Source organism: Rhinoderma darwinii, chromosome 2 (genome assembly GCF_050947455.1).
Source record: "Rhinoderma darwinii isolate aRhiDar2 chromosome 2, aRhiDar2.hap1, whole genome shotgun sequence".
In the NCBI taxonomy this organism is placed as follows: domain Eukaryota; kingdom Metazoa; phylum Chordata; class Amphibia; order Anura; family Rhinodermatidae; genus Rhinoderma; species Rhinoderma darwinii.
Window position 1 is genome coordinate 45,732,818 of NC_134688.1, and position 72,089 is coordinate 45,804,906.

Sequence of the window (72,089 nt, forward strand, 5' to 3'; positions counted from 1 at the left end):
CATTCTTTGTCTTAACGTGTGACAAACTTGTATGTATTCTGGACTATCAGGCTATAAAAAATGAATTTAACAACATGTGTGCAAGCCTTCAGTGCATGCACACATGGTGTTAAAAAAAAAATCCGGCCTCCTCCTAACCCTTCAGCCGACCATTCCATGTCCAGAATTGGTGCATTTTTTGGAGTATTATTACACCAATATTTCCTAACATCTGGTTTAAATATAGGATAGTAACTTCTGGCCCAGAATATCCACTGCTCCCGATCGCAAGTGCTGTCCATACCTTTCCTAAATGTGTTACTCCACGATCCAACAGGTGTGTAGCGCGCCAAGTTCCTCTTCATCCCGTGGAGGCACGTTCTTCTGGTACCAATATTAGTACACCATTCCTCTTCTACCTACAACAAATGACCCATTCTTTGTCCACAATATGGGAAAGAATGAGGGCACAACGCAAATTCGAACTGGAAAACATTCTTTGTCTTAACGTGTGACAAACTTGTATGTATTCTGGACTATCAGGCTATAAAAAATGAATTTAACAACATGTGTGCAAGCCTTCAGTGCATGCACACATGGAGTTAAAAAAAATCCGGCCTCCTCCTACCCCTTCAGCCGGCCATTCCATCTCCAGAATTGGTGCATTTTTAGGAGTATTATTACACCAATATTTCCTAACATCTAGTTTAAAGATAGGATAGTACCTGCTGATCCAGAATATCCAACGCTCCCGATCGCAAGTGCTGTCCATACCTTTCTTAAATGTGTTACTCCAGGATCCAACAGGTGTGTAGCGCGCCAAGTTCCTCTTCATCCCTTGGATGCACGTTCTTCTGGTACCAATATTAGTACACCATTCCTCTTCTACCTACAACAAATGACCCATTCTTTGCCCACAATATGGGAAAGAATGAGGGGCACAACGCCAATTCGATCTGGAAAACATTCTTTGTCTTAACATGAACAAACTTGTATGTATTCTGGACTATCAGGCTGTAAAAAATAAATGTAACAACATGTGTGCAAGCCTTCAGTGCATGCACACATGGTGTTAAACAAAATCCGGCCTCCTCCTACCCCTTCAGCCGGCCATTCCATCTCCAGAATTGGTGCATTTTTAGGAGTATTATTACACCAATATTTCCTAACATCTAGTTTAAATATATTATAGTACCTGCTGGCCCAGAATATCCAACGCACCCGATTGCAAGTGCTGTCCATATCTTTCTTAAATTTGTTACTCCACGATCCAACAGGTGTGTAGCGCGCCAAGTTCCTCTTCATCCCTTGGAGGCACGTTCTTCTGGTACCAATATTAGTACACCATTCCTCTTCTACATACAACAAATGACCCATTCTTTGCCCACAATATGGGAAAGAATGAGGGGCACAACGCCAATTCGAACTGGAAAACATTCTTTGTCTTAACGTGTGACAAACTTGTATGTATTCTGGACTATCAGGCTATAAAAAATGAATTTAACAACATGTGTGCAAGCCTTCAGTGCATGCACACATGGTGTTAAAAAAAAATCCGGCCTCCTCCTAACCCTTCAGCCGACCATTCCATGTCCAGAATTGGTGCATTTTTTGGAGTATTATTACACCAATATTTCCTAACATCTGGTTTAAATATAGGATAGTAACTTCTGGCCCAGAATATCCACTGCTCCCGATCGCAAGTGCTGTCCATACCTTTCCTAAATGTGTTACTCCACGATCCAACAGGTGTGTAGCGCGCCAAGTTCCTCTTCATCCCGTGGAGTCACGTTCTTCTGGTACCAATATTAGTACACCATTCCTCTTCTACCTACAACAAATGACCCATTCTTTGTCCACAATATGGGAAAGAATGAGGGCACAACGCCAATTCGAACTGGAAAACATTCTTTGCCTTAACGTGTGACAAACTTGTATGTATTCTGGACTATCAGGCTATAAAAAATGAATTTAACAACATGTGTGCAAGCCTTCAGTGCATGCACACATGGTGTTAAAAAAATATCCGGCCTCCTCCTAACCCTTCAGCCGACCATTCCATGTCCAGAATTGGTGCATTTTTTGGAGTATTATTACACCAATATTTCCTAACATCTGGTTTAAATATAGGATAGTAACTTCTGGCCCAGAATATCCACTGCTCCCGATCGCAAGTGCTGTCCATACCTTTCCTAAATGTGTTACTCCACGATCCAACAGGTGTGTAGCGCGCCAAGTTCCTCTTCATCCCGTGGAGTCACGTTCTTCTGGTACCAATATTAGTACACCATTCCTCTTCTACCTACAACAAATGACCCATTCTTTGTCCACAATATGGGAAAGAATGAGGGCACAACGCCAATTCGAACTGGAAAACATTATTTGTCTTAACGTGTGACAAACTTGTATGTATTCTGGACTATCAGGCTATAAAAAATGAATTTAACAACATGTGTGCAAGCCTTCAGTGCATGCACACATGGTGTTAAAAAAATATCCGGCCTCCTCCTAACCCTTCAGCCGACCATTCCATGTCCAGAATTGGTGCATTTTTTGGAGTATTATTACACCAATATTTCCTAACATCTGGTTTAAATATAGGATAGTAACTTCTGGCCCAGAATATCCACTGCTCCCGATCGCAAGTGCTGTCCATACCTTTCCTAAATGTGTTACTCCACGATCCAACAGGTGTGTAGCGCGCCAAGTTCCTCTTCATCCCGTGGAGGCACGTTCTTCTGGTACCAATATTAGTACACCATTCCTCTTCTACCTACAACAAATGACCCATTCTTTGTCCACAATATGGGAAAGAATGAGGGCACAACGCCAATTCGAACTGGAAAACATTCTTTGTCTTAACGTGTGACAAACTTGTATGTATTCTGGACTATCAGGCTATAAAAAATGAATTTAACAACATGTGTGCAAGCCTTCAGTGCATGCACACATGTAGTTAAAAAAAATCCGGCCTCCTCCTACCCCTTCAGCCGGCCATTCCATCTCCAGAATTGGTGCATTTTTAGGAGTATTATTACACCAATATTTCCTAACATCTAGTTTAAAGATAGGATAGTACCTGCTGATCCAGAATATCCAACGCTCCCGATCGCAAGTGCTGTCCATACCTTTCTTAAATGTGTTACTCCAGGATCCAACAGGTGTGTAGCGCGCCAAGTTCCTCTTCATCCCTTGGATGCACGTTCTTCTGGTGCCAAGATTAGTACACCATTCCTCTTCTACCTACAACAAATGACCCAATCTTTGCCCACAATATGGGAAAGAATGAGGGGCACAACGCCAATTCGAACTGGAAAACATTCTTTGTCTTAACATGAACAAACTTGTATGTATTCTGGACTATCAGACTGTAAAAAATGAATTGAACAACATGTGTGCAAGCCTTCAGTGCATGCACACATGGTGTTAAAACAAATCCGGCCTCCTCCTACCCCTTCAGCCGGCCATTCCATCTCCATAAGTGGTGCATTTTTAGTATTATTACACCAATATTTGCTAACATCTAGTTTAAAGTTAGGATAGTACCTGCTGGTCCAGATTATCCAACGCTCCCGATCGCAAGTGCTGTCCATACCTTTCTTAAATGTGTTACTCCAGGATCCAACAGGTGTGTAGCGCGCCAAGTTCCTCCTCATCCCTTGGATGCACGTTCTTCTGGTACCAATATTAGTACACAATTCCTCTTCTACCTACAACAAATGACCCATTCTTTGCCCACAATATGGGAAAGAATGAGGGGCACAACGCCAATTCGAACTGGAAAACATTCTTTGTCTTAACATGAACAAACTTGTATGTATTCTGGACTATCAGGCTATAAAAAATAAATTTAACAACATGTGTGCAAGCCTTCAGTGCATGCACACATGGTGTTAAACAAAATCCGGCCTCCTCCTACCCCTTCAGCCGGCCATTCCATCTCCAGAATTGGTGCATTTTTAGGAGTATTATTACACCAATATTTCCTAACATCTAGTTTAAAGTTAGGATAGTACCTGCTGGCCCAGAATATCCACTGCTCCCGATCGCAAGTGCTGTCCATACCTTTCCTAAATGTGTTACTCCACGATCCAACAGGTGTGTAGCGCGCCAAGTTCCTCTTCATCCCGTGGAGGCACGTTCTTCTGGTACCAATATTAGTACACCATTCCTCTTCTACCTACAACAAATGACCCATTCTTTGTCCACAATATGGGAAAGAATGAGGGCACAACGCCAATTCGAACTGGAAAACATTCTTTGTCTTAACGTGTGACAAACTTGTATGTATTCTGGACTATCAGGCTATAAAAAATGAATTTAACAACATGTGTGCAAGCCTTCAGTGCATGCACACATGTAGTTAAAAAAAATCCGGCCTCCTCCTACCCCTTCAGCCGGCCATTCCATCTCCAGAATTGGTGCATTTTTAGGAGTATTATTACACCAATATTTCCTAACATCTAGTTTAAAGATAGGATAGTACCTGCTGATCCAGAATATCCAACGCTCCCGATCGCAAGTGCTGTCCATACCTTTCTTAAATGTGTTACTCCAGGATCCAACAGGTGTGTAGCGCGCCAAGTTCCTCTTCATCCCTTGGATGCACGTTCTTCTGGTACCAAGATTAGTACACCATTCCTCTTCTACCTACAACAAATGACCCAATCTTTGCCCACAATATGGGAAAGAATGAGGGGCACAACGCCAATTCGAACTGGAAAACATTCTTTGTCTTAACATGAACAAACTTGTATGTATTCTGGACTATCAGACTGTAAAAAATGAATTGAACAACATGTGTGCAAGCCTTCAGTGCATGCACACATGGTGTTAAAACAAATCCGGCCTCCTCCTACCCCTTCAGCCGGCCATTCCATCTCCATAAGTGGTGCATTTTTAGTATTATTACACCAATATTTGCTAACATCTAGTTTAAAGTTAGGATAGTACCTGCTGGTCCAGATTATCCAACGCTCCCGAACGCAAGTGCTGTCCATACCTTTCTTAAATGTGTTACTCCAGGATCCAACAGGTGTGTAGCGCACCAAGTTCCTCCTCATCCCTTGGATGCACGTTCTTCTGGTACCAATATTAGTACACAATTCCTCTTCTACCTACAACAAATGACCCATTCTTTGCCCACAATATGGGAAAGAATGAGGGGCACAACGCCAATTCGAACTGGAAAACATTCTTTGTCTTAACATGAACAAACTTGTATGTATTCTGGACTATCAGGTTATAAAAAATAAATTTAACAACATGTGTGCAAGCCTTCAGTGCATGCACACATGGTGTTAAACAAAATCCGGCCTCCTCCTACCCCTTCAGCCGGCCATTCCATCTCCAGAATTGGTGCATTTTTAGGAGTATTATTACACCAATATTTCCTAACATCTAGTTTAAAGTTAGGATAGTACCTGCTGGTCCAGAATATCCAACGCTCCCGATCGCAAGTCCTGTCCATACCTTTCTTAAATGTGTTACTCCACGATCCAACAGGTGTGTAGCGCGCCAAGTTCCTCTTCATCCCTTGGAGGCGCGTTCTTCTGGTACCAATATTAGTACACCATTCCTCTTCTACCTACAACAAATGACCCATTCTTTTCCCACAATTTGGGAAAGAATGAGGGGCACAATGCCAATTTGAACTGGAAAACATTCTTTGTCTTAACATGAACAAACTTGTATGTATTCTGGACTATCAGACTGTAAAAAATGAATTTAACAACATGTGTGCAAGCCTTCAGTGCATGCACACATGGTGTTAAAAAAAATCCGGCCTCCTCCTAGCCCTTAAGCCGGCCATTCCATCTCCATAAGTGGTGCATTTTTAGTATCATTACACCAATATTTGCTAACATCTAGTTTAAAGTTAGGATAGTACCTGCTGGTCCAGAATATCCAACGCTCCCGATCGCAAGTGCTGTCCATACCTTTCTTAAATGTGTTACTCCAGGATCCAACAGGTGTGTAGCGCGCCAAGTTCCTCTTCATCTCTTGGATGCACGTTCTTTTGGTACCAGTATTAGTACACCATTCCTCTTCTACCTACAACAAATGACCCATTCTTTGCCCACAATATGGGAAAGAATGAGGGGCACAATGCCAATTCGAACTGGAAAACATTCTTTGTCTTAACATGAACAAACTTGTATGTATTCTGGACTATCAGGCTATAAAAAATAAGTTTAACAACATGTGTGCAAGCCTTCAGTGCATGCACACATGGTGTTAAACAAAATCCGGCCTCCTCTTACCCCTTCAGCCGGCCATTCCATCTCCAGAATTGGTGTATTTTTAGGAGTATTATTACACCAATATTTCCTAACATCTAGTTTAAAGTTAGGATAGTACCTGCTGGTCCAGAATATCCAACGCTCCTGATCGCAAGTCCTGTCCATACCTTTCTTAAATGTGTTACTCCACGATCCAACAGGTGTGTAGCGCGCCAAGTTCCTCTTCATCCCTTGAAGGCGCGTTCTTCTGGTACCAATATTAGTACACCATTCCTCTTCTACCTTCAACAAATGACCCATTCTTTTCCCACAATATGGGAAAGAATGAGGGGCACAACGCCAATTCGAACTGGAAAACATTCTTTGTCTTAACATGAACAAACTTGTATGTATTCTGGACTATCAGGCTATAAAAAATAAATTTAACAACATGTGTGCAAGCCTTCAGTGCATGCACACATGGTGTTAAAAAAAATCCGGCCTCCTCCTACCCCTTCAGCCGGCCATTCCATCTCCAGAATTGGTGCATTTTTAGGAGTATTATTACACCAATATTTCCTAACATCTAGTTTAAATATAGGATAGTACCTGCTGGCCCAGAATATCCAACGCTCCCGATTGCAAGTGCTGTCCATATCTTTCTTAAATTTGTTACTCCACGATCCAACAGGTGTGTAGCGCGCCAAGTTCCTCTTCATCCCTTGGAGTCACGTTCTTCTGGTACCAATATTAGTACACCATTCCTCTTCTACCTACAACAAATGACCCACTCTTTGCCCACAATATGGGAAAGAATGAGGGGCACAACGCCAATTCGAACTGGAAAACATTCTTTGTCTTAACATGAACAAACTTGTATGTATTCTGGACTATCAGGCTATAAAAAATAAATTTAACAACATGTGTGCAAGCCTTCAGTGCATGCACACATGGTGTTAAAAAAAATCCGGCCTCCTCCTACCCCTTCAGCCGGCCATTCCATCTCCAGAATTGGTGCATTTTTAGGAGTATTATTACACCAATATTTCCTAACATCTAGTTTAAATATAGGATAGTACCTGCTGGCCCAGAATATCCAACGCTCCCGAATGCAAGTGCTGTCCATACCTTTCTTAAATGTGTTACTCCAGGATCCAACAGGTGTGTAGCGCGCCAAGTTCCTCTTCATCTCTTGGATGCACGTTCTTCTGGTACCAATATTAGTACACCATTCCTCTTCTACCTACAACAAATGACCCATTCTTTGCCCACAATATGGGAAAGAATGAGGGGCACAATGCCAATTCGAACTGGAAAACATTCTTTGTCTTAACATGAACAAACTTGTATGTATTCTGGACTATCAGGCTATAAAAAATAAATTTAACAACATGTGTGCAAGCCTTCAGTGCATGCACACATGGTGTTAAACAAAATCCGGCCTCCTCTTACCCCTTCAGCCGGCCATTCCATCTCCAGAATTGGTGCATTTTTAGGAGTATTATTACACCAATATTTCCTAACATCTAGTTTAAATATAGGATAGTACCTGCTGGCCCAGAATATCCAACGCTCCCGATTGCAAGTGCTGTCCATATCTTTCTTAAATTTGTTACTCCACGATCCAACAGGTGTGTAGCGCGCCAAGTTCCTCTTCATCCCTTGGAGTCACGTTCTTCTGGTACCAATATTAGTACACCATTCCTCTTCTACCTTCAACAAATGACTCATTCTTTTCCCACAATATAGGAAAGAATGAGGGGCACAACGCCAATTCGAACTGGAAAACATTCTTTGTCTTAACATGAACAAACTTGTATGTATTCTGGACTATCAGGCTATAAAAAATAAATTTAACAACATGTGTGCAAGCCTTCAGTGCATGCACACATGGTGTTAAAAAAAATCCGGCCTCCTCCTACCCCTTCAGCCGGCCATTCCATCTCCAGAATTGGTGCATTTTTAGGAGTATTATTACACCAATATTTCCTAACATCTAGTTTAAATATAGGATAGTACCTGCTGGCCCAGAATATCCAACGCTCCCGATTGCAAGTGCTGTCCATATCTTTCTTAAATTTGTTACTCCACGATCCAACAGGTGTGTAGCGCGCCAAGTTCCTCTTCATCCCTTGGAGTCACGTTCTTCTGGTACCAATATTAGTACACCATTCCTCTTCTACCTACAACAAATGACCCACTCTTTGCCCACAATATGGGAAAGAATGAGGGGCACAACGCCAATTCGAACTGGAAAACATTCTTTGTCTTAACATGAACAAACTTGTATGTATTCTGGACTATCAGGCTATAAAAAATAAATTTAACAACATGTGTGCAAGCCTTCAGTGCATGCACACATGGTGTTAAAAAAAATCCGGCCTCCTCCTACCCCTTCAGCCGGCCATTCCATCTCCAGAATTGGTGTATTTTTAGGAGTATTATTACACCAATATTTCCTAACATCTAGTTTAAATATAGGATAGTACCTGCTGGCCCAGAATATCCAACGCTCCCGATTGCAAGTGCTGTCCATATCTTTCTTAAATTTGTTACTCCACGATCCAACAGGTGTGTAGCGCGCCAAGTTCCTCTTCATCCCTTGGAGGCACGTTCTTCTGGTACCAATATTAGTACACCATTCCTCTTCTACCTACAACAAATGACCCACAATATGGGAAAGAATGAGGGGCACAACGCCAATTCGAACTGAAAAACATTCTTTGTCTTAACGTGTAACAAACTTGTATGTATTCTGGACTATTAGACTGTAAAAAATTAATTTAACAACATGTGTGCAAGGCTTCAGTGCATGCACACATGGTGTTAAAAAAAATTCGGCCTCCTCCTACCCCTTCAGCCGGCCATTCCATCTCCAGAATTGGTGCATTTTTAGGAGTATTATTACACCAATATTTCCTAACATCTAGTTTAAAGATAGGATAGTACCTGCTGATCTAGAATATCCAACGCTCCCGATCGCAAGTGCTGTCCATACCTTTCTTAAATGTGTTACTCCAGGATCCAACAGGTGTGTAGCGCGCCAAGTTCCTCTTCATCCATTGGATGCACGTTCTTCTGGTACCAGTATTAGTGCACCATTCCTCTTCTACCTACAACAAATGACCCATTCTTTGCCCACAATATGGGAAAGATTGAGGGGCACAATGCCAATTCGAACTGGAAAACATTCTTTGTCTTAACATGAACAAACTTGTATGTATTCTGGACTATCAGGCTATAAAAAATAAATTTAACAACATGTGTGCCAGCCTTCAGTGCATGCACACATAGTGTTAAAAAAAATCCGGCCTCCTCCTACCCCTTCAGCCGGCCATTCCATCTCCAGAATTGGTGCATTTTTAGGAGTATTATTACACCAATATTTCCTAACATCTAGTTTAAATATAGGATAGTACCTGCTGGCCCAGAATATCCAACGCTCCCGATTGCAAGTGCTGTCCATATCTTTCTTAAATTTGTTACTCCACGATCCAACAGGTGTGTAGCGCGCCAAGTTCCTCTTCATCCCTTGGAGTCATGTTCTTCTGGTACCAATATTAGTACACCATTCCTCTTCTACCTACAACAAATGACCCACTCTTTTCCCACAATATGGGAAAGAATGAGGGGCACAACGCCAATTCGAACTGGAAAACATTCTTTGTCTTAACATGAACAAACTTGTATGTATTCTGGACTATCAGGCTATAAAAAATAAATTTAACAACATGTGTGCAAGCCTTCAGTGCATGCACACATGGTGTTAAAAAAAATCCGGCCTCCTCCTACCCCTTCAGCCGGCCATTCCATCTCCAGAATTGGTGCATTTTTAGGAGTATTATTACACCAATATTTCCTAACATCTAGTTTAAATATAGGATAGTACCTGCTGGCCCAGAATATCCAACGCTCCCGATTGCAAGTGCTGTCCATATCTTTCTTAAATTTGTTACTCCACGATCCAACAGGTGTGTAGCGCGCCAAGTTCCTCTTCATCCCTTGGAGGCACGTTCTTCTGGTACCAATATTAGTACACCATTCCTCTTCTACCTACAACAAATGACACACTCTTTGCCCACAATATGGGAAAGAATGAGGGGCACAACGCCAATTCGAACTGGAAAACATTCTTTGTCTTAACATGAACAAACTTGTATGTATTCTGGACTATCAGGCTATAAAAAATAAATTTAACAACATGTGTGCAAGCCTTCAGTGCATGCACACATGGTGTTAAAAAAAATCCGGCCTCCTCCTACCCCTTCAGCCGGCCATTCCATCTCCAGAATTGGTGCATTTTTAGGAGTATTATTACACCAATATTTCCTAACGTCTAGTTTAAATATAGGATAGTACCTGCTGGCCCAGAATATCCAACGCTCCCGATTGCAAGTGCTGTCCATATCTTTCTTAAATTTGTTACTCCACGATCCAACAGGTGTGTAGCGCGCCAAGTTCCTCTTCATCCCTTGGAGGCACGTTCTTCTGGTACCAATATTAGAACACCATTCCTCTTCTACCTTCAACAAATGACCCATTCTTTTCCCACAATATGGGAAAGAATGAGGGGCACAACGCCAATTCGAACTGGAAAACATTCTTTGTCTTAACATGAACAAACTTGTATGTATTCTGGACTATCAGGCTATAAAAAATAAATTTAACAACATGTGTGCAAGCCTTCAGTGCATGCACACATGGTGTTAAAAAAAATCCGGCCTCCTCCTACCCCTTCAGCCGGCCATTCCATCTCCAGAATTGGTGCATTTTTAGGAGTATTATTACACCAATATTTCCTAACATCTAGTTTAAATATAGGATAGTACCTGCTGGCCCAGAATATCCAACGCTCCCGATTGCAAGTGCTGTCCATATCTTTCTTAAATTTGTTACTCCACGATCCAACAGGTGTGTAGCGCGCCAAGTTCCTCTTCATCCCTTGGAGTCACGTTCTTCTGGTACCAATCTTAGTACACCATTCCTCTTCTACCTACAACAAATGACCCACTCTTTGCCCACAATATGGGAAAGAATGAGGGGCACAACGCCAATTCGAACTGGAAAACATTCTTTGTCTTAACATGAACAAACTTGTATGTATTCTGGACTATCAGGCTATAAAAAATAAATTTAACAATATGTGTGCAAGTCTTCAGTGCATGCACACATGGTGTTAAAAAAAATCCGGCCTCCTCCTACCCCTTCAGCCGGCCATTCCATCTCCAGAATTGGTGCATTTTTAGGAGTATTATTACACCAATATTTCCTAACATCTAGTTTAAATATAGAATAGTGCCTGCTTGCCCAGAATATCCAACGCTTCCGATCGCGAGTGCTGTCCATGCCTTTCCTAAATGTGTTACTCCACGATCCAACAGGTGTGTAGCGCGCCAAGTTCCTCTTCATCCCTTGGAGGCGCGTTCTTCTGGTACCAATATTAGTACACCATTCCTCTTCTACCTAAAACAAATGACCCATTTTTTGCCCACAATATGGGAAAGAATGAGGGGCACAACGCCAATTCGAGCTGGAAAACATTCTTTGTCTTAACGTGTGACAAACTTGTATGTATTCTGGACTATCAGGCTATAAAAAATGAATTTAACAACATGTGTGCAAGCCTTCAGTGCATGCACACATGGTGTTAAAAAAAATCCGGCCTCCTCCTACCCCTTCAGCCGGCCATTCCATCTCCAGAATTGGTGCATTTTTAGGAGTATTATTACACCAATATTTCCTAACATCTAGTTTAAAGATAGGATAGTACCTGCTGATCCAGAATATCCAACGCTCCCGATCGCAAGTGCTGTCCATACCTTTCTTAAATGTGTTACTCCAGGATCCAACAGGTGTGTAGCGCGCCAAGTTCCTCTTCATCCCTTGGATGCACGTTCTTCTGGTACCAGTATTAGTGCACCATTCCTCTTCTACCTACAACAAATGACCCATTCTTTGCCCACAATATGGGAAAGATTGAGGGGCACAATGCCAATTCGAACTGGAAAACATTCTTTGTCTTAACATGAACAAACTTGTATGTATTCTGGACTATCAGACTGTAAAAAATGAATTTAACAACATGTGTGCAAGCCTTCAGTGCATGCACACATGGTGTTAAAAAAAATCCGGCCTCCTCCTACCCCTTAAGCCGGCCATTCCATCTCCATATGTGGTGCATTTTTAGTATTATTACACCAATATTTGCTAACATCTAGTTTAAATATAGGATAGTACCTGCTGGCCCAGAATATCCAACGCTCCCGATTGCAAGTGCTGTCCATATCTTTCTTAAATTTGTTACTCCACGATCCAACAGGTGTGTAGCGCGCCAAGTTCCTCTTCATCCCTTGGAGTCACGTTCTTCTGGTACCAATATTAGTACACCATTCCTCTTCTACCTTCAACAAATGACTCATTCTTTTCCCACAATATAGGAAAGAATGAGGGGCACAACGCCAATTCGAACTGGAAAACATTCTTTGTCTTAACATGAACAAACTTGTATGTATTCTGGACTATCAGGCTATAAAAAATAAATTTAACAACATGTGTGCAAGCCTTCAGTGCATGCACACATGGTGTTAAAAAAAATCCGGCCTCCTCCTACCCCTTCAGCCGGCCATTCCATCTCCAGAATTGGTGCATTTTTAGGAGTATTATTACACCAATATTTCCTAACATCTAGTTTAAATATAGGATAGTACCTGCTGGCCCAGAATATCCAACGCTCCCGATTGCAAGTGCTGTCCATATCTTTCTTAAATTTGTTACTCCACGATCCAACAGGTGTGTAGCGCGCCAAGTTCCTCTTCATCCCTTGGAGTCACGTTCTTCTGGTACCAATATTAGTACACCATTCCTCTTCTACCTACAACAAATGACCCACTCTTTGCCCACAATATGGGAAAGAATGAGGGGCACAACGCCAATTCGAACTGGAAAACATTCTTTGTCTTAACATGAACAAACTTGTATGTATTCTGGACTATCAGGCTATAAAAAATAAATTTAACAACATGTGTGCAAGCCTTCAGTGCATGCACACATGGTGTTAAAAAAAATCCGGCCTCCTCCTACCCCTTCAGCCGGCCATTCCATCTCCAGAATTGGTGTATTTTTAGGAGTATTATTACACCAATATTTCCTAACATCTAGTTTAAATATAGGATAGTACCTGCTGGCCCAGAATATCCAACGCTCCCGATTGCAAGTGCTGTCCATATCTTTCTTAAATTTGTTACTCCACGATCCAACAGGTGTGTAGCGCGCCAAGTTCCTCTTCATCCCTTGGAGGCACGTTCTTCTGGTACCAATATTAGTACACCATTCCTCTTCTACCTACAACAAATGACCCACAATATGGGAAAGAATGAGGGGCACAACGCCAATTCGAACTGAAAAACATTCTTTGTCTTAACGTGTAACAAACTTGTATGTATTCTGGACTATTAGACTGTAAAAAATTAATTTAACAACATGTGTGCAAGGCTTCAGTGCATGCACACATGGTGTTAAAAAAAATTCGGCCTCCTCCTACCCCTTCAGCCGGCCATTCCATCTCCAGAATTGGTGCATTTTTAGGAGTATTATTACACCAATATTTCCTAACATCTAGTTTAAAGATAGGATAGTACCTGCTGATCTAGAATATCCAACGCTCCCGATCGCAAGTGCTGTCCATACCTTTCTTAAATGTGTTACTCCAGGATCCAACAGGTGTGTAGCGCGCCAAGTTCCTCTTCATCCATTGGATGCACGTTCTTCTGGTACCAGTATTAGTGCACCATTCCTCTTCTACCTACAACAAATGACCCATTCTTTGCCCACAATATGGGAAAGATTGAGGGGCACAATGCCAATTCGAACTGGAAAACATTCTTTGTCTTAACATGAACAAACTTGTATGTATTCTGGACTATCAGGCTATAAAAAATAAATTTAACAACATGTGTGCCAGCCTTCAGTGCATGCACACATAGTGTTAAAAAAAATCCGGCCTCCTCCTACCCCTTCAGCCGGCCATTCCATCTCCAGAATTGGTGCATTTTTAGGAGTATTATTACACCAATATTTCCTAACATCTAGTTTAAATATAGGATAGTACCTGCTGGCCCAGAATATCCAACGCTCCCGATTGCAAGTGCTGTCCATATCTTTCTTAAATTTGTTACTCCACGATCCAACAGGTGTGTAGCGCGCCAAGTTCCTCTTCATCCCTTGGAGTCATGTTCTTCTGGTACCAATATTAGTACACCATTCCTCTTCTACCTACAACAAATGACCCACTCTTTTCCCACAATATGGGAAAGAATGAGGGGCACAACGCCAATTCGAACTGGAAAACATTCTTTGTCTTAACATGAACAAACTTGTATGTATTCTGGACTATCAGGCTATAAAAAATAAATTTAACAACATGTGTGCAAGCCTTCAGTGCATGCACACATGGTGTTAAAAAAAATCCGGCCTCCTCCTACCCCTTCAGCCGGCCATTCCATCTCCAGAATTGGTGCATTTTTAGGAGTATTATTACACCAATATTTCCTAACATCTAGTTTAAATATAGGATAGTACCTGCTGGCCCAGAATATCCAACGCTCCCGATTGCAAGTGCTGTCCATATCTTTCTTAAATTTGTTACTCCACGATCCAACAGGTGTGTAGCGCGCCAAGTTCCTCTTCATCCCTTGGAGGCACGTTCTTCTGGTACCAATATTAGTACACCATTCCTCTTCTACCTACAACAAATGACACACTCTTTGCCCACAATATGGGAAAGAATGAGGGGCACAACGCCAATTCGAACTGGAAAACATTCTTTGTCTTAACATGAACAAACTTGTATGTATTCTGGACTATCAGGCTATAAAAAATAAATTTAACAACATGTGTGCAAGCCTTCAGTGCATGCACACATGGTGTTAAAAAAAATCCGGCCTCCTCCTACCCCTTCAGCCGGCCATTCCATCTCCAGAATTGGTGCATTTTTAGGAGTATTATTACACCAATATTTCCTAACGTCTAGTTTAAATATAGGATAGTACCTGCTGGCCCAGAATATCCAACGCTCCCGATTGCAAGTGCTGTCCATATCTTTCTTAAATTTGTTACTCCACGATCCAACAGGTGTGTAGCGCGCCAAGTTCCTCTTCATCCCTTGGAGGCACGTTCTTCTGGTACCAATATTAGAACACCATTCCTCTTCTACCTTCAACAAATGACCCATTCTTTTCCCACAATATGGGAAAGAATGAGGGGCACAACGCCAATTCGAACTGGAAAACATTCTTTGTCTTAACATGAACAAACTTGTATGTATTCTGGACTATCAGGCTATAAAAAATAAATTTAACAACATGTGTGCAAGCCTTCAGTGCATGCACACATGGTGTTAAAAAAAATCCGGCCTCCTCCTACCCCTTCAGCCGGCCATTCCATCTCCAGAATTGGTGCATTTTTAGGAGTATTATTACACCAATATTTCCTAACATCTAGTTTAAATATAGGATAGTACCTGCTGGCCCAGAATATCCAACGCTCCCGATTGCAAGTGCTGTCCATATCTTTCTTAAATTTGTTACTCCACGATCCAACAGGTGTGTAGCGCGCCAAGTTCCTCTTCATCCCTTGGAGTCACGTTCTTCTGGTACCAATCTTAGTACACCATTCCTCTTCTACCTACAACAAATGACCCACTCTTTGCCCACAATATGGGAAAGAATGAGGGGCACAACGCCAATTCGAACTGGAAAACATTCTTTGTCTTAACATGAACAAACTTGTATGTATTCTGGACTATCAGGCTATAAAAAATAAATTTAACAATATGTGTGCAAGTCTTCAGTGCATGCACACATGGTGTTAAAAAAAATCCGGCCTCCTCCTACCCCTTCAGCCGGCCATTCCATCTCCAGAATTGGTGCATTTTTAGGAGTATTATTACACCAATATTTCCTAACATCTAGTTTAAATATAGAATAGTGCCTGCTTGCCCAGAATATCCAACGCTTCCGATCGCGAGTGCTGTCCATGCCTTTCCTAAATGTGTTACTCCACGATCCAACAGGTGTGTAGCGCGCCAAGTTCCTCTTCATCCCTTGGAGGCGCGTTCTTCTGGTACCAATATTAGTACACCATTCCTCTTCTACCTAAAACAAATGACCCATTTTTTGCCCACAATATGGGAAAGAATGAGGGGCACAACGCCAATTCGAGCTGGAAAACATTCTTTGTCTTAACGTGTGACAAACTTGTATGTATTCTGGACTATCAGGCTATAAAAAATGAATTTAACAACATGTGTGCAAGCCTTCAGTGCATGCACACATGGTGTTAAAAAAAATCCGGCCTCCTCCTACCCCTTCAGCCGGCCATTCCATCTCCAGAATTGGTGCATTTTTAGGAGTATTATTACACCAATATTTCCTAACATCTAGTTTAAAGATAGGATAGTACCTGCTGATCCAGAATATCCAACGCTCCCGATCGCAAGTGCTGTCCATACCTTTCTTAAATGTGTTACTCCAGGATCCAACAGGTGTGTAGCGCGCCAAGTTCCTCTTCATCCCTTGGATGCACGTTCTTCTGGTACCAGTATTAGTGCACCATTCCTCTTCTACCTACAACAAATGACCCATTCTTTGCCCACAATATGGGAAAGATTGAGGGGCACAATGCCAATTCGAACTGGAAAACATTCTTTGTCTTAACATGAACAAACTTGTATGTATTCTGGACTATCAGACTGTAAAAAATGAATTTAACAACATGTGTGCAAGCCTTCAGTGCATGCACACATGGTGTTAAAAAAAATCCGGCCTCCTCCTACCCCTTAAGCCGGCCATTCCATCTCCATATGTGGTGCATTTTTAGTATTATTACACCAATATTTGCTAACATCTAGTTTAAAGTTAGGATAGTACCTGCTGGTCCAGTATATCCAACGCTCCCGATCGCAAGTGCTGTCCATACCTTTCTTAAATGTGTTACTCCAGGATCCAACAGGTGTGTAGCGTGCCAAGTTCCTCTTCATCCCTTGAATGCACGTTCTTCTGGTACCAGTATTAGTGCACCATTCCTCTTCTACCTACAACAAATGACCCATTCTTTGCCCACAATATGGGAAAGAATGAGGGGCACAATGCCAATTCGAACTGGAAAACATTCTTTGTCTTAGCATGAACAAACTTGTATGTATTCTGGACTATCAGGCTATAAAAAATAAATTTAACAACATGTGTGCAAGCCCTCAGTGCATGCACACATGGTGTTAAACAAAATCCGGCCTCCTCTTACCCCTTCAGCCGGCCATTCCATCTCCAGAATTGGTGCATTTTTAGGAGTATTATTACACCAATATTTCCTAACATCTAGTTTAAAGTTAGGATAGTACCTGCTGGTCCAGAATATCCAACGCTCCTGATCGCAAGTCCTGTCCATACCTTTCTTAAATGTGTTACTCCACGATCCAACAGGTGTGTAGCGCGCCAAGTTCCTCTTCATCCCTTGGAGGCGCGTTCTTCTGGTACCAATATTAGTACACCATTCCTCTTCTACCTTCAACAAATGACCCATTCTTTTCCCACAATATGGGAAAGAATGAGGGGCACAACGCCAATTCGAACTGGAAAACATTCTTTGTCTTAACATGAACAAACTTGTATGTATTCTGGACTATCAGGCTATAAAAAATAAATTTAACAACATGTGTGCAAGCCTTCAGTGCATGCACACATGGTGTTAAAAAAAATCCGGCCTCCTCCTACCCCTTCAGCCGGCCATTCCATCTCCAGAATTGGTGCATTTTTAGGAGTATTATTACACCAATATTTCCTAACATCTAGTTTAAATATAGGATAGTACCTGCTGGCCCAGAATATCCAACGCTCCCGATTGCAAGTGCTGTCCATATCTTTCTTAAATTTGTTACTCCACGATCCAACAGGTGTGTAGCGCGCCAAGTTCCTCTTCATCCCTTGGAGTCACGTTTTTCTGGTACCAATATTAGTACACCATTCCTCTTCTACCTACAACAAATGACACACTCTTTGCCCACAATATGGGAAAGAATGAGGGGCACAACGCCAATTCGAACTGGAAAACATTCTTTGTCTTAACATGAACAAACTTGTATGTATTCTGGACTATCAGGCTATAAAAAATAAATTTAACAACATGTGTGCAAGCCTTCAGTGCATGCACACATGGTGTTAAAAAAAATCCGGCCTCCTCCTACCCCTTCAGCCGGCCATTCCATCTCCAGAATTGGTGCATTTTTAGGAGTATTATTACACCAATATTTCCTAACATCTAGTTTAAATATAGGATAGTACCTGCTGGCCCAGAATATCCAACGCTCCCGATTGCAAGTGCTGTCCATATCTTTCTTAAATTTGTTACTCCACGATCCAACAGGTGTGTAGCGCGCCAAGTTCCTCTTCATCCCTTGGAGGCACGTTCTTCTGGTACCAATATTAGTACACCATTCCTCTTCTACCTTCAACAAATGACCCATTCTTTTCCCACAATATGGGAAAGAATGAGGGGCACAACGCCAATTCGAACTGGAAAACATTCTTTGTCTTAACATGAACAAACTTGTATGTATTCTGGACTATCAGGCTATAAAAAATAAATTTAACAACATGTGTGCAAGCCTTCAGTGCATGCACACATGGTGTTAAAAAAAAATCCGGCCTCCTCCTACCCCTTCAGCCGGCCATTCCATCTCCAGAATTGGTGCATTTTTAGGAGTATTATTACACCAATATTTCCTAACATCTAGTTTAAATATAGGATAGTACCTGCTGGCCCAGAATATCCAACGCTCCCGATTGCAAGTGCTGTCCATATCTTTCTTAAATTTGTTACTCCACGATCCAACAGGTGTGTAGCGCGCCAAGTTCCTCTTCATCCCTTGTAGTCACGTTCTTCTGGTACCAATCTTAGTACACCATTCCTCTTCTACCTACAACAAATGACCCACTCTTTGCCCACAATATGGGAAAGAATGAGGGGCACAACGCCAATTCGAACTGGAAAACATTCTTTGTCTTAACATGAACAAACTTGTATGTATTCTGGACTATCAGGCTATAAAAAATAAATTTAACAATATGTGTGCAAGCCTTCAGTGCATGCACACATGGTGTTAAAAAAAATCCGGCCTCCTCCTACCCCTTCAGCCGGCCATTCCATCTCCAGAATTGGTGCATTTTTAGGAGTATTATTACACCAATATTTCCTAACATCTAGTTTAAATATAGAATAGTGCCTGCTTGCCCAGAATATCCAACGCTTCCGATCGCGAGTGCTGTCCATGCCTTTCCTAAATGTGTTACTCCACGATCCAACAGGTGTGTAGCGCGCCAAGTTCCTCTTCATCCCTTGGAGGCGCGTTCTTCTGGTACCAATATTAGTACACCATTCCTCTTCTACCTAAAACAAATGACCCATTTTTTGCCCACAATATGGGAAAGAATGAGGGGCACAACGCCAATTCGAGCTGGAAAACATTCTTTGTCTTAACGTGTGACAAACTTGTATGTATTCTGGACTATCAGGCTATAAAAAATGAATTTAACAACATGTGTGCAAGCCTTCAGTGCATGCACACATGGTGTTAAAAAAAATCCGGCCTCCTCCTACCCCTTCAGCCGGCCATTCCATCTCCAGAATTGGTGCATTTTTAGGAGTATTATTACACCAATATTTCCTAACATCTAGTTTAAAGATAGGATAGTACCTGCTGATCCAGAATATCCAACGCTCCCGATCGCAAGTGCTGTCCATACCTTTCTTAAATGTGTTACTCCAGGATCCAACAGGTGTGTAGCGCGCCAAGTTCCTCTTCATCCCTTGGATGCACGTTCTTCTGGTACCAGTATTAGTGCACCATTCCTCTTCTACCTACAACAAATGACCCATTCTTTGCCCACAATATGGGAAAGATTGAGGGGCACAATGCCAATTCGAACTGGAAAACATTCTTTGTCTTAACATGAACAAACTTGTATGTATTCTGGACTATCAGACTGTAAAAAATGAATTTAACAACATGTGTGCAAGCCTTCAGTGCATGCACACATGGTGTTAAAAAAAATCCGGCCTCCTCCTACCCCTTAAGCCGGCCATTCCATCTCCATATGTGGTGCATTTTTAGTATTATTACACCAATATTTGCTAACATCTAGTTTAAAGTTAGGATAGTACCTGCTGGTCCAGTATATCCAACGCTCCCGATCGCAAGTGCTGTCCATACCTTTCTTAAATGTGTTACTCCAGGATCCAACAGGTGTGTAGCGCGCCAAGTTCCTCTTCATCCCTTGAATGCACGTTCTTCTGGTACCAGTATTAGTGCACCATTCCTCTTCTACCTACAACAAATGACCCATTCTTTGCCCACAATATGGGAAAGAATGAGGGGCACAATGCCAATTCGAACTGGAAAACATTCTTTGTCTTAGCATGAACAAACTTGTATGTATTCTGGACTATCAGGCTATAAAAAATAAATTTAACAACATGTGTGCAAGCCTTCAGTGCATGCACACATGGTGTTAAACAAAATCCGGCCTCCTCTTACCCCTTCAGCCGGCCATTCCATCTCCAGAATTGGTGCATTTTTAGGAGTATTATTACACCAATATTTCCTAACATCTAGTTTATAGTTAGGATAGTACCTGCTGGTCCAGAATATCCAACGCTCCTGATCGCAAGTCCTGTCCATACCTTTCTTAAATGTGTTACTCCACGATCCAACAGGTGTGTAGCGCGCCAAGTTCCTCTTCATCCCTTGGAGGCGCGTTCTTCTGGTACCAATATTAGTACACCATTCCTCTTCTACCTTCAACAAATGACCCATTCTTTTCCCACAATATGGGAAAGAATGAGGGGCACAACGCCAATTCGAACTGGAAAACATTCTTTGTCTTAACATGAACAAACTTGTATGTATTCTGGACTATCAGGCTATAAAAAATAAATTTAACAACATGTGTGCAAGCCTTCAGTGCATGCACACATGGTGTTAAAAAAAATCCGGCCTCCTCCTACCCCTTCAGCCGGCCATTCCATCTCCAGAATTGGTGCATTTTTAGGAGTATTATTACACCAATATTTCCTAACATCTAGTTTAAATATAGGATAGTACCTGCTGGCCCAGAATATCCAACGCTCCCGATTGCAAGTGCTGTCCATATCTTTCTTAAATTTGTTACTCCACGATCCAACAGGTGTGTAGCGCGCCAAGTTCCTCTTCATCCCTTGGAGTCACGTTCTTCTGGTACCAATATTAGTACACCATTCCTCTTCTACCTACAACAAATGACACACTCTTTGCCCACAATATGGGAAAGAATGAGGGGCACAACGCCAATTCGAACTGGAAAACATTCTTTGTCTTAACATGAACAAACTTGTATGTATTCTGGACTATCAGGCTATAAAAAATAAATTTAACAACATGTGTGCAAGCCATTAGTGCATGCACACATGGTGTTAAAAAAAATCCGGCCTCCTCCTACCCCTTCAGCCGGCCATTCCATCTCCAGAATTGGTGCATTTTTAGGAGTATTATTACACCAATATTTCCTAACATCTAGTTTAAATATAGGATAGTACCTGCTGGCCCAGAATATCCAACGCTCCCGATTGCAAGTGCTGTCCATATCTTTCTTAAATTTGTTACTCCACGATCCAACAGGTGTGTAGCGCGCCAAGTTCCTCTTCATCCCTTGGAGGCACGTTCTTCTGGTACCAATATTAGTACACCATTCCTCTTCTACCTTCAACAAATGACCCATTCTTTTCCCACAATATGGGAAAGAATGAGGGGCACAACGCCAATTCGAACTGAAAAACATTCTTTGTCTTAACGTGTAACAAACTTGTATGTATTCTGGACTATTAGACTGTAAAAAATTAATTTAACAACATGTGTGCAAGGCTTCAGTGCATGCACACATGGTGTTAAAAAAAATCCGGCCTCCTCCTACCCCTTCAGCCGGCCATTCCATCTCCAGAATTTGTGCATTTTTAGGAGTATTATTACACCAATATTTCCTAACATCTAGTTTAAAGATAGGATAGTACCTGCTGATCCAGAATATCCAACGCTCCCGATTGCAAGTGCTGTCCATACCTTTCTTAAATGTGTTACTCCAGGATCCAACAGGTGTGTAGCGCGCCAAGTTCCTCTTCATCCCTTGGATGCACGTTCTTCTGGTACCAGTATTAGTGCACCATTCCTCTTCTACCTACAACAAATGACCCATTCTTTGCCCACAATATGGGAAAGGTTGAGGGGCACAATGCCAATTCGAACTGGAAAACATTCTTTGTCTTAACATGAACAAACTTGTATGTATTCTGGACTATCAGACTGTAAAAAATGAATTTAACAACATGTGTGCAAGCCTTCAGTGCATGCACACATGGTGTTAAAAAAAATCCGGCCTCCTCCTACCCCTTAAGCCGGCCATTCCATCTCCATAAGTGGTGCATTTTTAGGAGTATTATTACACCAATATTTCCTAACATCTAGTTTAAATATAGAATAGTGCCTGCTTGCCCAGAATATCCAACGCTTCCGATCGCGAGTGCTGTCCATGCCTTTCCTAAATGTGTTACTCCACGATCCAACAGGTGTGTAGCGCGCCAAGTTCCTCTTCATCCCTTGGAGGCGCGTTCTTCTGGTACCAATATTAGTACACCATTCCTCTTCTACCTAAAACAAATGACCCATTTTTTGCCCACAATATGGGAAAGAATGAGGGGCACAACGCCAATTCGAACTGGAAAACATTCTTTGTCTTAACGTGTGACAAACTTGTATGTATTCTGGACTATCAGGCTATAAAAAATTAATTTAACAACATGTGTGCAAGCCTTCAGTGCATGCACTCATGGTGTTAAAAAAAATCCGGCCTCCTCCTACCCCTTCAGCCGGCCATTCCATCTCCAGAATTGGTGCATTTTTAGGAGTATTATTACACCAATATTTCCTAACATCTAGTTTAAAGTTAGGATAGTACCTGCTGGTCCAGAATATCCAACGCTCCCGATCGCAAGTCCTGTCCATACCTTTCCTAAATGTGTTACTCCACGATCCAACAGGTGTGTAGCGCGCCAAGTTCCTCTTCATCCCTTGGAGGCGCGTTCTTCTGGTACCAATATTAGTACACCATTCCTCTTCTACCTACAACAAATGACCCATTCTTTGCCCACAATAAGGGAAAGAATGAGGGGCACAACGCCAATTCGAACTGGAAAACATTCTTTGTCTTAACGTGTGACAAACTTGTATGTATTCTGGACTATCAGACAGTAAAAAATGAATTTAACAACATGTGTGCAAGCCTTCAGTGCATGCACACATGGTGTTAAAAAAAATCCGGCCTCCTCCTACCCCTTCAGCCGGCCATTCCATCTCCAGAATTGGTGCATTTTTAGGAGTATTATTACACCAATATTTCCTAACATCTAGTTTAAATATAGGATAGTACCTGCTGGCCCAGAATATCCAAAGCTCCCGATCGCAAGTGCTGTACATACCTTTCCTAAATGTGTTACTCCACGATCCAACAGGTTTGTAGCGCTCCAACTTCCTCTTCATCCCTTGGAGGCGCGTTCTTCTGGTACCAATATTAGTACACCATTCCTCTTCTACCTACAACAAATGACCCATTCTTTTCCCACAATATGGGAAAGAATGAGGGGCACAACGCCAATTCGAACTGGAAAACATTCTTTGTCTTAACATGTGACAAACTTGTATGTATTCTGGACTATCAGGCTATAAAAAATGAATTTAACAACATGTGTGCAAGCCCTTCAGTGCATGCACACATGGTGTTAAAAAAAATCCGGCCTCCTCATACCCCTTCAGCCGGCCATTCCATCTCCAGAATTGGTGCATTTTTAGGAGTATTATTACACCAATATTTCCTAACATCTAGTATAAATATATGATAGTACCTGCTGATCCAGAATATCCAACGCTCCCGATCGCAAGTGCTGTCCATACCTTTCTTAAATGTGTTACTCCAGGATCCAACAGGTGTGTAGCGCGCCAAGCTCCTCTTCGTCCCTTCAATGCACGTTCTTCTGGTACCAAGATTAGTACACCATTCCTATTCTACCTACAACAAATGACCCATTCTTTGCCCACAATATGGGAAAGAATGAGGGGCACAATGCCAATTCGAACTGGAAAACATTCTTTGTCTTAACATGAACAAACTTGTATGTATTCTGGACTATCAGACTGTAAAAAATTAATTTAACAACATGTGTGCAAGCCTTCAGTGCATGCACACATGGTGTTAAAAAAAATCCGGCCTCCTCCTACCCCTTCAGCCGGCCATTCCATCTCCATAAGTGGTGCATTTTTAGTATTATTACACCAATATTTGCTAACATCTAGTTTAAAGTTAGGATAGTACCTGCTGGTCCAGAATATCCAACGCTCCCGATCGCAAGTGCTGTCCATACCTTTCTTAAATGTGTTACTCCACGATCCAACAGGTGTGTAGCGCGCCAAGTTCCTCTTCATCCCTAGGATGCACGTTCTTCTGGTACCAATATTAGTACACCATTCCTCTTCTCCCTACAACAAATGACCCATTCTTTGCCCACAATATGGGAAAGAATGAGGGGCACAACGCCAATTCGATCTGGAAAACATTCTTTGTCTTAACATGAACAAACTTGTATGTATTCTGGACTATCAGGCTATAAAAAATAAATGTAACAACATGTGTGCAAGCCTTCAGTGCATGCACACATGGTGTTAAACAAAATCCGGCCTCCTCCTACCCCTTCAGCCGGCCATTCCATCTCCAGAATTGGTGCATTTTTAGGAGTATTATTACACCAATATTTCCTAACATCTAGTTTAAATATAGGATAGTACCTGCTGGCCCAGAATATCCAACGCTCCCGATTGCAAGTGCTGTCCATATCTTTCTTAAATTTGTTACTCCACGATCCAACAGGTGTGTAGCGCGCCAAGTTCCTCTTCATCCCTTGGAGTCACGTTCTTCTGGTACCAATATTAGTACACCATTCCTCTTCTACCTACAACAAATGACACACTCTTTGCCCACAATATGGGAAAGAATGAGGGGCACAACGCCAATTCGAACTGGAAAACATTCTTTGTCTTAACATGAACAAACTTGTATGTATTCTGGACTATCAGGCTATAAAAAATAAATTTAACAACATGTGTGCAAGCCATTAGTGCATGCACACATGGTGTTAAAAAAAATCCGGCCTCCTCCTACCCCTTCAGCCGGCCATTCCATCTCCAGAATTGGTGCATTTTTAGGAGTATTATTACACCAATATTTCCTAACATCTAGTTTAAATATAGGATAGTACCTGCTGGCCCAGAATATCCAACGCTCCCGATTGCAAGTGCTGTCCATATCTTTCTTAAATTTGTTACTCCACGATCCAACAGGTGTGTAGCGCGCCAAGTTCCTCTTCATCCCTTGGAGGCACGTTCTTCTGGTACCAATATTAGTACACCATTCCTCTTCTACCTTCAACAAATGACCCATTCTTTGCCCACAATATGGGAAAGAATGAGGGGCACAACGCCAATTCGAACTGAAAAACATTCTTTGTCTTAACGTGTAACAAACTTGTATGTATTCTGGACTATTAGACTGTAAAAAATTAATTTAACAACATGTGTGCAAGGCTTCAGTGCATGCACACATGGTGTTAAAAAAAATCCGGCCTCCTCCTACCCCTTCAGCCGGCCATTCCATCTCCAGAATTTGTGCATTTTTAGGAGTATTATTACACCAATATTTCCTAACATCTAGTTTAAAGATAGGATAGTACCTGCTGATCCAGAATATCCAACGCTCCCGATCGCAAGTGCTGTCCATACCTTTCTTAAATGTGTTACTCCAGGATCCAACAGGTGTGTAGCGCGCCAAGTTCCTCTTCATCCCTTGGATGCACGTTCTTCTGGTACCAGTATTAGTGCACCATTCCTCTTCTACCTACAACAAATGACCCATTCTTTGCCCACAATATGGGAAAGATTGAGGGGCACAATGCCAATTCGAACTGGAAAACATTCTTTGTCTTAACATGAACAAACTTGTATGTATTCTGGACTATCAGACTGTAAAAAATGAATTTAACAACATGTGTGCAAGCCTTCAGTGCATGCACACATGGTGTTAAAAAAAATCCGGCCTCCTCCTACCCCTTAAGCCGGCCATTCCATCTCCATAAGTGGTGCATTTTTAGTATTATTACACCAATATTTGCTAACATCTAGTTTAAAGTTAGGATAGTACCTGCTGGTCCAGTATATCCAACACTCCCGATCGCAAGTGCTGTCCATACCTTTCTTAAATGTGTTACTCCAGGATCCAACAGGTGTGTAGCGCGCCAAGTTCCTCTTCATCTCTTGGATGCACGTTCTTCTGGTACCAATATTAGTACACCATTCCTCTTCTACCTACAACAAATGACCCATTCTTTGCCCACAATATGGGAAAGAATGAGGGGCACAATGCCAATTCGAACTGGAAAACATTCTTTGTCTTAACATGAACAAACTTGTATGTATTCTGGACTATCAGGCTATAAAAAATAAATTTAACAACATGTGTGCATGCACACATGGTGTTAAACAAAATCCGGCCTCCTCTTACCCCTTCAGCCGGCCATTCCATCTCCAGAATTGGTGCATTTTTAGGAGTATTATTACACCAATATTTCCTAACATCTAGTTTAAAGTTAGGATAGTAAATGCTGGTCCAGAATATCCAACTCTCCTGATCGCAAGTCCTGTCCATACCTTTCTTAAATGTGTTACTCCACGATCCAACAGGTGTGTAGCGCGCCAAGTTCCTCTTCATCCCTTGGAGGCGCGTTCTTCTGGTACCAATATTAGTACACCATTCCTCTTCTACCTTCAACAAATGACCCATTCTTTTCCCACAATATGGGAAAGAATGAGGGGCACAACGCCAATTCGAACTGGAAAACATTCTTTGTCTTAACATGAACAAACTTGTATGTATTCTGGACTATCAGGCTATAAAAAATAAATTTAACAACATGTGTGCAAGCCTTCAGTGCATGCACACATGGTGTTAAAAAAAATCCGGCCTCCTCCTACCCCTTCAGCCGGCCATTCCATCTCCAGAATTGGTGCATTTTTAGGAGTATTATTACACCAATATTTCCTAACATCTAGTTTAAATATAGGATAGTACCTGCTGGCCCAGAATATCCAACGCTCCCGATTGCAAGTGCTGTACATATCTTTCTTAAATGTGTTACTCCACGATCCAACAGGTGTGTAGCGCGCCAAGTTCCTCTTCATCCCTTGGAGTCATGTTCTTCTGGTACCAATATTAGTACACCATTCCTCTTCTACCTACAACAAATGACACACTCTTTGCCCACAATATGGGAAAGAATGAGGGGCACAACGCCAATTCGAACTGGAAAACATTCTTTGTCTTAACATGAACAAACTTGTATGTATTCTGGACTATCAGGCTATAAAAAATAAATTTAACAACATGTGTGCAAGCCTTCAGTGCATGCACACATGGTGTTAAAAAAAATCCGGCCTCCTCCTACCCCTTCAGCCGGCCATTCCATCTCCAGAATTGGTGCATTTTTAGGAGTATTATTACACCAATATTTCCTAACATCTAGTTTAAATATAGGATAGTACCTGCTGGCCCAGAATATCCAACGCTCCCGATTGCAAGTGCTGTCCATATCTTTCTTAAATTTGTTACTCCACGATCCAACAGGTGTGTAGCGCGCCAAGTTCCTCTTCATCCCTTGGAGGCACGTTCTTCTGGTACCAATATTAGTACACCATTCCTCTTCTACCTTCAACAAATGACCCATTCTTTTCCCACAATATGGGAAAGAATGAGGGGCACAACGCCAATTCGAACTGGAAAACATTCTTTGTCTTAACATGAACAAACTTGTATGTATTCTGGACTATCAGGCTATAAAAAATAAATTTAAAAACATGTATGCAAGCCTTTAGTGCATGCACACATGGTGTTAAAAAAAATCCGGCCTCCTCCTACCCCTTCAGCCGGCCATTCCATCTCCAGAATTGGTGCATTTTTAGGAGTATTATTACACCAATATTTACTAACATCTAGTTTAAATATAGAATAGTGCCTGCTTGCCCAGAATATCCAACGCTTCCGATCGCGAGTGCTGTCCATGCCTTTCCTAAATGTGTTACTCCACGATCCAACAGGTGTGTAGCGCACCAAGTTCCTCTTCATCCCTTGGAGGCGCGTTCTTCTGGTACCAATATTAGTACACCATTCCTCTTCTACCTAAAACAAATGACCCATTTTTTGCCCACAATATGGGAAAGAATGAGGGGCACAACGCCAATTCGAGCTGGAAAACATTCTTTGTCTTAACGTGTGACAAACTTGTATGTATTCTGGACTATCAGGCTATAAAAAATGAATTTAACAACATGTGTGCAAGCCTTCAGTGCATGCACTCATGGTGTTAAAAAAAAATCCGGCCTCCTCCTACCCCTTCAGCCGGCCATTCCATCTCCAGAATTGGTGCATTTTTAGGAGTATTATTACACCAATATTTCCTAACATCTAGTTTAAAGTTAGGATAGTACCTGCTGGCCCAGAATATCCAACGCTCCCGATCGCAAGTGCTGTACATACCTTTCCTAAATGTGTTACTCCACGATCCAACAGGTTTGTAGCGCTCCAACTTCCTCTTCATCCCTTTGATGCGCGTTCTTCTGGTACCAATATTAGTACACCATTCCTCTTCTACCTACAACAAATGACCCATTCTTTGCCCACAATATGGGAAAGAATGAGGGGCACAACGCCAATTCGAACTGGAAAACATTATTTGTCTTAACATGAACAAACTTGTATGTATTCTGGACTATCAGACTGTAAAAAATGAATTTAACAACATGTGTGCAAGCCTTCAGTGCATGCACACATGGTGTTAAAAAAAATCCGGCCTCCTCCTACCCCTTCAGCCGACCATTCCATCTCCATAAGTGGTGCATTTTTAGTATTATTACACCAATATTTGCTAACATCTAGTATAAAGTTAGGATAGTACCTGCTGGTCCTGAATATCCAAAGCTCCCGATCGAAAGTGCTGTCCATACCTTTCTTAAATGTGTTACTCCAGGATCCAACAGGTGTGTAGCGCGCCAAGTTCCTCTTCATCCCTTGGATGCACGTTCTTCTGGTACCAATATTAGTACAACATTCCTCTTCTACCTACAACAAATGACCCATTCTTTGCCCACAATATGGGAAAGAATGAGGGGCACAACGCCAATTCGAACTGGAAAACATTCTTTGTCTTAACATGAACAAACTTGTATGTATTCTGGACTATCAGGCTATAAAAAATGAATTTAACAACATGTGTGCAAGCCTTCAGTGCATGCACACATGGAGTTAAAAAAAATCCGGCCTCCTCCTACCCCTTCAGCCGGCCATTCCATCTCCAGAATTGGTGAATTTTTAGGAGTATTATTACACCAATATTTCCTAACATCTAGTTTAAAGATAGGATAGTACCTGCTGATCCAGAATATCCAACGCTCCCGATCGCAAGTGCTGTCCATACCTTTCTTAAATTTGTTACTCCAGGATCCAACAGGTGTGTAGCGCACCAAGTTCCTCTTCATCCCTTTGACGCACGTTCTCCTGGTACCAAGATTAGTACACCATTCCTCTTCTACCTACAACAAATGACCCATTCTTTGCCCACAATATGGGAAAGAATGAGGGGCACAATGCCAATTCGAACTGGAAAACATTCTTTGTCTTAACATGAACAAACTTGTATGTATTCTGGACTATCAGACTGTAAAAAATGAATTTAACAACATGTATGCAAGCCTTCAGTGCATGCACACATGGTGTTAAAAAAAATCCGGCCTCCTCCTACCCCTTCAGCCGGCCATTCCATCTCCATAAGTGGTGCATTTTTTGTATTATTACACCAATATTTGCTAACATCTAGTTTAAAGTTAGGATAGTGCCTGCTGGTCCAGAATATCCAACGCTCCCGATCGCAAGTGCTGTCCATACCTTTCTTAAATGTGTTACTCCAGGATCCAACAGGTGTGTAGCACGCCAAGTTCCTCTTCATCCCTTGGATGCAGGTTCTTCTGGTACCAATATTAGTACACCATTCCTCTTCTACCTACAACAAATGACCCATTCTTTGCCCACAATATGGGAAAGAATGAGGGTACAACGCCAATTCGAACTGGAAAACATTCTTTGTCTTAACATGAACAAACTTGTATGTATTCTGGACTATCAGGCTATAAAAAATAAATTTAACAACATGTGTGCAAGCCTTCAGTGCATGCACACATGGTGTTAAACAAAATCCGGCCTCCTCCTACCCCTTCAGCCGGCCATTCCATCTCCAGAATTGGTGCATTTTTAGGAGTATTATTACACCAATATTTCCTAACATCTAGTTTAAAGTTAGGATAGTACCTACTGGTCCAGAATATCCAACGCTCCCGATTGCAAGTCCTGTCCATACCTTTCTTAAATGTGTTACTCCACGATCCAACAGGTGTGTAGCACGCCAAGTTCCTCTTCATCCCTTGGATGCACGTTCTTCTGGTACCAATATTAGTACACCATTCCTCTTCTACCTACAACAAATGACCCATTCTTTGCCCACAATATGGGAAAGAATGAGGGGCACAACGCCAATTCGAACTGGAAAACATTCTTTGTCTTAACATGAACAAACTTGTATGTATTCTGGACTATCAGGCTATAAAAAATAAATTTAACAACATGTGTGCAAGCCTTCAGTGCATGCACACATGGTGTTAAACAAAATCCGGCCTCCTCCTACCCCTTCAGCCGGCCATTCCATCTCCAGAATTGGTGCATTTTTAGGAGTATTATTACACCAATATTTCCTAACATCTAGTTTAAAGTTAGGATAGTACCTACTGGTCCAGAATATCCAACGCTCCCGATTGCAAGTCCTGTCCATACCTTTCTTAAATGTGTTACTCCACGATCCAACAGGTGTGTAGCGCGCCAAGTTCCTCTTCATCCCTTGGAGGCGCGTTCTTCTGGTACCAATATTAGTACACCATTCCTCTTCTACCTACAACAAATGACCCATTCTTTTCCCACAATTTGGGAAAGAATGAGGGGCACAACTCCAATTCGAACTGGAAAACATTCTTTGTCTTAACATGAACAAACTTGTATGTATTCTGGACTATCAGGCTATAAAAAATAAATTTAACAACATGTGTGCAAGCCTTCAGTGCATGCACACATGGTGTTAAAAAAAATCCGGCCTCCTCCTACCCCTTCAGCCGGCCATTCCATCTCCATAAGTGGTGCATTTTTAGTATTATTACACCAATATTTGCTAACATCTAGTTTAAAGTTAGGATAGTACCTGCTGGTCCTGAATATCCAACGCTCCCGATCGCAAGTGCTGTCCATACCTTTCTTAAATGTGTTACTCCAGGATCCAACAGGTGTGTAGCGCGCCAAGTTCCTCTTCATCCCTTGGATGCACGTTCTTCTGGTACCAATATTAGTACACCATTCCTCTTCTACCTACAACAAATGACCCATTCTTTGCCCACAATATGGGAAAGAATGAGGGGCACAACGCCAATTCGAACTGGAAAACATTCTTTGTCTTAACATGAACAAACTTGTATGTATTCTGGACTATTAGACTGTAAAAAATTAATTTAACAACATGTGTGCAAGGCTTCAGTGCATGCACACATGGTGTTAAAAAAAATCCGGCCTCTTCCTAACCCTTCAGCCGGCCATTCCATCTCCAGAATTGGTGCATTTTTAGGAGTATTATTACACCAATATTTCCTAACATCTAGTTTAAATATAGGATAGTACCTGCTGGCCCAGAATATCCAACGCACCCGATTGCAAGTGCTGTCCATATCTTTCTTAAATTTGTTACTCCACGATCCAACAGGTGTGTAGCGCGCCAAGTTCCTCTTCATCCCTTGGAGGCACGTTCTTCTGGTACCGATATTAGTACACCATTCCTCTTCTACCTACAACAAATGACCCACTCTTTGCCCACAATATGGGAAAGAATGAGGGGCACAACGCCAATTAGAACTGGACAACATTCTTTGTCTTAACGTGTGACAAACTTGTATGTATTCTGGACTATTAGACTGTAAAAAATTAATTTAACAACATGTGTGCAAGGCTTCAGTGAATGCACACATGGTGCTAAAAAAAATCCGGCCTCCTCCTACCCCTTCAGCCGGCCATTCCATCTCCAGAATTGGTGCATTTTTAGGAGTATTATTACACCAATATTTCCTAACATCTAGTTTAAAGATAGGATAGTACCTGCTGATCCAGAATATCCAACGCTCCCGATCGCAAGTGCTGTCCATACCTTTCTTAAATTTGTTACTCCAGGATCCAACAGGTGTGTAGCGCGCCAAGTTCCTCTTCATCCCTTTGATGCACGTTCTCCTGGTACCAAGATTAGTACACCATTCCTCTTCTACCTACAACAAATGACCCATTCTTTGCCCACAATATGGGAAAGAATGAGGGGCACAACGCCAATTCGAACTGGAAAACATTCTTTGTCTTAACATGAACAAACTTGTATGTATTCTGGACTATCAGGCTATAAAAAATAAATTTAACAACATGTGTGCAAGCCTTCAGTGCATGCACACATGGTGTTAAACAAAATCCGGCCTCCTCCTACCCCTTCAGCCGGCCATTCCATCTCCAGAATTGGTGCATTTTTAGGAGTATTATTACACCAATATTTCCTAACATCTAGTTTAAAGTTAGGATAGTACCTACTAATCCAGAATATCCAACGCTCCCGATTGCAAGTCCTGTCCATACCTTTCTTAAATGTGTTACTCCACGATCCAACAGGTGTGTAGCACGCCAAGTTCCTCTTCATCCCTTGGATGCACGTTCTTCTGGTACCAATATTAGTACACCATTCCTCTTCTACCTACAACAAATGACCCATTCTTTGCCCACAATATGGGAAAGAATGAGGGGCACAACGCCAATTCGAACTGGAAAACATTCTTTGTCTTAACATGAACAAACTTGTATGTATTCTGGACTATCAGGCTATAAAAAATAAATTTAACAACATGTGTGCAAGCCTTCAGTGCATGCACACATGGTGTTAAACAAAATCCGGCCTCCTCCTACCCCTTCAGCCGGCCATTCCATCTCCAGAATTGGTGCATTTTTAGGAGTATTATTACACCAATATTTCCTAACATCTAGTTTAAAGTTAGGATAGTACCTACTGGTCCAGAATATCCAACGCTCCCGATTGCAAGTCCTGTCCATACCTTTCTTAAATGTGTTACTCCACGATCCAACAGGTGTGTAGCGCGCCAAGTTCCTCTTCATCCCTTGGAGGCGCGTTCTTCTGGTACCAATATTAGTACACCATTCCTCTTCTACCTACAACAAATGACCCATTCTTTTCCCACAATTTGGGAAAGAATGAGGGGCACAACTCCAATTCGAACTGGAAAACATTCATTGTCTTAACATGAACAAACTTGTATGTATTCTGGACTATCAGGCTATAAAAAATAAATTTAACAACATGTGTGCAAGCCTTCAGTGCATGCACACATGGTGTTAAAAAAAATCCGGCCTCCTCCTACCCCTTCAGCCGGCCATTCCATCTCCATAAGTGGTGCATTTTTTGTATTATTACACCAATATTTGCTAACATCTAGTTTAAAGTTAGGATAGTACCTGCTGGTCCTGAATATCCAACGCTCCCGATCGCAAGTGCTGTCCATACCTTTCTTAAATGTGTTACTCCAGGATCCAACAGGTGTGTAGCGCGCCAAGTTCCTCTTCATCCCTTGGATGCACGTTCTTCTGGTACCAATATTAGTACACCATTCCTCTTCTACCCACAACAAATGACCCATTCTTTGCCCACAATATGGGAAAGAATGAGGGGCACAACGCCAATTCGAACTGGAAAACATTCTTTGTCTTAACATGAACAAACTTGTATGTATTCTGGACTATTAGACTGTAAAAAATTAATTTAACAACATGTGTGCAAGGCTTCAGTGCATGCACACATGGTGTTAAAAAAAATCCGGCCTCTTCCTAACCCTTCAGCCGGCCATTCCATCTCCAGAATTGGTGCATTTTTAGGAGTATTATTACACCAATATTTCCTAACATCTAGTTTAAATATAGGATAGTACCTGCTGGCCCAGAATATCCAACGCACCCGATTGCAAGTGCTGTCCATATCTTTCTTAAATTTGTTACTCCACGATCCAACAGGTGTGTAGCGCGCCAAGTTCCTCTTCATCCCTTGGATGCACGTTCTTCTGGTACCAATATTAGTACACCATTCCTCTTCTACCTACAACAAATGACCCATTCTTTGCCCACAATATGGGAAAGAATGAGGGGCACAACGCCAATTCGAACTGGAAAACATTCTTTGTCTTAACATGAACAAACTTGTATGTATTCTGGACTATCAGGCTATAAAAAATAAATTTAACAACATGTGTGCAAGCCTTCAGTGCATGCACACATGGTGTTAAACAAAATCCGGCCTCCTCCTACCCCTTCAGCCGGCCATTCCATCTCCAGAATTGGTGCATTTTTAGGAGTATTATTACACCAATATTTCCTAACATCTAGTTTAAAGTTAGGATAGTACCTACTGGTCCAGAATATCCAACGCTCCCGATTGCAAGTCCTGTCCATACCTTTCTTAAATGTGTTACTCCACGATCCAACAGGTGTGTAGCGCGCCAAGTTCCTCTTCATCCCTTGGAGGCGCGTTCTTCTGGTACCAATATTAGTACACCATTCCTCTTCTACCTACAACAAATGACCCATTCTTTTCCCACAATTTGGGAAAGAATGAGGGGCACAACTCCAATTCGAACTGGAAAACATTCATTGTCTTAACATGAACAAACTTGTATGTATTCTGGACTATCAGGCTATAAAAAATAAATTTAACAACATGTGTGCAAGCCTTCAGTGCATGCACACATGGTGTTAAAAAAAATCCGGCCTCCTCCTACCCCTTCAGCCGGCCATTCCATCTCCATAAGTGGTGCATTTTTAGTATTATTACACCAATATTTGCTAACATCTAGTTTAAAGTTAGGATAGTACCTGCTGGTCCTGAATATCCAACGCTCCCGATCGCAAGTGCTGTCCATACCTTTCTTAAATGTGTTACTCCAGGATCCAACAGGTGTGTAGCGCGCCAAGTTCCTCTTCATCCCTTGGATGCACGTTCTTCTGGTACCAATATTAGTACACCATTCCTCTTCTACCTACAACAAATGACCCATTCTTTGCCCACAATATGGGAAAGAATGAGGGGCACAACGCCAATTCGAACTGGAAAACATTCTTTGTCTTAACATGAACAAACTTGTATGTATTCTGGACTATTAGACTGTAAAAAATTAATTTAACAACATGTGTGCAAGGCTTCAGTGCATGCACACATGGTGTTAAAAAAAATCCGGCCTCTTCCTAACCCTTCAGCCGGCCATTCCATCTCCAGAATTGGTGCATTTTTAGGAGTATTATTACACCAATATTTCCTAACATCTAGTTTAAATATAGGATAGTACCTGCTGGCCCAGAATATCCAACGCACCCAATTGCAAGTGCTGTCCATATCTTTCTTAAATTTGTTACTCCACGATCCAACAGGTGTGTAGCGCGCCAAGTTCCTCTTCATCCCGTGGAGGCGCGTTCTTCTGGTACCAATATTAGTACACCATTCCTCTTCTACCTACAACAAATGACCCATTCTTTGTCCACAATATGGGAAAGAATGAGGGCACAACGCCAATTCGAACTGGAAAACATTCTTTGTCTTAACGTGTGACAAACTTGTATGTATTCTGGACTATCAGGCTATAAAAAATGAATTTAACAACATGTGTGCAAGCCTTCAGTGCATGCACACATGGAGTTAAAAAAAATCCGGCCTCCTCCTACCCCTTCAGCCGGCCATTCCATCTCCAGAATTGGTGCATTTTTAGGAGTATTATTACACCAATATTTCCTAACATCTAGTTTAAAGATAGGATAGTACCTGCTGATCCAGAATATCCAACGCTCCCGATCGCAAGTGCTGTCCATACCTTTCTTAAATGTGTTACTCCAGGATCCAACAGGTGTGTAGCGCGCCAAGTTCCTCTTCATCCCTTGGATGCACGTTCTTCTGGTACCAAGATTAATATATAACCTATAGATTTACGGGTACAATTAACACAACAAAGTGTAACAGAGAAAATGTAAATTTTATTGACGTATATCACAAACAATTAAAAATGAGTCATACAGAGCATGAGAAGTAAAAACGTTCAAAAATCGCATCATCCATACGGAACTAGGCAGAAAAGAAAAGCAGTATATAGACAAGCGGCTAATAAAAGAAAACCTGAGATGGACGTAACATCGAATCCTCTCAAGGTAATTAATTTATCCACGCATACGCTCTCTGTCTCTGATATGGAGGTTTTAGAAAAAGGGTTGACTTTTTCCCCCTGTGCCAAGTTTGATACATTTTCAGCTATCAAGGACCTACATATATTTGGAAGGTCCTTGATATACAAAAAATTCTTCCATAGGTCCGAGCACGATGAAAATTTCCCCACTGACGTGGAGCAGCAGACCCTTCGTGATTTGGAAGAATTGCTGAATGAGCAAATACACGACTCGACAGGTATAATCCCTTTATCTTTAAAGACTAAATCTAAACGATTTCCAGCAATGACAATGTGTTCTGCAGTGGACTCTTTTGTCAAGGCTGTTAGCCAAGAATTTGAGAGGATCTCTAGTAACATCAAGAATGATAATCTAACAAAAGTACAACGTCAAAGTTTAAATAAATTATCCAAACTAAGTGACATTGTAATCAAAGCAGCCGACAAAGGTGGTAATATTGTAATTTGGCCTTGTACAATGTACGAAACAGAAGCATATAGACAATTACATCAAAAAAATTGTTATAAAAAACTAACATTCAATCCCCTTTGTACCTATAGAATAGAATTAGAAAAAATCTTGACAAAAGCTGTATTTGACAACATCATTAACAAAGAGACTGCTGAAATATTGATTCCGACAGAACCGACGATATCTACACTCTACCTACTTCCGAAGGTCCATAAAGACCCAAAAATTCCACCAGGAAGACCCATAATCTCAGGTAGGGGCAACCTAACTGAGAAGACCTGTAAATTTATTGATCATCATTTAAAAGGTCTAGTAGAATTATTACCATCCTATATTCGGGATACGGCAGACCTTCTGCAAAAAATAGATGGTATTAGTGTAGAGGAGGATATGCTGTTGGTCACATGCGATGTGGAATCATTATATACCAGCATCCGACACTTTGATGGCCTGAAGGCGGTTTCCTTTTTCCTGACCTCAGGGAATGTGGAAAGTGCACTCTCTGGTTTTTTGTTGACATTACTAGAGTTTGCACTCACACATAATTTTTTCATTTTCAACGACAACTTCTACTTGCAGCTCCAGGGAACGGCAATGGGGGCAGCCTGTGCCCCGTCATATGCCAATTTGTTCCTGGGGCTGTGGGAAAGAGACCTCTTCCGGGGGGGGTTGGATGTATCTATGGACGGGGTCATCTTTTGGGCCCGGTACATAGATGACATCCTCCTCATCTGGAAGGGTACGCCTGAGTCTTTCGAAACGTTTGCCAGTGATCTAAATAAAAACAAATTGAATATCAAACTCACATACCACTACGACAAACACCAGGTAGAATTCCTAGATGTCAAATTAACCAGAGATTCAAGTGGTTTCCTTCAGTCTGATGTATTTCGCAAGGCCACTGCAGTCAATTCTCTTCTTCTTGCCTCTTCTTCCCATCCCATACAGACTGTCCAAGCCGTACCTATAGGCCAATTCTTGCGAATTAGACGGATTTGCTCTTCTTTGGACGGTTTTGAAAAACAGGCATACGATCTCACAAGCCGCTTTCTGGCACGCGGATACAGCAAACGCTCAATAAAGAAAGCCTACCATCGCGCTAAAAATACCTCTAGAGAGACTCTTCTGTTTCCTAAACCCAAAAATAAATCTAGTACACAGGTAAGATTTATCACAGAATATCATTCACATTGGCATCAGATGAAGGGAATTCTAAAACAGTTTTGGCCCATTCTACTTACAGATTCCACTATTGCAAAATATATCCCTAAATACCCCTGTGTTACAGCGAGACGGTCTAAGAATCTCAAAGATTACCTAGTGCGAAGTCACTATCAGAACAAGAGCCAAAGATATCCTTTTGGAACAAAGGGCCCTAAATGGGGATGCAAAGCTTGTGGTCATTGCGTAGCTTGCCCCAACATCGAGGAAGCTACCTCTTTTTCTGACTCAACAGGTAAGCGTGTTTACAACATTACACACCCAATTACCTGCTCTACTAGAGCAGTTGTTTATTACGCAACATGTCCCTGTCCCAAAATTTATGTTGGTTTGACCACGAGGGAATTTAAAATTCGAATAAGGGAGCATGTACGGGATATCCTAATGGCAAAAGACATCGAAGCGACTGAGACTCTAAAACCTATCGCAAGACATTTTAAAATTTACCACGCGTGTGACCCTACCAAGCTGAAAATTAAAGGGATAGATTGTATCAAACAAAATATTCGGAAGGGTGATGTAGCAAAAAACCTAGCGAAATGTGAGTCAAAATGGATCTGGACTCTGGGAACAATGCGTCCTAGGGGACTCAATGAAAATTTAAACTTTGCTCCGTTTCTCTAACCGTTGACCTCCAGCGGGTCATTTTTAAGTATGTTTTAACTTCTTTTGTTATTTTGTATATGTTCTAATTAAATCTTTCTCTCCCCCCGCTCCTCTTCAATCATAGAACCATCTGATTAGTCCATAGCCGGATGAAATTGAAATTTGAATATATAAGGAAAAATTGAAGAAATCCGCACTCTCGTGAAACACTATATATATATATATATATATTTTTTATATGACTATTTATTGTAACTTACTTGTTCTGTACATTTATCTTCACTCTCATTATTTATTCATTTTTCAAATGTTTACTATTTAATAATGATATATTTCAGATATTTGTCGATATATATTTATATATATATATATGTATTGAGTCTTTTTTTTTATATACATAAAGAAACCCTCTATTTTTGTTTTTATCAATTAATATATTTCTTTACACATTTGAGTGTTTATTTAATGAAATTTGTATATAAGTGCACATTTGTATAATAGCACAATGATTATAATATATTATATTTATTATATCTAATATATTGTTGTCTTCACTTTTCATATATATATATTATCTTTTTATTATTATCATATATATATTTTCCATACTTAGTTTTTTAACACAATTTTTTACATGTGTATATATATATATATTTTTATATATACTCTTCTTCATTTTTCACTTTAATTCATCACTTAATCTTGGATTTCATAATCTTTTTATGGATCTATATACTAATATTATCTACTTTCTTTATTACACCCTTGCACTTCGTCACTTTCTGTTCTTTTTCATGATGAGTAATATTCACACTGATGCGTTTTTCCTATCTAAACAAATAGAAATACTCAATCCATTCACTATCCGTTCTTTATTGATGTAACTTATATATATTCTCTAAATAGTCATCCTTTATATCTAGTGATATTGATCTTTAACCATAATGATAAATGAAGCCAGTGTTTCTGTGCTTCATGCTGGAGTGCGGTCTCTGGGCTTTTTGAGAGCCTGCCCAGTCATGTGTTTCCTTTGCAATTTTCACTCTCTTCATACCGGCATTTTGCCGTGTGCGCTTACGTCGGGGGGAGTAGTTTCGCCTTCTTCTGGGTAGGGCGTCTGTATCGAGGTGGGTGTGGTGCTCCGGCGTCAGACGCTAGGGGCTCACTCCCACTCTGATGACGCTCTGTCAGAGGTTACTGAGCGACCATCTTCACACCTGACGTATGACGCCGCTAATAAATAAATTTTGTATTTCCCGGCAAACGCACATGATTGGACAGGGGTTCTTTTAAAGGGGTGACCCCAGCTGGAGAGACGCCACCCCCGGACGAAGGCATCCCGCCGAAACGCGCGTCGGGCTGACGGTCTCTCATCGCAGGGATACTATCAGCAATATGGGTATGTTATTTAACTCATTTCTCCTGTGCTGCTTGTGTTTATTATAACACTCATCTGCAAGTAATGCGTACTCCTACTTTTCAGCTTGTCAAGCAGCTTTATGGGTGACTAGAGTTTGGCTACAGACTTGTACATTGTGTATTACTTTACACTAGTGTCATTGCACAGTGTTGCTTGTTATGATATATCAATTTTGATCTCTGTGTAGACCATATAAATAATACCATCAGTCTGGTTGCCACAATCACTGGACTTTGTCCCCATCTTTCTTTTTCACCTGCATTCCCTGCGATTTTTGAACGTTTTTACTTCTCATGCTCTGTATGACTCATTTTTAATTGTTTGTGATATACGTCAATAAAATTTACATTTTCTCTGTTACACTTTGTTGTGTTAATTGTACCCGTAAATCTATAGGTTATATATTAGTCATTGAGGGTCAATGCACCAAGTTAACTTGGTTTTACATATAGATCTTGGCTTTAATATAGCATTGTCTGTCACACTTGTAGCAAGATCGCTTCCTGTCTGTACCAATAGGTTTTGTTGGTACCAAGATTAGTACACCATTCCTCTTCTACCTACAACAAATGACCCATTCTTTGCCCACAATATGGGAAAGAATGAGGGGCACAATGCCAATTCGAACTGGAAAACATTCTTTGTCTTAACATGAACAAACTTGTATGTATTCTGGACTATCAGACTGTAAAAAATGAAATTAACAACATGTATGCAAGCCTTCAGTGCATGCACACATGGTGTTAAAAAAAATCCGGCCTCCTCCTACCCCTTCAGCCGGCCATTCCATCTCCATAAGTGGTGCATTTTTAGTATTATTACACCAATATTTGCTAACATCTAGTTTAAAGTTAGGATAGTACCTGCTGGTCCTGAATATCCAACGCTCCCGATCGCAAGTGCTTTCCATACCTTTCTTAAATGTGTTACTCCAGGATCCAACAGGTGTGTAGCGCGCCAAGTTCCTCTTCATCCCTTGGATGCACGTTCTTCTGGTACCAATATTAGTACACCATTCCTCTTCTACCTACAACAAATGACCCATTCTTTGCCCACAATATGGGAAAGAATGAGGGGCACAACGCCAATTCGATCTGGAAAACATTCTTTGTCTTAACATGAACAAACTTGTATGTATTCTGGACTATCAGGCTATAAAAAATCAATGTAACAACATGTGTGCAAGCCTTCAGTGCATGCACACATGGTGTTAAACAAAATCCGGCCTCCTCCTACCCCTTCAGCCGGCCATTCCATCTCCAGAATTGGTGCATTTTTAGGAGTATTATTACACCAATATTTCCTAACATCTAGTTTAAATATAGGATAGTACCTGCTGGCCCAGAATATCCAACGCACCCGATTGCAAGTGCTGTCCATATCTTTCTTAAATTTGTTACTCCACGATCCAACAGGTGTGTAGCGCGCCAAGTTCCTCTTCATCCCTTGGAGGCACGTTCTTCTGGTACCAATATTAGTACACCATTCCTCTTCTACATACAACAAATGACCCATTCTTTGCCCACAATATGGGAAAGAATGAGGGGCACAACGCCAATTCGAACTGGAAAACATTCTTTGTCTTAACGTGTGACAAACTTGTATGTATTCTGGACTATCAGGCTATAAAAAATTAATTTAACAACATGTGTGCAAGCCTTCAGTGCATGCACACATTGTGTTAAAAAAAAATCCGGCCTCCTCCTAACCCTTCAGCCGACCATTCCATGTCCAGAATTGGTGCATTTTTTGGAGTATTATTAAACCAATATTTCCTAACATCTGGTTTAAATATAGGATAGTAACTTCTGGCCCAGAATATCCACTGCTCCCGATCGCAAGTGCTGTCCATACCTTTCCTAAATGTGTTACTCCACGATCCAACAGGTGTGTAGCGCGCCAAGTTCCTCTTCATCCCGTGGAGGCACGTTCTTCTGGTACCAATATTAGTACACCATTCCTCTTCTACCTACAACAAATGACCCATTCTTTGTCCACAATATGGGAAAGAATGAGGGCACAACGCCAATTCGAACTGGAAAACATTCTTTGTCTTAACGTGTGACAAACTTGTATGTATTCTGGACTATCAGGCTATAAAAAATGAATTTAACAACATGTGTGCAAGCCTTCAGTGCATGCACACATGGTGTTAAAAAAAAATCCGGCCTCCTCCTAACCCTTCAGCCGACCATTCCATGTCCAGAATTGGTGCATTTTTAGGAGTATTATTACACCAATATTTCCTAACATCTGGTTTAAATATAGGATAGTAACTTCTGGCCCAGAATATCCAACGCTCCCGATCGCAAGTGCTGTCCATACCTTTCTTAAATGTGTTACTCCAGGATCCAACAGGTGTGTAGCGCGCCAAGTTCCTCTTCATCCCTTGGATGCACGTTCTTCTGGTACCAAGATTAGTACACCATTCCTCTTCTACCTACAACAAATGACCCATTCTTTGCCCACAATATGGGAAAGAATGAGGGGCACAATGCCAATTCGAACTGGAAAACATTCTTTGTCTTAACATGAACAAACTTGTATGTATTCTGGACTATCAGACTGTAAAAAATGAATTTAACAACATGTATGCAAGCCTTCAGTGCATGCACACATGGTGTTAAAAAAAATCCGGCCTCCTCCTACCCCTTCAGCCGGCCATTCCATCTCCATAAGTGGTGCATTTTTAGTATTATTACACCAATATTTGCTAACATCTAGTTTAAAGTTAGGATAGTACCTGCTGGTCCAGAATATCCAACGCTCCCGATCGCAAGTGCTGTACATACCTTTCTTAAATGTGTTACTCCAGGATCCAACAGGTGTGTAGCGCGCCAAGTTCCTTTTCATCCCTTGGAGGCACGTTCTTCTGGTACCAATATTAGTACACCATTCCTCTTCTACCTACAACAAATGACCCACTGTTTGCCCACAATATGGGAAAGAATGAGGGGCACAACGCCAATTCGAACTGAAAAACATTCTTTGTCTTAACGTGTAACAAACTTGTATGTATTCTGGACTATTAGACTGTAAAAAATTAATTTAACAACATGTGTGCAAGGCTTCAGTGCATGCACACATGGTGTTAAAAAAAATCCGGCCTCCTCCTACCCCTTCAGCCGGCCATTCCATCTCCAGAATTGGTGCATTTTTAGGAGTATTATTACACCAATATTTCCTAACATCTAGTTTAAATATAGGATAGTACCTGCTGGCCCAGAATATCCAACGCTCCCGATTGCAAGTGCTGTCCATATCTTTCTTAAATTTGTTACTCCACGATCCAACAGGTGTGTAGCGCGCCAAGTTCCTCTTCATCCCTTGGAGGCACGTTCTTCTGGTACCAATATTAGTACACCATTCCTCTTCTACCTACAACAAATGACCCAATCTTTGCCCACAATATGGGAAAGAATGAGGGGCACAACGCCAATTCGAACTGGAAAACATTCTTTGTCTTAACATGAACAAACTTGTATGTATTCTGGACTATCAGACTGTAAAAAATGAATTGAACAACATGTGTGCAAGCCTTCAGTGCATGCACACATGGTGTTAAAACAAATCCGGCCTCCTCCTACCCCTTCAGCCGGCCATTCCATCTCCATAAGTGGTGCATTTTTAGTATTATTACACCAATATTTGCTAACATCTAGTTTAAAGTTAGGATAGTACCTGCTGGTCCAGATTATCCAACGCTCCCGATCGCAAGTGCTGTCCATACCTTTCTTAAATGTGTTACTCCAGGATCCAACAGGTATGTAGCGCGCCAAGTTCCTCCTCATCCCTTGGATGCACGTTCTTCTGTTACCAATATTAGTACACAATTCCTCTTCTACCTACAACAAATGACCCATTCTTTGCCCACAATATGGGAAAGAATGAGGGGCACAACGCCAATTCGAACTGGAAAACATTCTTTGTCTTAACATGAACAAACTTGTATGTATTCTGGACTATCAGGCTATAAAAAATAAATTTAACAACATGTGTGCAAGCCTTCAGTGCATGCACACATGGTGTTAAACAAAATCCGGCCTCCTCCTACCCCTTCAGCCGGCCATTCCATCTCCAGAATTGGTGCATTTTTAGGAGTATTATTACACCAATATTTCCTAACATCTAGTTTAAAGTTAGGATAGTACCTGCTGGTCCAGAATATCCAACGCTCCCGATCGCAAGTCCTGTCCATACCTTTCTTAAATGTGTTACTCCACGATCCAACAGGTGTGTAGCGCGCCAAGTTCCTCTTCATCCCTTGGAGGCGCGTTCTTCTGGTACCAATATTAGTACACCATTCCTCTTCTACCTTCAACAAATGACCCATTCTTTTCCCACAATATGGGAAAGAATGAGGGGCACAACGCCAATTCGAACTGGAAAACATTCTTTGTCTTAACATGAACAAACTTGTATGTATTCTGGACTATCAGACTGTAAAAAATGAATTGAACAACATGTGTGCAAGCCTTCAGTGCATGCACACATGGTGTTAAAACAAATCCGGCCTCCTCCTACCCCTTAAGCCGGCCATTCCATCTCCATAAGTGGTGCATTTTTAGTATTATTACACCAATATTTGCTAACATCTAGTTTAAAGTTAGGATAGTACCTGCTGGTCCAGATTATCCAACGCTCCCGATCGCAAGTGCTGTCCATACCTTTCTTAAATGTGTTACTCCAGGATCCAACAGGTGTGTAGCGCGCCAAGTTCCTCCTCATCCCTTGGATGCACGTTCTTCTGTTACCAATATTAGTACACAATTCCTCTTCTACCTACAACAAATGACCCATTCTTTGCCCACAATATGGGAAAGAATGAGGGGCACAACGCCAATTCGAACTGGAAAACATTCTTTGTCTTAACATGAACAAACTTGTATGTATTCTGGACTATCAGGCTATAAAAAATAAATTTAACAACATGTGTGCAAGCCTTCAGTGCATGCACACATGGTGTTAAACAAAATCCGGCCTCCTCCTACCCCTTCAGCCGGCCATTCCATCTCCAGAATTGGTGCATTTTTAGGAGTATTATTACACCAATATTTCCTAACATCTAGTTTAAAGTTAGGATAGTACCTGCTGGTCCAGAATATCCAACGCTCCCGATCGCAAGTCCTGTCCATACCTTTCTTAAATGTGTTACTCCACGATCCAACAGGTGTGTAGCGCGCCAAGTTCCTCTTCATCCCTTGGAGGCGCGTTCTTCTGGTACCAATATTAGTACACCATTCCTCTTCTACCTTCAACAAATGACCCATTCTTTTCCCACAATATGGGAAAGAATGAGGGGCACAACGCCAATTCGAACTGGAAAACATTCTTTGTCTTAACATGAACAAACTTGTATGTATTCTGGACTATCAGGCTATAAAAAATAAATTTAACAACATGTGTGCAAGCCTTCAGTGCATGCACACATGGTGTTAAAAAAAATCCGGCCTCCTCCTACCCCTTCAGCCGGCCATTCCATCTCCAGAATTGGTGCATTTTTAGGAGTATTATTACACCAATATTTCCTAACATCTAGTTTAAATATAGGATAGTACCTGCTGGCCCAGAATATCCAACGCTCCCGATTGCAAGTGCTGTCCATATCTTTCTTAAATTTGTTACTCCACGATCCAACAGGTGTGTAGCGCGCCAAGTTCCTCTTCATCCCTTGGAGTCACGTTCTTCTGGTACCAATATTAGTACACCATTCCTCTTCTACCTACAACAAATGACACACTCTTTGCCCACAATATGGGAAAGAATGAGGGGCACAACGCCAATTCGAACTGGAAAACATTCTTTGTCTTAACATGAACAAACTTGTATGTATTCTGGACTATCAGGCTATAAAAAATAAATTTAACAACATGTGTGCAAGCCATTAGTGCATGCACACATGGTGTTAAAAAAAATCCGGCCTCCTCCTACCCCTTCAGCCGGCCATTCCATCTCCAGAATTGGTGCATTTTTAGGAGTATTATTACACCAATATTTCCTAACATCTAGTTTAAATATAGGATAGTACCTGCTGGCCCAGAATATCCAACGCTCCCGATTGCAAGTGCTGTCCATATCTTTCTTAAATTTGTTACTCCACGATCCAACAGGTGTGTAGCGCGCCAAGTTCCTCTTCATCCCTTGGAGGCACGTTCTTCTGGTACCAATATTAGTACACCATTCCTCTTCTACCTTCAACAAATGACCCATTCTTTTCCCACAATATGGGAAAGAATGAGGGGCACAACGCCAATTCGAACTGAAAAACATTCTTTGTCTTAACGTGTAACAAACTTGTATGTATTCTGGACTATTAGACTGTAAAAAATTAATTTAACAACATGTGTGCAAGGCTTCAGTGCATGCACACATGGTGTTAAAAAAAATCCGGCCTCCTCCTACCCCTTCAGCCGTCCATTCCATCTCCAGAATTGGTGCATTTTTAGGAGTATTATTACACCAATATTTCCTAACATCTAGTTTAAATATAGGATAGTACCTGCTGGCCCAGAATATCCAACGCTCCCGGTTGCAAGTGCTGTCCATATCTTTCTTAAATTTGTTACTCCACGATCCAACAGGTGTGTAGCGCGCCAAGTTCCTCTTCATCCCTTGGAGTCACGTTCTTCTGGTACCAATCTTAGTACACCATTCCTCTTCTACCTACAACAAATGACCCACTCTTTGCCCACAATATGGGAAAGAATGAGGGGCACAACGCCAATTCGAACTGGAAAACATTCTTTGTCTTAACATGAACAAACTTGTATGTATTCTGGACTATCAGGCTATAAAAAATAAATTTAACAATATGTGTGCAAGCCTTCAGTGCATGCACACATGGTGTTAAAAAAAATCCGGCCTCCTCCTACCCCTTCAGCCGGCCATTCCATCTCCAGAATTGGTGCATTTTTAGGAGTATTATTACACCAATATTTCCTAACATCTAGTTTAAATATAGAATAGTGCCTGCTTGCCCAGAATATCCAACGCTTCCGATCGCGAGTGCTGTCCATGCCTTTCCTAAATGTGTTACTCCACGATCCAACAGGTGTGTAGCGCGCCAAGTTCCTCTTCATCCCTTGGAGGCGCGTTCTTCTGGTACCAATATTAGTACACCATTCCTCTTCTACCTAAAACAAATGACCCATTTTTTGCCCACAATATGGGAAAGAATGAGGGGCACAACGCCAATTCGAGCTGGAAAACATTCTTTGTCTTAACGTGTGACAAACTTGTATGTATTCTGGACTATCAGGCTATAAAAAATGAATTTAACAACATGTGTGCAAGCCTTCAGTGCATGCACTCATGGTGTTAAAAAAAATCCGGCCTCCTCCTACCCCTTCAGCCGGCCATTCCATCTCCAGAATTGGTGCATTTTTAGGAGTATTATTACACCAATATTTCCTAACATCTAGTTTAAAGTTAGGATAGTACCTGCTGGTCCAGAATATCCAACGCTCCCGATCGCAAGTCCTGTCCATACCTTTCCTAAATGTGTTACTCCACGATCCAACAGGTGTGTAGCGCGCCAAGTTCCTCTTCATCCCTTGGAGGCGCGTTCTTCTGGTACCAATATTAGTACACCATTCCTCTTCTACCTACAACAAATGACCCATTCTTTGCCCACAATAAGGGAAAGAATGAGGGGCACAACGCCAATTCGAACTGGAAAACATTCTTTGTCTTAACGTGTGACAAACTTGTATGTATTCTGGACTATCAGACAGTAAAAAATGAATTTAACAACATGTGTGCAAGCCTTCAGTGCATGCACACATGGTGTTAAAAAAAATCCGGCCTCCTCCTACCCCTTCAGCCGGCCATTCCATCTCCAGAATTGGTGCATTTTTAGGAGTATTATTACACCAATATTTCCTAACATCTAGTTTAAATATAGGATAGTACCTGCTGGCCCAGAATATACAAAGCTCCCGATCGCAAGTGCTGTACATACCTTTCCTAAATGTGTTACTCCACGATCCAACAGGTTTGTAGCGCTCCAACTTCCTCTTCATCCCTTGGAGGCGCGTTCTTCTGGTACCAATATTAGTACACCATTCCTCTTCTACCTACAACAAATGACCCATTCTTTTCCCACAATATGGGAAAGAATGAGGGGCACAACGCCAATTCGAACTGGAAAACATTCTTTGTCTTAACATGTGACAAACTTGTATGTATTCTGGACTATCAGGCTATAAAAAATGAATTTAACAACATGTGTGCAAGCCCTTCAGTGCATGCACACATGGTGTTAAAAAAAATCCGGCCTCCTCCTACCCCTTCAGCCGGCCATTCCATCTCCAGAATTGGTGCATTTTTAGGAGTATTATTACACCAATATTTCCTAACATCTAGTATAAATATATGATAGTACCTGCTGATCCAGAATATCCAACGCTTCCGATCGCAAGTGCTGTCCATACCTTTCTTAAATGTGTTACTCCAGGATCCAACAGGTGTGTAGCGCGCCAAGCTCCTCTTCGTCCCTTGGATGCACGTTCTTCTGGTACCAAGATTAGTACACCATTCCTATTCTACCTACAACAAATGACCCATTCTTTGCCCACAATATGGGAAAGAATGAGGGGCACAATGCCAATTCGAACTGGAAAACATTCTTTGTCTTAACATGAACAAACTTGTATGTATTCTGGACTATCAGACTGTAAAAAATTAATTTAACAACATGTGTGCAAGCCTTCAGTGCATGCACACATGGTGTTAAAAAAAATCCGGCCTCCTCCTACCCCTTCAGCCGGCCATTCCATCTCCATAAGTGGTGCATTTTTAGTATTATTACACCAATATTTCCTAACATCTAGTTTAAATATAGGATAGTACCTGCTGGCCCAGAATATCCAACGCTCCCGATTGCAAGTGCTGTCCATATCTTTCTTAAATTTGTTACTCCACGATCCAACAGGTGTGTAGCGCGCCAAGTTCCTCTTCATCCCTTGGAGGCACGTTCTTCTGGTACCAATATTAGTACACCATTCCTCTTCTACCTTCAACAAATGACCCATTCTTTTCCCACAATATGGGAAAGAATGAGGGGCACAACGCCAATTCGAACTGGAAAACATTCTTTGTCTTAACATGAACAAACTTGTATGTATTCTGGACTATCAGGCTATAAAAAATAAATTTAACAACATGTGTGCAAGCCTTCAGTGCATGCACACATGGTGTTAAAAAAAATCCGGCCTCCTCCTACCCCTTCAGCCGGCCATTCCATCTCCAGAATTGGTGCATTTTTAGGAGTATTATTACACCAATATTTCCTAACATCTAGTTTAAATATAGGATAGTACCTGCTGGCCCAGAATATCCAACGCTCCCGGTTGCAAGTGCTGTCCATATCTTTCTTAAATTTGTTACTCCACGATCCAACAGGTGTGTAGCGCGCCAAGTTCCTCTTCATCCCTTGGAGTCACGTTCTTCTGGTACCAATCTTAGTACACCATTCCTCTTCTACCTACAACAAATGACCCACTCTTTGCCCACAATATGGGAAAGAATGAGGGGCACAACGCCAATTCGAACTGGAAAACATTCTTTGTCTTAACATGAACAAACTTGTATGTATTCTGGACTATCAGGCTATAAAAAATGAATTTAACAACATGTGTGCAAGCCTTCAGTGCATGCACTCATGGTGTTAAAAAAAATCCGGCCTCCTCCTACGCCTTCAGCCGGCCATTCCATCTCCAGAATTGGTGCATTTTTAGGAGTATTATTACACCAATATTTCCTAACATCTAGTTTAAAGTTAGGATAGTACCTGCTGGTCCAGAATATCCAACGCTCCCGATCGCAAGTCCTGTCCATACCTTTCCTAAATGTGTTACTCCACGATCCAACAGGTGTGTAGCGCGCCAAGTTCCTCTTCATCCCTTGGAGGCGCGTTCTTCTGGTACCAATATTAGTACACCATTCCTCTTCTACCTACAACAAATGACCCATTCTTTGCCCACAATAAGGGAAAGAATGAGGGGCACAACGCCAATTCGAACTGGAAAACATTCTTTGTCTTAACGTGTGACAAACTTGTATGTATTCTGGACTATCAGACAGTAAAAAATGAATTTAACAACATGTGTGCAAGCCTTCAGTGCATGCACACATGGTGTTAAAAAAAATCCGGCCTCCTCCTACCCCTTCAGCCGGCCATTCCATCTCCAGAATTGGTGCATTTTTAGGAGTATTATTACACCAATATTTCCTAACATCTAGTTTAAATATAGGATAGTACCTGCTGGCCCAGAATATCCAAAGCTCCCGATCGCAAGTGCTGTACATACCTTTCCTAAATGTGTTACTCCACGATCCAACAGGTTTGTAGCGCTCCAACTTCCTCTTCATCCCTTGGAGGCGCGTTCTTCTGGTACCAATATTAGTACACCATTCCTCTTCTACCTACAACAAATGACCCATTCTTTTCCCACAATATGGGAAAGAATGAGGGGCACAACGCCAATTCGAACTGGAAAACATTCTTTGTCTTAACATGTGACAAACTTGTATGTATTCTGGACTATCAGGCTATAAAAAATGAATTTAACAACATGTGTGCAAGCCCTTCAGTGCATGCACACATGGTGTTAAAAAAAAATCCGGCCTCCTCCTACCCCTTCAGCCGGCCATTCCATCTCCAGAATTGGTGCATTTTTAGGAGTATTATTACACCAATATTTCCTAACATCTAGTATAAATATATGATAGTACCTGCTGATCCAGAATATCCAACGCTCCCGATCGCAAGTGCTGTCCATACCTTTCTTAAATGTGTTACTCCAGGATCCAACAGGTGTGTAGCGCGCCAAGCTCCTCTTCGTCCCTTGGATGCACGTTCTTCTGGTACCAAGATTAGTACACCATTCCTATTCTACCTACAACAAATGACCCATTCTTTGCCCACAATATGGGAAAGAATGAGGGGCACAATGCCAATTCGAACTGGAAAACATTCTTTGTCTTAACATGAACAAACTTGTATGTATTCTGGACTATCAGACTGTAAAAAATTAATTTAACAACATGTGTGCAAGCCTTCAGTGCATGCACACATGGTGTTAAAAAAAATCCGGCCTCCTCCTACCCCTTCAGCCGGCCATTCCATCTCCATAAGTGGTGCATTTTTAGTATTATTACACCAATATTTGCTAACATCTAGTTTAAAGTTAGGATAGTACCTGCTGGTCCAGAATATCCAACGCTCCCGATCGCAAGTGCTGTCCATACCTTTCTTAAATGTGTTACTCCACGATCCAACAGGTGTGTAGCGCGCCAAGTTCCTCTTCATCCCTAGGATGCACGTTCTTCTGGTACCAATATTAGTACACCATTCCTCTTCTACCTACAACAAATGACCCATTCTTTGCCCACAATATGGGAAAGAATGAGGGGCACAACGCCAATTCGAACTGGAAAACATTCTTTGTCTTAACATGAACAAACTTGTATGTATTCTGGACTATCAGGCTATAAAAAATAAATTTAACAACATGTGTGCAAGCCATTAGTGCATGCACACATGGTGTTAAAAAAAATCCGGCCTCCTCCTACCCCTTCAGCCGGCCATTCCATCTCCAGAATTGGTGCATTTTTAGGAGTATTACTACACCAATATTTCCTAACATCTAGTTTAAATATAGGATAGTACCTGCTGGCCCAGAATATCCAACGCTCCCGATTGCACGTGCTGTCCATATCTTTCTTAAATTTGTTACTCCACGATCCAACAGGTGTGTAGCGCGCCAAGTTCCTCTTCATCCCTTGGAGGCACGTTCTTCTGGCACCAATATTAGTACACCATTCCTCTTCTACCTTCAACAAATGACCCATTCTTTGCCCACAATATGGGAAAGAATGAGGGGCACAACGCCAATTCGAACTGAAAAACATTCTTTGTCTTAACGTGTAACAAACTTGTATGTATTCTGGACTATTAGACTGTAAAAAATTAATTTAACAACATGTGTGCAAGGCTTCAGTGCATGCACACATGGTGTTAAAAAAAATCCGGCCTCCTCCTACCCCTTCAGCCGGCCATTCCATCTCCAGAATTTGTGCATTTTTAGGAGTATTATTACACCAATATTTCCTAACATCTAGTTTAAAGATAGGATAGTACCTGCTGATCGCAAGTGCTGTCCATACCTTTCTTAAATGTGTTACTCCAGGATCCAACAGGTGTGTAGCGCGCCAAGTTCCTCTTCATCTCTTGGATGCACGTTCTTCTGGTACCAATATTAGTACACCATTCCTCTTCTACCTACAACAAATGACCCATTCTTTGCCCACAATATGGGAAAGAATGAGGGGCACAATGCCAATTCGAACTGGAAAACATTCTTTGTCTTAACATGAACAAACTTGTATGTATTCTGGACTATCAGGCTATAAAAAATAAATTTAACAACATGTGTGCAAGCCTTCAGTGCATGCACACATGGTGTTAAACAAAATCCGGCCTCCTCTTACCCCTTCAGCCGGCCATTCCATCTCCAGAATTGGTGCATTTTTAGGAGTATTATTACACCAATATTTCCTAACATCTAGTTTAAAGTTAGGATAGTACCTGCTGGTCCAGAATATCCAACTCTCCTGATCGCAAGTCCTGTCCATACCTTTCTTAAATGTGTTACTCCACGATCCAACAGGTTTGTAGCGCGCCAAGTTCCTCTTCATCCCTTGGAGGCGCGTTCTTCTGGTACCAATATTAGTACACCATTCCTCTTCTACCTTCAACAAATGACCCATTCTTTTCCCACAATATGGGAAAGAATGAGGGGCACAACGCCAATTCGAACTGGAAAACATTCTTTGTCTTAACATGAACAAACTTGTATGTATTCTGGACTATCAGGCTATAAAAAATAAATTTAACAACATGTGTGCAAGCCTTCAGTGCATGCACACATGGTGTTAAAAAAAATCCGGCCTCCTCCTACCCCTTCAGCCGGCCATTCCATCTCCAGAATTGGTGCATTTTTAGGAGTATTATTACACCAATATTTCCTAACATCTAGTTTAAATATAGGATAGTACCTGCTGGCCCAGAATATCCAACGCTCCCGATTGCAAGTGCTGTCCATATCTTTCTTAAATTTGTTACTCCACGATCCAACAGGTGTGTAGCGCGCCAAGTTCCTCTTCATCCCTTGGAGTCACGTTCTTCTGGTACCAATATTAGTACACTATTCCTCTTCTACCTACAACAAATGACACACTCTTTGCCCACAATATGGGAAAGAATGAGGGGCACAACGCCAATTCGAACTGGAAAACATTCTTTGTCTTAACATGAACAAACTTGTATGTATTCTGGACTATCAGGCTATAAAAAATAAATTTAACAACATGTGTGCAAGCCTTCAGTGCATGCACACATGGTGTTAAAAAAAATCCGGCCTCCTCCTACCCCTTCAGCCGGCCATTCCATCTCCAGAATTGGTGCATTTTTAGGAGTATTATTACACCAATATTTCCTAACATCTAGTTTAAATATAGGATAGTACCTGCTGGCCCAGAATATCCAACGCTCCCGATTGCAAGTGCTGTCCATATCTTTCTTAAATTTGTTACTCCACGATCCAACAGGTGTGTAGCGCGCCAAGTTCCTCTTCATCCCTTGGAGGCACGTTCTTCTGGTACCAATATTAGTACACCATTCCTCTTCTACCTTCAACAAATGACCCATTCTTTTCCCACAATATGGGAAAGAATGAGGGGCACAACGCCAATTCGAACTGGAAAACATTCTTTGTCTTAACATGAACAAACTTGTATGTATTCTGGACTATCAGGCTATAAAAAATAAATTTAAAAACATGTGTGCAAGCCTTCAGTGCATGCACACATGGTGTTAAAAAAAATCCGGCCTCCTCCTACCCCTTCAGCCGGCCATTCCATCTCCAGAATTGGTGCATTTTTAGGAGTATTATTACACCAATATTTACTAACATCTAGTTTAAATATAGAATAGTGCCTGCTTGCCCAGAATATCCAACGCTTCCGATCGCGAGTGCTGTCCATGCCTTTCCTAAATGTGTTACTCCACGATCCAACAGGTGTGTAGCGCGCCAAGTTCCTCTTCATCCCTTGGAGGCGCGTTCTTCTGGTACCAATATTAGTACACCATTCCTCTTCTACCTAAAACAAATGACCCATTTTTTGCCCACAATATGGGAAAGAATGAGGGGCACAACGCCAATTCGAGCTGGAAAACATTCTTTGTCTTAACGTGTGACAAACTTGTATGTATTCTGGACTATCAGGCTATAAAAAATGAATTTAACAACATGTGTGCAAGCCTTCAGTGCATGCACTCATGGTGTTAAAAAAAAATCCGGCCTCCTCCTACCCCTTCAGCCGGCCATTCCATCTCCAGAATTGGTGCATTTTTAGGAGTATTATTACACCAATATTTCCTAACATCTAGTTTAAAGTTAGGATAGTACCTGCTGGTCCAGAATATCCAACGCTCCCGATCGCAAGTCCTGTCCATACCTTTCCTAAATGTGTTACTCCACGATCCAACAGGTGTGTAGCGCGCCAAGTTCCTCTTCATCCCTTGGAGGCGCGTTCTTCTGGTACCAATATTAGTACACCATTCCTCTTCTACCTACAACAAATGACCCATTCTTTGCCCACAATAAGGGAAAGAATGAGGGGCACAACGCCAATTCGAACTGGAAAACATTCTTTGTCTTAACGTGTGACAAACTTGTATGTATTCTGGACTATCAGACAGTAAAAAATGAATTTAACACCATGTGTGCAAGCCTTCAGTGCATGCACACATGGTGTTAAAAAAAATCCGGCCTCCTCCTACCCCTTCAGCCGGCCATTCCATCTCCAGAATTGGTGCATTTTTAGGAGTATTATTACACCAATATTTCCTAACATCTAGTTTAAATATAGGATAGTACCTGCTGGCCCAGAATATCCAAAGCTCCCGATCGCAAGTGCTGTACATACCTTTCCTAAATGTGTTACTCCACGATCCAACAGGTTTGTAGCGCTCCAACTTCCTCTTCATCCCTTGGAGGCGCGTTCTTCTGGTACCAATATTAGTACACCATTCCTCTTCTACCTACAACAAATGACCCATTCTTTGCCCACAATATGGGAAAGAATGAGGGGCACAACGCCAATTCGAACTGGAAAACATTCTTTGTCTTAACATGTGACAAACTTGTATGTATTCTGGACTATCAGGCTATAAAAAATGAATTTAACAACATGTGTGCAAGCCCTTCAGTGCATGCACACATGGTGTTAAAAAAAATCCGGCCTCCTCCTACCCCTTCAGCCGGCCATTCCATCTCCAGAATTGGTGCATTTTTAGGAGTATTATTACACCAATATTTCCTAACATCTAGTATAAATATATGATAGTACCTGCTGATCCAGAATATCCAACGCTCCCGATCGCAAGTGCTGTCCATACCTTTCTTAAATGTGTTACTCCAGGATCCAACAGGTGTGTAGCGCGCCAAGCTCCTCTTCGTCCCTTGGATGCACGTTCTTCTGGTACCAAGATTAGTACACCATTCCTATTCTACCTACAACAAATGACCCATTCTTTGCCCACAATATGGGAAAGAATGAGGGGCACAATGCCAATTCGAACTGGAAAACATTCTTTGTCTTAACATGAACAAACTTGTATGTATTCTGGACTATCAGACTGTAAAAAATTAATTTAACAACATGTGTGCAAGCCTTCAGTGCATGAACACATGGTGTTAAAAAAAATCCGGCCTCCTCCTACCCCTTCAGCCGGCCATTCCATCTCCAGAATTGGTGCATTTTTAGGAGTATTATTACACCAATATTTCCTAACATCTAGTTTAAATATAGGATAGTACCTGCTGGCCCAGAATATCCAACGCACCCGATTGCAAGTGCTGTCCATATCTTTCTTAAATTTGTTACTCCACGATCCAACAGGTGTGTAGCGCGCCAAGTTCCTCTTCATCCCTTGGAGGCACGTTCTTCTGGTACCAATATTAGTACACCATTCCTCTTCTACATACAACAAATGACCCATTCTTTGCCCACAATATGGGAAAGAATGAGGGGCACAACGCCAATTCGAACTGGAAAACATTCTTTGTCTTAACGTGTGACAAACTTGTATGTATTCTGGACTATCAGGCTATAAAAAATGAATTTAACAACATGTGTGCAAGCCTTCAGTGCATGCACACATGGTGTTAAAAAAAAATCCGGCCTCCTCCTAACCCTTCAGCCGACCATTCCATGTCCAGAATTGGTGCATTTTTTGGAGTATTATTACACCAATATTTCCTAACATCTGGTTTAAATATAGGATAGTAACTTCTGGCCCAGAATATCCACTGCTCCCGATCGCAAGTGCTGTCCATACCTTTCCTAAATGTATTACTCCACGATCCAACAGGTGTGTAGCGCGCCAAGTTCCTCTTCATCCCGTGGAGGCGCGTTCTTCTGGTACCAATATTAGTACACCATTCCTCTTCTACCTACAACAAATGACCCATTCTTTGTCCACAATATGGGAAAGAATGAGGGGCACAACGCCAATTAGAACTGGAAAACATTCTTTGTCTTAACGTGTGACAAACTTGTATGTATTCTGGACTATCAGACTGTAAAAAATGAATTTAACAACATGTATGCAAGCCTTCAGTGCATGCACACATGGTGTTAAAAAAAATCCGGCCTCCTCCTAACCCTTCAGCCGGCCATTCCATCTCCAGAATTGGTGCATTTTTAGGAGTATTATTACACCAATATTTCCTAACATCTAGTTTAAATATAGGATAGTACCTGCTGGCCCAGAATATCCAACGCACCCGATTGCAAGTGCTGTCCATATCTTTCTTAAATTTGTTACTCCACGATCCAACAGGTGTGTAGCGCGCCAAGTTCCTCTTCATCCCTTGGAGGCACGTTCTTCTGGTACCGATATTAGTACACCATTCCTCTTCTACCTACAACAAATGACCCACTCTTTGCCCACAATATGGGAAAGAATGAGGGGCACAACGCCAATTCGAACTGGACAACATTCTTTGTCTTAACGTGTGACAAACTTGTATGTATTCTGGACTATTAGACTGTAAAAAATTAATTTAACAACATGTGTGCAAGGCTTCAGTGAATGCACACATGGTGCTAAAAAAAATCCGGCCTCCTCCTACCCCTTCAGCCGGCCATTCCATCTCCAGAATTGGTGCATTTTTAGGAGTATTATTACACCAATATTTCCTAACATCTAGTTTAAAGATAGGATAGTACCTGCTGATCCAGAATATCCAACGCTCCCGATCGCAAGTGCTGTCCATACCTTTCTTAAATTTGTTACTCCAGGATCCAACAGGTGTGTAGCGCGCCAAGTTCCTCTTCATCCCTTTGATGCACGTTCTCCTGGTACCAAGATTAGTACACCATTCCTCTTCTACCTACAACAAATGACCCATTCTTTGCCCACAATATGGGAAAGAATGAGGGGCACAATGCCAATTCGAACTGGAAAACATTATTTGTCTTAACATGAACAAACTTGTATGTATTCTGGACTATCAGACTGTAAAAAATGAATTTAACAACATGTGTGCAAGCCTTCAGTGCATGCACACATGGTGTTAAAAAAAATCCGGCCTCCTCCTACCCCTTCAGCCGACCATTCCATCTCCATAAGTGGTGCATTTTTAGTATTATTACACCAATATTTGCTAACATCTAGTATAAAGTTAGGATAGTACCTGCTGGTCCTGAATATCCAAAGCTCCCGATCGCAAGTGCTGTCCATACCTTTCTTAAATGTGTTACTCCAGGATCCAACAGGTTTGTAGCGCGCCAAGTTCCTCTTCATCCCTTGGATGCACGTTCTTCTGGTACCAATATTAGTACACCATTCCTCTTCTACCTACAACAAATGACCCATTCTTTGCCCACAATATGGGAAAGAATGAGGGGCACAACGCCAATTCGAACTGGAAAACATTCTTTGTCTTAACGTGTGACAAACTTGTATGTATTCTGGACTATTAGACTGTAAAAAATTAATTTAACAACATGTGTGCAAGGCTTCAGTGAATGCACACATGGTGCTAAAAAAATCCGGCCTCCTCCTACCCCTTCAGCCGGCCATTCCATCTCCAGAATTGGTGCATTTTTAGGAGTATTATTACACCAATATTTCCTAACATCTAGTTTAAAGATAGGATAGTACCTGCTGATCCAGAATATCCAACGCTCCCGATCGCAAGTGCTGTCCATACCTTTCTTAAATTTGTTACTCCAGGATCCAACAGGTGTGTAGCGCGCCAAGTTCCTCTTCATCCCTTTGATGCACGTTCTCCTGGTACCAAGATTAGTACACCATTCCTCTTCTACCTACAACAAATGACCCATACTTTGCCCACAATATGGGAAAGAATGAGGGGCACAACGCCAATTCGAACTGGAAAACATTCTTTGTCTTAACATGAACAAACTTGTATGTATTCTGGACTATCAGGCTATAAAAAATAAATTTAACAACATGTGTGCAAGCCTTCAGTGCATGCACACATGGTGTTAAACAAAATCCGGCCTCCTCCTACCCCTTCAGCCGGCCATTCCATCTCCAGAATTGGTGCATTTTTAGGAGTATTATTACACCAATATTTCCTAACATCTAGTTTAAAGTTAGGATAGTACCTACTGGTCCAGAATATCCAACGCTCCCGATTGCAAGTCCTGTCCATACCTTTCTTAAATGTGTTACTCCACGATCCAACAGGTGTGTAGCACGCCAAGTTCCTCTTCATCCCTTGGATGCACGTTCTTCTGGTACCAATATTAGTACACCATTCCTCTTCTACCTACAACAAATGACCCATTCTTTGCCCACAATATGGGAAAGAATGAGGGGCACAACGCCAATTCGAACTGGAAAACATTCTTTGTCTTAACATGAACAAACTTGTATGTATTCTGGACTATCAGGCTATAAAAAATAAATTTAACAACATGTGTGCAAGCCTTCAGTGCATGCACACATGGTGTTAAACAAAATCCGGCCTCCTCCTACCCCTTCAGCCGGCCATTCCATCTCCAGAATTGGTGCATTTTTAGGAGTATTATTACACCAATATTTCCTAACATCTAGTTTAAAGTTAGGATAGTACCTACTGGTCCAGAATATCCAACGCTCCCGATTGCAAGTCCTGTCCATACCTTTCTTAAATGTGTTACTCCACGATCCAACAGGTGTGTAGCGCGCCAAGTTCCTCTTCATCCCTTGGAGGCGCGTTCTTCTGGTACCAATATTAGTACACCATTCCTCTTCTACCTACAACAAATGACCCATTCTTTTCCCACAATTTGGGAAAGAATGAGGGGCACAACTCCAATTCGAACTGGAAAAATTCTTTGTCTTAACATGAACAAACTTGTATGTATTCTGGACTATCAGGCTATAAAAAATAAATTTAACAACATGTGTGCAAGCCTTCAGTGCATGCACACATGGTGTTAAAAAAAATCCGGCCTCCTCCTACCCCTTCAGCCGGCCATTCCATCTCCATAAGTGGTGCATTTTTAGTATTATTACACCAATATTTGCTAACATCTAGTTTAAAGTTAGGATAGTACCTGCTGGTCCTGAATATCCAACGCTCCCGATCGCAAGTGCTGTCCATACCTTTCTTAAATGTGTTACTCCAGGATCCAACAGGTGTGTAGCGCGCCAAGTTCCTCTTCATCCCTTGGATGCACGTTCTTCTGGTACCAATATTAGTACACCATTCCTCTTCTACCTACAACAAATGACCCATTCTTTGCCCACAATATGGGAAAGAATGAGGGGCACAACGCCAATTCGAACTGGAAAACATTCTTTGTCTTAACATGAACAAACTTGTATGTATTCTGGACTATTAGACTGTAAAAAATAAATTTAACAACATGTGTGCAAGGCTTCAGTGCATGCACACATGGTGTTAAAAAAAATCCGGCCTCTTCCTAACCCTTCAGCCGGCCATTCCATCTCCAGAATTGGTGCATTTTTAGGAGTATTATTACACCAATATTTCCTAACATCTAGTTTAAATATAGGATAGTACCTGCTGGCCCAGAATATCCAACGCACCCGATTGCAAGTGCTGTCCATATCTTTCTTAAATTTGTTACTCCACGATCCAACAGGTGTGTAGCGCGCCAAGTTCCTCTTCATCCCGTGGAGGCGCGTTCTTCTGGTACCAATATTAGTACACCATTCCTCTTCTACCTACAACAAATGACCCATTCTTTGTCCACAATATGGGAAAGAATGAGGGCACAATGCCAATTCGAACTGGAAAACATTCTTTGTCTTAACGTGTGACAAACTTGTATGTATTCTGGACTATCAGGCTATAAAAAATGAATTTAACAACATGTGTGCAAGCCTTCAGTGCATGCACACATGGAGTTAAAAAAAATCCGGCCTCCTCCTACCCCTTCAGCCGGCCATTCCATCTCCAGAATTGGTGCATTTTTAGGAGTATTATTACACCAATATTTCCTAACATTTAGTTTAAAGATAGGATAGTACCTGCTGATCCAGAATATCCAACGCTCCCGATCGCAAGTGCTGTCCATACCTTTCTTAAATGTGTTACTCCAGGATCCAACAGGTGTGTAGCGCGCCAAGCTCCTCTTCATCCCTTGGATGCACGTTCTTCTGGTACCAAGATTAGTACACCATTCCTATTCTACCTACAACAAATGACCCATTCTTTGCCCACAATATGGGAAAGAATGAGGGGCACAATGCCAATTCGAACTGGAAAACATTCTTTGTCTTAACATGAACAAACTTGTATGTATTCTGGACTATCAGGCTATAAAAAATAAATGTAACAACATGTGTGCAAGCCTTCAGTGCATGCACACATGGTGTTAAACAAAATCCGGCCTCCTCCTACCCCTTCAGCCGGCCATTCCATCTCCAGAATTGGTGCATTTTTAGGAGTATTATTACACCAATATTTCCTAACATCTAGTTTAAATATAGGATAGTACCTGCTGGCCCAGAATATCCAACGCACCCGATTGCAAGTGCTGTCCATATCTTTCTTAAATTTGTTACTCCACGATCCAACAGGTGTGTAGCGCGCCAAGTTCCTCTTCATCCCTTGGAGGCACGTTCTTCTGGTACCAATATTAGTACACCATTCCTCTTCTACCTACAACAAATGACCCATTCTTTGCCCACAATATGGGAAAGAATGAGGGGCACAACGCCAATTCGATCTGGAAAACATTCTTTGTCTTAACATGAACAAACTTGTATGTATTCTGGACTATCAGGCTATAAAAAATAAATGTAACAACATGTGTGCAAGCCTTCAGTGCATGCACACATGGTGTTAAACAAAATCCGGCCTCCTCCTACCCCTTCAGCCGGCCATTCCATCTCCAGAATTGGTGCATTTTTAGGAGTATTATTACACCAATATTTCCTAACATCTAGTTTAAATATAGGATAGTACCTGCTGGCCCAGAATATCCAACGCACCCGATTGCAAGTGCTGTCCATATCTTTCTTAAATTTGTTACTCCACGATCCAACAGGTGTGTAGCGCGCCAAGTTCCTCTTCATCCCTTGGAGGCACGTTCTTCTGGTACCAATATTAGTACACCATTCCTCTTCTACATACAACAAATGACCCATTCTTTGCCCACAATATGGGAAAGAATGAGGGGCACAACGCCAATTCGAACTGGAAAACATTCTTTGTCTTAACGTGTGACAAACTTGTATGTATTCTGGACTATCAGGCTATAAAAAATAAATTTAACAACATGTGTGCAAGCCTTCAGTGCATGCACACATGGTGTTAAACAAAATCCGGCCTCCTCCTACCCCTTCAGCCGGCCATTCCATCTCCAGAATTGGTGCATTTTTAGGAGTATTATTACACCAATATTTCCTAACATCTAGTTTAAAGTTAGGATAGTACCTACTGGTCCAGAATATCCAACGCTCCCGATTGCAAGTCCTGTCCATACCTTTCTTAAATGTGTTACTCCACGATCCAACAGGTGTGTAGCACGCCAAGTTCCTCTTCATCCCTTGGATGCACGTTCTTCTGGTACCAATATTAGTACACCATTCCTCTTCTACCTACAACAAATGACCCATTCTTTGCCCACAATATGGGAAAGAATGAGGGGCACAACGCCAATTCGAACTGGAAAACATTCTTTGTCTTAACATGAACAAACTTGTATGTATTCTGGACTATCAGGCTATAAAAAATAAATTTAACAACATGTGTGCAAGCCTTCAGTGCATGCACACATGGTGTTAAACAAAATCCGGCCTCCTCCTACCCCTTCAGCCGGCCATTCCATCTCCAGAATTGGTGCATTTTTAGGAGTATTATTACACCAATATTTCCTAACATCTAGTTTAAAGTTAGGATAGTACCTACTGGTCCAGAATATCCAACGCTCCCGATTGCAAGTCCTGTCCATACCTTTCTTAAATGTGTTACTCCACGATCCAACAGGTGTGTAGCGCGCCAAGTTCCTCTTCATCCCTTGGAGGCGCGTTCTTCTGGTACCAATATTAGTACACCATTCCTCTTCTACCTACAACAAATGACCCATTCTTTTCCCACAATTTGGGAAAGAATGAGGGGCACAACTCCAATTCGAACTGGAAAAATTCTTTGTCTTAACATGAACAAACTTGTATGTATTCTGGACTATCAGGCTATAAAAAATAAATTTAACAACATGTGTGCAAGCCTTCAGTGCATGCACACATGGTGTTAAAAAAAATCCGGCCTCCTCCTACCCCTTCAGCCGGCCATTCCATCTCCATAAGTGGTGCATTTTTAGTATTATTACACCAATATTTGCTAACATCTAGTTTAAAGTTAGGATAGTACCTGCTGGTCCTGAATATCCAACGCTCCCGATCGCAAGTGCTGTCCATACCTTTCTTAAATGTGTTACTCCAGGATCCAACAGGTGTGTAGCGCGCCAAGTTCCTCTTCATCCCTTGGATGCACGTTCTTCTGGTACCAATATTAGTACACCATTCCTCTTCTACCTACAACAAATGACCCATTCTTTGCCCACAATATGGGAAAGAATGAGGGGCACAACGCCAATTCGAACTGGAAAACATTCTTTGTCTTAACATGAACAAACTTGTATGTATTCTGGACTATTAGACTGTAAAAAATAAATTTAACAACATGTGTGCAAGGCTTCAGTGCATGCACACATGGTGTTAAAAAAAATCCGGCCTCTTCCTAACCCTTCAGCCGGCCATTCCATCTCCAGAATTGGTGCATTTTTAGGAGTATTATTACACCAATATTTCCTAACATCTAGTTTAAATATAGGATAGTACCTGCTGGCCCAGAATATCCAACGCACCCGATTGCAAGTGCTGTCCATATCTTTCTTAAATTTGTTACTCCACGATCCAACAGGTGTGTAGCGCGCCAAGTTCCTCTTCATCCCGTGGAGGCGCGTTCTTCTGGTACCAATATTAGTACACCATTCCTCTTCTACCTACAACAAATGACCCATTCTTTGTCCACAATATGGGAAAGAATGAGGGCACAATGCCAATTCGAACTGGAAAACATTCTTTGTCTTAACGTGTGACAAACTTGTATGTATTCTGGACTATCAGGCTATAAAAAATGAATTTAACAACATGTGTGCAAGCCTTCAGTGCATGCACACATGGAGTTAAAAAAAATCCGGCCTCCTCCTACCCCTTCAGCCGGCCATTTCATCTCCAGAATTGGTGCATTTTTAGGAGTATTATTACACCAATATTTCCTAACATTTAGTTTAAAGATAGGATAGTACCTGCTGATCCAGAATATCCAACGCTCCCGATCGCAAGTGCTGTCCATACCTTTCTTAAATGTGTTACTCCAGGATCCAACAGGTGTGTAGCGCGCCAAGCTCCTCTTCATCCCTTGGATGCACGTTCTTCTGGTACCAAGATTAGTACACCATTCCTATTCTACCTACAACAAATGACCCATTCTTTGCCCACAATATGGGAAAGAATGAGGGGCACAATGCCAATTCGAACTGGAAAACATTCTTTGTCTTAACATGAACAAACTTGTATGTATTCTGGACTATCAGACTGTAAAAAATTAATTTAACAACATGTGTGCAAGCCTTCAGTGCATGCACACATGGTGTTAAAAAAAATCCGGCCTCCTCCTACCCCTTCAGCCGGCCATTCCATCTCCATAAGTGGTGCATTTTTAGTATTATTACACCAATATTTGCTAACATCTAGTTTAAAGTTAGGATAGTACCTGCTGGTCCAGAATATCCAACGCTCCCGATTGCAAGTGCTGTCCATACCTTTCTTAAATGTGTTACTCCACGATCCAACAGGTGTGTAGCGCGCCAAGTTCCTCTTCATCCCTAGGATGCACGTTCTTCTGGTACCAATATTAGTACACCATTCCTCTTCTACCTACAACAAATGACCCATTCTTTGCCCACAATATGGGAAAGAATGAGGGGCACAACGCCAATTCGATCTGGAAAACATTCTTTGTCTTAACATGAACAAACTTGTATGTATTCTGGACTATCAGGCTATAAAAAATAAATGTAACAACATGTGTGCAAGCCTTCAGTGCATGCACACATGGTGTTAAACAAAATCCGGCCTCCTCCTACCCCTTCAGCCGGCCATTCCATCTCCAGAATTTGTGCATTTTTAGGAGTATTATTACACCAATATTTCCTAACATCTAGTTTAAATATAGGATAGTATCTGCTGGCCCAGAATATCCAACGCACCCGATTGCAAGTGCTGTCCATATCTTTCTTAAATTTGTTACTCCACGATCCAACAGGTGTGTAGCGCGCCAAGTTCCTCTTCATCCCTTGGAGGCACGTTCTTCTGGTACCAATATTAGTACACCATTCCTCTTCTACATACAACAAATGACCCATTCTTTGCCCACAATATGGGAAAGAATGAGGGGCACAACGCCAATTCGAACTGGAAAACATTCTTTGTCTTAACGTGTGACAAACTTGTATGTATTCTGGACTATCAGGCTATAAAAAATGAATTTAACAACATGTGTGCAAGCCTTCAGTGCATGCACACATGGTGTTAAAAAAAAATCCGGCCTCCTCCTAACCCTTCAGCCGACCATTCTATGTCCAGAATTGGTGCATTTTTTGGAGTATTATTACACCAATATTTCCTAACATCTGGTTTAAATATAGGATAGTAACTTCTGGCCCAGAATATCCACTGCTCCCGATCGCAAGTGCTGTCCATACCTTTCCTAAATGTGTTACTCCACGATCCAACAGGTGTGTAGCGCGCCAAGTTCCTCTTCATCCCGTGGAGGCACGTTCTTCTGGTACCAATATTAGTACACCATTCCTCTTCTACCTACAACAAATGACCCATTCTTTGTCCACAATATGGGAAAGAATGAGGGCACAACGCCAATTCGAACTGGAAAACATTCTTTGTCTTAACGTGTGACAAACTTGTATGTATTCTGGACTATCAGGCTATAAAAAATGAATTTAACAACATGTGTGCAAGCCTTCAGTGCATGCACACATGGAGTTAAAAAAAATCCGGCCTCCTCCTACCCCTTCAGCCGGCCATTCCATCTCCAGAATTGGTGCATTTTTAGGAGTATTATTACACCAATATTTCCTAACATCTAGTTTAAAGATAGGATAGTACCTGCTGATCCAGAATATCCAACGCTCCCGATCGCAAGTGCTGTCCATACCTTTCTTAAATGTGTTACTCCAGGATCCAACAGGTGTGTAGCGCGCCAAGTTCCTCTTCATCCCTTGGATGCACGTTCTTCTGGTACCAAGATTAGTACACCATTCCTCTTCTACCTACAACAAATGACCCATTCTTTGCCCACAATATGGGAAAGAATGAGGGGCACAATGCCAATTCGAACTGGAAAACATTCTTTGTCTTAACATGAACAAACTTGTATGTATTCTGGACTATCAGACTGTAAAAAATGAATTTAACAACATGTATGCAAGCCTTCAGTGCATGCACACATGGTGTTAAAAAAAATCCGGCCTCCTCCTACCCCTTCAGCCGGCCATTCCATCTCCATAAGTGGTGCATTTTTAGTATTATTACACCAATATTTGCTAACATCTAGTTTAAAGTTAGGATAGTACCTGCTGGTCCTGAATATCCAACGCTCCCGATCGAAAGTGCTGTCCATACCTTTCTTAAATGTGTTACTCCAGGATCCAACAGGTGTGTAGCGCGCCAAGTTCCTCTTCATCCCTTGGATGCACGTTCTTCTGGTACCAATATTAGTACACCATTCCTCTTCTACCTACAACAAATGACCCATTCTTTGCCCACAATATGGGAAAGAATGAGGGGCACAACGCCAATTCGATCTGGAAAACATTCTTTGTCTTAACATGAACAAACTTGTATGTATTCTGGACTATCAGGCTATAAAAAATAAATGTAACAACATGTGTGCAAGCCTTCAGTGCATGCACACATGGTGTTAAACAAAATCCGGCCTCCTCCTACCCCTTCAGCCGGCCATTCCATCTCCAGAATTGGTGCATTTTTAGGAGTATTATTACACCAATATTTCCTAACATCTAGTTTAAATATAGGATAGTACCTGCTGGCCCAGAATATCCAACGCACCCGATTGCAAGTGCTGTCCATATCTTTCTTAAATTTGTTACTCCACGATCCAACAGGTGTGTAGCGCGCCAAGTTCCTCTTCATCCCTTGGAGGCACGTTCTTCTGGTACCAATATTAGTACACCATTCCTCTTCTACATACAACAAATGACCCATTCTTTGCCCACAATATGGGAAAGAATGAGGGGCACAACGCCAATTCGAACTGGAAAACATTCTTTGTCTTAACGTGTGACAAACTTGTATGTATTCTGGACTATCAGGCTATAAAAAATGAATTTAACAACATGTGTGCAAGCCTTCAGTGCATGCACACATGGTGTTAAAAAAAAATCCGGCCTCCTCCTAACCCTTCAGCCGACCATTCCATGTCCAGAATTGGTGCATTTTTTGGAGTATTATTACACCAATATTTCCTAACATCTGGTTTAAATATAGGATAGTAACTTCTGGCCCAGAATATCCACTGCTCCCGATCGCAAGTGCTGTCCATACCTTTCCTAAATGTATTACTCCACGATCCAACAGGTGTGTAGCGCGCCAAGTTCCTCTTCATCCCGTGGAGGCGCGTTCTTCTGGTACCAATATTAGTACACCATTCCTCTTCTACCTACAACAAATGACCCATTCTTTGTCCACAATATGGGAAAGAATGAGGGGCACAACGCCAATTAGAACTGGAAAACATTCTTTGTCTTAACGTGTGACAAACTTGTATGTATTCTGGACTATCAGACTGTAAAAAATGAATTTAACAACATGTATGCAAGCCTTCAGTGCATGCACACATGGTGTTAAAAAAAATCCGGCCTCCTCCTAACCCTTCAGCCGGCCATTCCATCTCCAGAATTGGTGCATTTTTAGGAGTATTATTACACCAATATTTCCTAACATCTAGTTTAAATATAGGATAGTACCTGCTGGCCCAGAATATCCAACGCACCCGATTGCAAGTGCTGTCCATATCTTTCTTAAATTTGTTACTCCACGATCCAACAGGTGTGTAGCGCGCCAAGTTCCTCTTCATCCCTTGGAGGCACGTTCTTCTGGTACCGATATTAGTACACCATTCCTCTTCTACCTACAACAAATGACCCACTCTTTGCCCACAATATGGGAAAGAATGAGGGGCACAACGCCAATTCGAACTGGACAACATTCTTTGTCTTAACGTGTGACAAACTTGTATGTATTCTGGACTATTAGACTGTAAAAAATTAATTTAACAACATGTGTGCAAGGCTTCAGTGAATGCACACATGGTGCTAAAAAAAATCCGGCCTCCTCCTACCCCTTCAGCCGGCCATTCCATCTCCAGAATTGGTGCATTTTTAGGAGTATTATTACACCAATATTTCCTAACATCTAGTTTAAAGATAGGATAGTACCTGCTGATCCAGAATATCCAACGCTCCCGATCGCAAGTGCTGTCCATACCTTTCTTAAATTTGTTACTCCAGGATCCAACAGGTGTGTAGCGCGCCAAGTTCCTCTTCATCCCTTTGATGCACGTTCTCCTGGTACCAAGATTAGTACACCATTCCTCTTCTACCTACAACAAATGACCCATTCTTTGCCCACAATATGGGAAAGAATGAGGGGCACAATGCCAATTCGAACTGGAAAACATTATTTGTCTTAACATGAACAAACTTGTATGTATTCTGGACTATCAGACTGTAAAAAATGAATTTAACAACATGTGTGCAAGCCTTCAGTGCATGCACACATGGTGTTAAAAAAAATCCGGCCTCCTCCTACCCCTTCAGCCGACCATTCCATCTCCATAAGTGGTGCATTTTTAGTATTATTACACCAATATTTGCTAACATCTAGTATAAAGTTAGGATAGTACCTGCTGGTCCTGAATATCCAAAGCTCCCGATCGCAAGTGCTGTCCATACCTTTCTTAAATGTGTTACTCCAGGATCCAACAGGTTTGTAGCGCGCCAAGTTCCTCTTCATCCCTTGGATGCACGTTCTTCTGGTACCAATATTAGTACACCATTCCTCTTCTACCTACAACAAATGACCCATTCTTTGCCCACAATATGGGAAAGAATGAGGGGCACAACGCCAATTCGAACTGGAAAACATTCTTTGTCTTAACGTGTGACAAACTTGTATGTATTCTGGACTATTAGACTGTAAAAAATTAATTTAACAACATGTGTGCAAGGCTTCAGTGAATGCACACATGGTGCTAAAAAAAATCCGGCCTCCTCCTACCCCTTCAGCCGGCCATTCCATCTCCAGAATTGGTGCATTTTTAGGAGTATTATTACACCAATATTTCCTAACATCTAGTTTAAAGATAGGATAGTACCTGCTGATCCAGAATATCCAACGCTCCCGATCGCAAGTGCTGTCCATACCTTTCTTAAATTTGTTACTCCAGGATCCAACAGGTGTGTAGCGCGCCAAGTTCCTCTTCATCCCTTTGATGCACGTTCTCCTGGTACCAAGATTAGTACACCATTCCTCTTCTACCTACAACAAATGACCCATACTTTGCCCACAATATGGGAAAGAATGAGGGGCACAACGCCAATTCGAACTGGAAAACATTCTTTGTCTTAACATGAACAAACTTGTATGTATTCTGGACTATCAGGCTATAAAAAATAAATTTAACAACATGTGTGCAAGCCTTCAGTGCATGCACACATGGTGTTAAACAAAATCCGGCCTCCTCCTACCCCTTCAGCCGGCCATTCCATCTCCAGAATTGGTGCATTTTTAGGAGTATTATTACACCAATATTTCCTAACATCTAGTTTAAAGTTAGGATAGTACCTACTGGTCCAGAATATCCAACGCTCCCGATTGCAAGTCCTGTCCATACCTTTCTTAAATGTGTTACTCCACGATCCAACAGGTGTGTAGCACGCCAAGTTCCTCTTCATCCCTTGGATGCACGTTCTTCTGGTACCAATATTAGTACACCATTCCTCTTCTACCTACAACAAATGACCCATTCTTTGCCCACAATATGGGAAAGAATGAGGGGCACAACGCCAATTCGAACTGGAAAACATTCTTTGTCTTAACATGAACAAACTTGTATGTATTCTGGACTATCAGGCTATAAAAAATAAATTTAACAACATGTGTGCAAGCCTTCAGTGCATGCACACATGGTGTTAAACAAAATCCGGCCTCCTCCTACCCCTTCAGCCGGCCATTCCATCTCCAGAATTGGTGCATTTTTAGGAGTATTATTACACCAATATTTCCTAACATCTAGTTTAAAGTTAGGATAGTACCTACTGGTCCAGAATATCCAATGCTCCCGATTGCAAGTCCTGTCCATACCTTTCTTAAATGTGTTACTCCACGATCCAACAGGTGTGTAGCGCGCCAAGTTCCTCTTCATCCCTTGGAGGCGCGTTCTTCTGGTACCAATATTAGTACACCATTCCTCTTCTACCTACAACAAATGACCCATTCTTTTCCCACAATTTGGGAAAGAATGAGGGGCACAACTCCAATTCGAACTGGAAAACATTCTTTGTCTTAACATGAACAAACTTGTATGTATTCTGGACTATCAGGCTATAAAAAATAAATTTAACAACATGTGTGCAAGCCTTCAGTGCATGCACACATGGTGTTAAAAAAAATCCGGCCTCCTCCTACCCCTTCAGCCGGCCATTCCATCTCCATAAGTGGTGCATTTTTAGTATTATTACACCAATATTTGCTAACATCTAGTTTAAAGTTAGGATAGTACCTGCTGGTCCTGAATATCCAACGCTCCCGATCGCAAGTGCTGTCCATACCTTTCTTAAATGTGTTACTCCAGGATCCAACAGGTGTGTAGCGCGCCAAGTTCCTCTTCATCCCTTGGATGCACGTTCTTCTGGTACCAATATTAGTACACCATTCCTCTTCTACCTACAACAAATGACCCATTCTTTGCCCACAATATGGGAAAGAATGAGGGGCACAACGCCAATTCGAACTGGAAAACATTCTTTGTCTTAACATGAACAAACTTGTATGTATTCTGGACTATTAGACTGTAAAAAATTAATTTAACAACATGTGTGCAAGGCTTCAGTGCATGCACACATGGTGTTAAAAAAAATCCGGCCTCTTCCTAACCCTTCAGCCGGCCATTCCATCTCCAGAATTGGTGCATTTTTAGGAGTATTATTACACCAATATTTCCTAACATCTAGTTTAAATATAGGATAGTACCTGCTGGCCCAGAATATCCAACGCACCCGATTGCAAGTGCTGTCCATATCTTTCTTAAATTTGTTACTCCACGATCCAACAGGTGTGTAGCGCGCCAAGTTCCTCTTCATCCCGTGGAGGCGCGTTCTTCTGGTACCAATATTAGTACACCATTCCTCTTCTACCTACAACAAATGACCCATTCTTTGTCCACAATATGGGAAAGAATGAGGGCACAATGCCAATTCGAACTGGAAAACATTCTTTGTCTTAACGTGTGACAAACTTGTATGTATTCTGGACTATCAGGCTATAAAAAATGAATTTAACAACATGTGTGCAAGCCTTCAGTGCATGCACACATGGAGTTAAAAAAAATCCGGCCTCCTCCTACCCCTTCAGCCGGCCATTCCATCTCCAGAATTGGTGCATTTTTAGGAGTATTATTACACCAATATTTCCTAACATTTAGTTTAAAGATAGGATAGTACCTGCTGATCCAGAATATCCAACGCTCCCGATCGCAAGTGCTGTCCATACCTTTCTTAAATGTGTTACTCCAGGATCCAACAGGTGTGTAGCGCGCCAAGCTCCTCTTCATCCCTTGGATGCACGTTCTTCTGGTACCAAGATTAGTACACCATTCCTATTCTACCTACAACAAATGACCCATTCTTTGCCCACAATATGGGAAAGAATGAGGGGCACAATGCCAA